The sequence below is a fragment of the Chanodichthys erythropterus genome, chromosome 24 (assembly GCF_024489055.1).
Source record: "Chanodichthys erythropterus isolate Z2021 chromosome 24, ASM2448905v1, whole genome shotgun sequence".
NCBI lineage: Eukaryota > Metazoa > Chordata > Actinopteri > Cypriniformes > Xenocyprididae > Chanodichthys > Chanodichthys erythropterus.
The window spans coordinates 16,301,992-16,374,080 of NC_090244.1; the positions used below are offsets into that span (position 1 = coordinate 16,301,992).

At 37.0% G+C, this 72,089-nt stretch overlaps 3 protein-coding genes across 4 annotated transcripts; all 3 read right to left on the minus strand.

Annotated features, from left to right (window-relative positions):
• Positions 1-4,021: 4,021 nt before the first annotated feature.
• c24h11orf96 (chromosome 24 C11orf96 homolog) lies at positions 4,022-5,510 on the minus strand. Its single transcript, XM_067379233.1, has one exon. The coding sequence runs from the start codon at positions 5,284-5,286 to the stop codon at positions 4,918-4,920; it is 369 nt and encodes a 122-aa protein (XP_067235334.1). The 5' UTR covers positions 5,287-5,510; the 3' UTR covers positions 4,022-4,917.
• Positions 5,511-5,636: 126 nt separating this feature from the next.
• alkbh3 (alkB homolog 3, alpha-ketoglutarate dependent dioxygenase) lies at positions 5,637-34,325 on the minus strand. 2 transcript variants are annotated; one of them, XM_067379232.1, is made up of 11 exons: positions 34,236-34,325; positions 33,754-33,842; positions 31,373-31,440; positions 31,248-31,282; positions 31,102-31,149; positions 30,882-30,988; positions 25,133-25,221; positions 24,814-25,023; positions 22,096-22,194; positions 19,555-19,700; positions 5,637-5,721 (listed from the first exon to the last, which is right to left on the minus strand). In XM_067379232.1, exons 2-10 carry the CDS (start codon positions 33,827-33,829, stop codon positions 19,602-19,604), a joined length of 831 nt encoding a protein of 276 aa, XP_067235333.1. In that variant the 5' UTR covers positions 33,830-33,842; positions 34,236-34,325; the 3' UTR covers positions 5,637-5,721; positions 19,555-19,601. The 2 variants fall into 2 exon arrangements, with proteins under 2 accessions (XP_067235333.1, XP_067235332.1); XM_067379231.1 differs by lacking the exon at positions 5,637-5,721 and having other exon boundaries at positions 19,171-19,700.
• A 681-nt stretch (positions 34,326-35,006) lies between these two features.
• On the minus strand, positions 35,007-55,569 carry hsd17b12a (hydroxysteroid (17-beta) dehydrogenase 12a). The gene is made up of 11 exons (XM_067379579.1): positions 55,316-55,569; positions 43,713-43,759; positions 42,295-42,370; positions 40,331-40,438; positions 39,918-39,982; positions 39,786-39,830; positions 39,348-39,382; positions 38,797-38,878; positions 37,693-37,758; positions 36,871-37,020; positions 35,007-36,112 (listed from the first exon to the last, which is right to left on the minus strand). Exons 1-11 carry the CDS (start codon positions 55,491-55,493, stop codon positions 36,005-36,007), a joined length of 960 nt encoding a protein of 319 aa, XP_067235680.1. The 5' UTR covers positions 55,494-55,569; the 3' UTR covers positions 35,007-36,004.
• Positions 55,570-72,089: the final 16,520 nt, after the last annotated feature.

The following is a 72,089-nucleotide window of genomic DNA, read 5'->3' on the forward strand; positions in this document are numbered from 1 at the left end:
GTGGGGCCAGTCCAAATGCCTGCTGGGAACATGATGTTTTTAATTGAAGGCTGTTTTTGTTCAGCGGACATTACACACTCAGCAGCGCTCCTGTGTTCAGATACATTTTCAGGGTCATATTTATATTTTAAAGTCCAAAAATGGCGTTAGTTCTGAAAATAAAGCTTCAAAATATGCATATTTACAAAGGGGTGTGTTTAGCTTGATGAAATAAGCAAGGCCTACATGTAAATGTACTGATTAAGAAAGAGAGAGAGAATGAATAGGAGGAGACAAGACAGTCTGGTGGAAAGAACATAAAGTTTGTTTTCCCAACAGTTCCAAAACATCATATTTCACTGACCTCACTATCACCATGACAACCACACCACGCAAAGTAGGTTACTGAGGCGCTTCGCTGCAGGAAGGGAAGATGAACAAGGATATTTCCTCTGAATAAAATACAGTTAAAGGTGATTTAAATGTTTTCTATATCCAGTTTAATATGAAGTGACAACTATGTGAGCCATTCATAGTATAATTTATCAACCGACACAGAAACATTAAAGTCACCATGAAATCAAAATGGACAATTCTTGTTTTTAATGGAATATTGCAGTATTTATTATTATAAATGATTTATCTGTGCACATCATTATTTTTTAAAATTCATTTGCCCTCATAATCTTTAATCAAAATAACTTCCTCTCTCTCTTACAGCATAATCTCTTCTCTGATGATGGGCGGGACAACCTGTCAATCACATGAGATCAACCAATAGTAAACCACAACCATCCAATCAATTCCCCATGAACAAAATCAAGTCCAGCCCCACATTTTTTCTTGTTTGAGAAGGATATATGTCACAGTAGGGAAGAAAAGACTAGCTTCTGTTTCATTCCAACTTTAAAGGAACACTCCACTTTTTTTTTTTGAAAATAGGCTCATTTTCCAACTCCCCTAGAGTTAAACAGTTGAGTTTTACCGTTTTCGAATCCATTCAGCCGATCTCCGGGTCTGGCGGTACCTAGGGTGACCATATTTTGATTACCAAAAACCAGGACACTCGCCTGGCAATGAGATACTCAAATGATACTCGAAGTTTACTCAAAGATGCCTTATAATTTCAGCACATTTAAAGTATGCCTTCTCTGTATGGATAGAAAATTGTTATATTACAAAATACTATCTATATCCAAAGACACAAATTCAGAGGTTACTCAACATGTTTTATTATGACAAGTTTCAAAAATAACGAATGAAATAATGATAGAAATAATGTCTCTTCTGTATTAGAAAAATAAATTAAATAATAAATAACAAAAAAAATACCTCAGCTATATTAGCAATCCTACGGAAGAGGATTAGGGCCAAGCAATAATAAAAAATAAAACGATCTCAAGAATTAAGTTGTTAAATTTCGAGAAAAAAAGTCGAAATAAAATGTTGAGAATAAACTAGTTAAATTACGAGAAAAAAGTCGCTAAATTTCGATAAAAAAGTTGAGATAAAATGTTGAGAATAAACTTGTTAAATTACGAGAAAAAAAATAGTTAAGTTTCAAGAAAAATGTCGAGATAAAATGTTGAGAATAAACTTGTTAAATTACGAGAATAAAGTGATTAAATTTTGAGAAAAAAGTCAAAATAAAATGTTGAGAATAAACTAGTTAAATTACGAGAAAAAAGTCGCTAAATTTCGATAAAAAAGTTGAGATAAAATGTTGAGAATAAACTTGTTAAATTATGAGAAAAAAATAGTTAAATTTCAAGAAAAATGTTGAGATAAAATGTTGGGAATAAACTCGTTAAATTACGAGAATAAAGTCATTAAATTTTGAGAAAAAAGTCGAGATAAAATGTTGAGAATAAACTCGTTAAATTACGAGAATAAAGTCATTAAATTACGAGAAAAAAGTTGTTAAATTATGAGAACAAATTCGTAATTTAAAGACTTTTTTCTCATAATTTATTGACTTTATTCTCAACATTTTATCTCGACTTTTCTCGAAATTTAACGAGTTTTTTTCTCGTAATTTAACAAGTTTATTCTCAACATTTTATCTTTTTTTATCATTTATTTTAGCCTTAATGCTTGTAAATTTGTGAATAAAAAATGAAATGTGAACAAAAACAGAGCCTATTAAATAGCTTATTATCATTATGAAATTATGAAAATCAGTATGAAAATTTAAATGATGGGTAATAATAGAATTTTTACGACCCTGTCAGTCAAAATGACGGACAATGCGGAAGTCTAACACGGCGTCTGGTAGGGTGGTAATTGATTGGATGGTTGTGGTTTGCTATTGGTCGATCTCATTTGAGTGACAGGTTGATCCCGCCCTCATGCCAGTAAACATGCTATCAGAGAAGAGATGTCGATGCAAGAGGGAGGGGAAGTTATTTTGATTAGGGGAAGTTATTTATATATTTAAGTTTATGAGGGCACATTAATTAAAAAAAAATGTGCATGGATAAATCATTTATAGTAAATACTTCATAAAACAAATCATTGTTTAGCCCGACTGAATGGAGTGCATGTAGTCGAGTCAACCAATGGCGTGAGTTTGGAGGTGGGGTTGTATGTTTGTCTGGCCAATAGCAGATGGGGGTGTTAAAGGGAAACCTGTATGAAAACAGTAATTATATTTGCACATCTGTTGGGGTGAAATTATACATTTCACATTTAATGTTAATGATATTGAACTGAAATATTGCCTGCCAAGTCAGAAAGCACAGAGATGATGAATTAGTCTGACTTAGTGGGTCAAGGGGTAATCCCTGAAACATCAACAAACTCAGTCACACAGTTTTGTGTCAAGCATAGTCTTTCACAACACGGCAGAATCCCCAGTTGGATGGAGAGGCAAGATTTCCTATAATGTAACTAGATCAGAAGGCAAGTCATGAGATGCTATTTTTACATGCCATCTGTATTGGCTGATAGAAATCAGACGTTGAGGAGGGAGATAGAGACCGGTGAAATGTGGTTTTGTAATGTGGATGTCGACACAATGTAAACACATGCTGTCATCTGAGATAATAGGTGACCATTATTGTGAGAAGCCATAATAGTTCATTATAATACGAAATGAAGAGTCATAACCAGTCTTCATTACACTTTTCTTTTCTTTTAACCCCTTTTATTTTAACTTACTAAATTTTCTTACATTTTCTTGCTTTAGCATTTGTATCTGTCAAAGGACAAACCCAATGTTAAAGTTTATTTGTATCTATTTATTTTTATATTATATAGGTATGAAACCAATAAATAAATAATGAGATGATGAGATGAAGATAATGAAAGTCATATAAAATGACACTGTAAAAAAGAATTGTTGGTTTAACTTAAAAAAGTAAGTTACCTGGTTGCCTTAAAAGTTTGAGTTCATTTAAATTAAACATTTGAGTTAATACAATGAAGGCGACTGATTTAATCAACAGAAACTCAAAATATTATGTTATCTGAACCACATTAATTATCTAAGTTGATCTGACAAAAGAAAAAATGTGATAAATCATGAAAATAATTTTCTACAGTGTACAAAAGCCCATTTTTACGGAAGAGGATTAGGGCCAAGCAATAATAAAAAAATAAAACTATCTCGAGATTAAAGTTGTTAAAATTCGAGAAAAAAATCGTAAATTTATAAGAAAATAAGAAAACAGTCTAAATAAAATGTCGAGAAAAATCTTGTCAAATTTCGAGAAAAAAGTCGAGATAAAATGTTGAGAATAAACTCGTTAAACTATGATAAAAACTTGTTAAATTACGAGAACAAATTCGTTAAATTATAAAAAAAATCTCGACTTTTTTTCTCGAAATTTAATGACTTTTTTCTAATAATTTAACGAGTTTATTCTCAACATTTTATTTTGACTTTTCTCGAAATTTAGCAAGATTTTTCTCGAAATTTAACAACTTTAATCTCAAAATGGTTTTAATTTTTTATTATTGCTTGGCCCTAATCCTCTTCCGTATATATTATTAATCATAGTGACATAGCATTTATACTTTTTTATTTTCATTTCAGTCTTGGTATGTCCATTAAAGTCACACTTTCACATTTTTTTGCACTTGTATGATTTATTTTGTATAATTTCATATTTGTTTCATAAAATTTTCTGCACACAATTGGTTTTCTGATCTCTGAAAGTCTAAAGAGCACAATGCGAGACAGTGAATCCAATGTTATAAAGTTTATTTATATAACTATGAAAGAAAGTATGAAACAAATTAACAAAGATAATAAAGTCAAATTGAAGTATAAAGGCTTTTTTCACATACAGTGATAGTGACTTTACAAGTCCACAGTGTCAACAGAACAATTCTCTAGAAATCACTATGTTATAACAAAATAATCTGCGAATAAATATAAGATACATTTGAAAAGTACAATAAGTTCTCCATTTTGGCAGACTTGGACATCAGGGTTAAAACCTTGTCTGAATGCGGATTATTTTCTCTAAAAATACATCTCAGTATCTCTGTTGTACCTCTTTTAGTTTGTTCATCAACTCAGCAATGAATTATAACAAAATGTGACAGTTTACATCCTGCCCAGCAGTGGAAAACCCATTCGACTGTGCAATCTTAAGCAGGCACAAGGGATATGAATAACATCAGTCTATTAAAATGAAATCGGAATCATGTTTCTCGTCAAGTTCATTACAGATGATACCTCACCAGTCCTCGAGTCTCGTACGATAAAAAAAGGAATTTGCGTAAGCATTTACGTGGTTTCTGAAATCTCCCAACGTGCTACAACTTTGCTCTTGCAGAAGAGGTAAACAATTATTGTGCCAGTGTTACTCGACTGGAATCTGCACATTTAAGATGCATATCAACTACTATAGATTAACGGATATGAATGAGGAATTTAACAGGAAGATATGAGCGAAATGCTTTGAATTCCAGTCCCGTCATCCTTCTCTCTCATTGTGCCGAGTCTGAGTCACTGGAGTCCAGACTAGCCTGTGCAGACTCGGTGCGGCAGCTCTGTGTGGATCCCGCGTGGTGCAAGGTCTGCGTGCTTCTCCTGAGACTCTCCAGCGACTGAAGGAAGGACCGCCTCGCCCGTTCTTCCTCTAGAGGCGAAGCCCCTTCCTCCTCCACTTCGGCGATCTCTGCAAAAGTCACCGGCTGGGTCTTAAAGCGGGCGTCTCGGGGTCGTCGGGGGCGGTTTCGGCCCCGAGCCAGACACTTGGGGACCGGTAGCTGCTGGGGAAACTCCTCCATGGCCGATGCCAAGACGTGTGCGGGTAGAACGGCGAAACCCACCGTCTCCATTGGACGTGCAGCCATGTATCTGGATGGCAAGGGTTGGGCGTTCGTCTTCTGAGATGTTAGGAGAGCCTTTCCCTCCAGGTTTCCCTGTGGTGAAGGTTTTAAAGATTTATCTTTTCCTTGTATCCTTCTTGACAGAAGGTGATGCTAACAAACAGCTTGAGAAGACCACTACCAGAAGATACTCAAGGTGAATATCGGTTCTCTGCGTCTGTATCTCTGTCGTTTCTGAGAGTGCCACTGACAGGGATGAACCAGCTCGGGCTTTTATACCGCTTCACTCCCCTAGTGTCTCCCCGCTCTGCTCTGGCTCCGCCCACCCACTGTGAACAGTCATGGTTCCGGCTGCCATACCAGTCTCTCCAAATCAGATCCTTGAAATAAATGCCAGCCAGAGAGGGAGTTGGGAAAGAAGAGGAGGGAGGGGCAGGAGAGAAGAGGATATGTGCAGCTCTAACAGAGGGGATCAGAAAAGGGAGAAATAAACCAATGGCCAGGAACAGAAAAATGGGGAGTGAGAGGACATGGGAAAAGAAGGGATTTAACAAAAAAGTCAGTTTAGAAGACTAAAAGCTTTGGGGAAATCTATACGTCATATCATACAAATGCATAGGGGGGGCAAATTCAGGTCACATTGAAATAAAAAGAAGACAGTCAGTAGCCGCGTTTCCATTACAGATTTGCGCAAAACTTTTACGATATTTTCTAAATATCGATAAAAACTATTGCGAAATTACGCCGTCTATTTTTCCTCTCACGATAAGTCATTCCAAAAATCATGGCAAGGGATGTTGGTAGATTTACATATATCCCAGCCACTGCACTAGCCATTATTTTTTAATAAAAGGAGATGAAAGCGTCTTATCCGAGCATTTATGGCAAGGAAAGCCCCTTATACTTGAGAGAGGCCACATATGAGGTGTTTCTGGGTGTTTCTCCCTCCTGCCTGCCTCGAGGTCTTGATAAATTGTGGCATTTCTTTGTTGTTTAGAATCCAGTAGTCCCATAATACTTTTGTCTTTTATGAGTTTAAATGTGATAAAGAGGATCTTTTTGTCGACTGAGAAACCAAAGACTGTTACGGAGTTTTTGAAATGAGCGCATGCGTAAGAACAACCCCCCTCCTTCACAGCTCATTTCGAGGGAACACCTCCCAAAACTTGTGCAGGAGTATTGGAACACGAGTGTTTACCACCGGCATTCGCTGTGTCGTGTTCGTGGATTCATTATGTCGGACTCACCGCAGGTAACTCATAATCTGCAGTTGTTACTCCTGTCTCCGGACAAAAACATCGCATGCGGCGCCTGTGGAGTGTGGAAAGTTACTGGAGCGCGCAGCTGCGCTCGTCTCTCACAAGGAACGTCACGGCAGTGATTGACAAGCCAGAGGGCCAATCGTTTACGCGATGATCGCGTAAACGATTGGCTGATGTTTTTAAGGCCCTACCTCGTGCACAGATGATGTATATTAATATTATTCCTTTCAGTGCACCTAATAAATAGTCTTTTATCAGTTAGTAAAGACAGTTTCAAGTAATATTGCAAAAATGTATAAAACAAAACATCCTCTTTAGCACCTTTAATGAAGAACTCTCATCTTCTGTCCAAACATACCGCGCCCTCTTTAAAGAATGATCGACTTTTACATACGTCAGGTGACCTGTAAATGCGAAAAAACTGTTTCCATTGCAGTTTTGCGAAATATTCCTTTTTCGAATTGCCTGAAAAACCACCTCATGCGAGCGTAAAAACTTTTTTGCGATATATGGAAGTTTTTGCGATATTAACGTCAATTTCGCAAAAACGTCCGTATATCGCAATTCGATATTGATGTGTTTTGACATTGACCTATCAATTCGCAATTTCAATTTGCGCAATTTAATGGGTAATGGAAACGCGACTAGTGAATCTGAAATCATGTAGGTACTACATTTGAATTTGAACTTACTTCGCGACTGTTAAAAAAGTACGTTCTATATAGTATGACATACTATATCTGCCATGTTATCATTATCATGTGACCTACTACAAGCGTCAGTTACGTCGCTTCACCTACATTCATAAATCCTGGCCTCATGGGATAGTAAAGTGTCCATCGAATGCGCACTTCTTAATCTCACCGGAAGTAGTAGGTAATCCAGGGACTTTAAGCTTTTCTAATACTATGAATTCGGACATATTACTCTGTTGGCGTACTGTTTTTTGCATACTATATAGTAGAGAAGTCACTTGGACATGTTTTTGTGTACATGTAATTTAAAAATAGAATACAGAGGAAAAATATTATATATATAAAACTTTTTGAATCTCACATCTAGAAGAATACATATTGAAGGAAACTGAATGATGATGCCATTGCTGGTCAGTCAGATAAGGACAAGGACATAGATGGTTGATGACTGTCTATGAACTATTTTTTCCCCTTTACTAGAAGTGCTGTAAGCGTAGCAACATGTACATGGCAAGAATCTCGCCTCACAGTGCCACAACCATGATCTCACCACCAGAATGAGTTTTACTTTCATCAGCTCTCACTTTACTCTTACTCTTTCTCACTCTCTTCCTGTGCCACTCCGATTTGTCATTAACCCTTAAATAGTCCATGTCAGACATTTGGGAGTCATGTGTGAAATTATAGGGGCAGGATATTATGACGTAACACACCGTGGGCAGTTCCTGTTTTGTCATGGACCCTGAGGATGACCCTTTAAAAGCAAAACAGGAAACCTTAATGGTGCCACCTCACCCTCTCCATCACACTCCTACTCATCCCATATTTCAGACATCAAGGGGGTACTGTAAAGTCTACTCTAAGTAACATCTATTTTGGGCAGAGAGGCACACAGATACTTGCAGACAAGCATGTTTATCCACCCTCTAAGGTATTATCAATCGGGTGATATCATGTAATGATGTCAAGGACAACTACATAAACCACGAGATGCAGGAATGCCTTGTCAGGTTGATTAATAGCTTGTTTCTGGACTAAGCTGTACGAAATACAGAAGGGATGTACTTGACAGCAAAGAGGGGTTAAATTGCACGTACCATACCCTCTTTATGTACTATGTCTTTAAACAATACCAAACAACAATATAGAAATACACTGGTCTCCATCTGAAAACATAGTGCCAGTCAAATAGATGAGAGATATTTTAGCTTTAACCCTCTATACCTGCATGATCAGCAACAGCTGCTTGTATTTTGAATATTTTAAATAATACCGCACGGGACAGCTGGGTAATCCTGAACAGGATTTTAGGAGCCTCTCTCTTCATCCTCTGGTTTGAACCCCTTGCCAATGACACCAATCTTACAGAAGCAAGCAAAAGATTTACAAATCAACACAGTCTCATGACTCGTTTTGACAAATTGGTGCTAAATTTGTAAGTTTTTGCACTGGTGGTTAGTTACTTACCCTTTTTATTACCCGTTTTCCCATGAAACACATTGCATGAATATGTACGAAATTGAAACTTGCTTGTTTTCTCGTGAGATCGGGTTATTTTACTTTTTTTTTTTTCATCTTTAAAATGTCTTTAATTGCATTTAATTTTTAATTGTTTTAAAATTATTTTTTTTTAAATAAAATAAGTATTTAAATAAAATTTGATTATTTAGTATTTTTATTTTCATTTTTTTTTCTCTTTAAATCACAATAAAACTGTTTTGTAGTTAAAGGAGTTGACGCTAAAATTAAAATTAAGCCATCATTTACTCACCCTGGTGTTGTTCTAATGTAATTTGCCCTTCTTTCTTTTGTGGACCAAAAAATATCCTGCTTATGTTAGTCCATAAAATGGCAGTGAATAGCAAAAGCATCAAGTTTTTATTTATTTATATTCCAAGTGTTCTGGGGGTATCTGATAAGGTTTGGTGAAAAATAAACAAAAATTTAATGCATTATTTAACTAATTTCTTTACCTTGTCCTTTGGGCTTTTCTGCACACAAGTTGTGAGAAATCAAGATTAACTAAAACACGACATGGGAACTTTAAAAGTGTGATTCCTAGACCTGGAAAAGTCATCTTCATTTTATGCTTTTTGTAAATATAATAATAATTATAATAAAAACATTTAATCACAAAGAACTGGAAGAGTCATGTAAATTCATTATAAATAAAAAAAATTGTAGAACAACAACAGTTAAGTAAACAATTGTGGAATGTTTCATTTTAATTTTTATTTATTTTAAGGGTTAGTTCACCCAAAAATGAAAATTCTGTCATTAATTACTCACATTCCTGAAGCTTTGGAGTGTTATGAATCTTTTGTGTCGAATCGTGATTCGGATCTCGTGTCAAACCGCCAAACTGCTGAAATCACGTGACTTTGGCGCGCTGATTCGACACAAAAGATTCATAATGCTCCGAAGCTTCATGAAGCAGTGTTTTGAATTTTTTTTTTTTGGTGCACAAAAAATATTTTTGTCGCTTTATAATATTAATATTGAACCACTGTACTCACATGAACTGATTTAAATATGTTTTTAGTACCTTTATTGATCTTGAGAGAGGAAATGCCATTGTTGGCCTCACTGAGCCATCGGATTTCTTAAAAAATATCTTAATGTGTGTTCTGAAGATAAACAAAGGTCTTAAGGGTGTGGAACGACATGAGGGTGAGTAATTAATGACATTATTTTCCTTTTTTGGGTGAACTAACCCTTTAATTTAGATATTATGTTTGTCAATGAAGGGTCTTGGAGTTTAAAAGGTTGAGAACCACTGGCTTTACTGATGGGGTTGTGGTAGGGCTACACAAGACAAAAAAAAGGAAATCAGGTTTATAGAACACAAAAAGTATTAAAAATTTTTTTACATACCAATATCATTTGCTAGATCAAACTGGTCACACATTGAACCATTAAATTATATGATAACATACAGTAAGCAACACCTATCCCAAAACAATAAATCCACATGCTGGCTCAGGGCTACTGCAGATTGATTTGGTTCTCCTGTGTTTATAAGGAGCATAAACAAATTTGTTATCACATTAAGAGGTCTGTATGTTAACATAATTTAAAAAAGGGTGAAAATACCACTTGAGCCACTTTATTTTCTTTGGACTTGGCCTCATTACAGGGACCGAAAAGCCATATATTTATAGCACGGCATAGACACATTCCCATGAAGGCCACTCGCTCAACATAACATCCAAAATTAGCAGAGGCAGCATACTGACTTCTCCATCACAGACCAAAACATTCCAGTCCTGTAATGGATAGCACGTAAACATAACTTACTAGTATTACCTCAACAGGTTATTTATTTTATAACCAACTCTATATATAAGGATGAGAACACTTATGCGAGAATTTTGATTACATGAGATGGGCGATAAACATTCCATACTATTTTGTCTAAATGACTAAAAAATAAAACACTAAAAACTAAAAGGCAAATGCTACAAGTAAATTTATGCATCACAACATTAGAATGTACAGTATGAAAATTGCTTATTAAAGTATTAATGTCTTTAAAGATCGAGTGTAAGATGACTACAAAGGTAATCTAAATGTAAAAATAGAGGAAATGAGCATGAATAATCAAATATCCATACTAATGCTGATAAATCTAATGTGGTACCGATATATTGTGCATGCCCACATGTAAACAGCCGGAAATTAGACGTCAAGCAAGATAATATCAGGGCCTAAAAATGGATTCCATAAAGCTATATTCAGTCCATCTCTTCCTGTAAGTAATGAAACAAATGACTATTAATTAGCTCTGTTGCACTCTGTATTGTGGGAGTAAACATATCTTGATCTGAATAGTGGTAAGTGCAATGTACTTGGAAGGGATGTTGTTTTTGTTCCAAAGTTCTGCTGGGAAAAGGAGGAGTTTTCCCCTAAGACAGAGGGAGATCTGGGTCTTAGTATTGGTGGGAATGAAAAGACAGGCCTTTACTTAAACAGACACTGCCAATATCTAATGGATTTGTGCCGAAGCCGCACATGTTGCTGTTAGCCTTATGTGTCTAGACTCGTGATGCAGCTCTCTGATCTGAGAATTAGGAGGAGTGGGAACGTGTCTTCATGAAGCTCTAGCACAGGTCAGCCAAGCGAGACAAAAAGTTGTGTACTTTGTAAGTAGTCATTCAACAGATGCTCTACAGATCCAAAGTGACTTCAAGCACGTTTGTTGTTTATGTCACCTCTAATCTCTCACTGAAAAGAAATAACTTCCACCCCTTGGGTTCCAAGTCCAACTCGTATGACAAAGAGGGGACGAGAGGCATGGTTTGCATGACTCTGATGTAACATGACAGCAGACCCATGCGGTTGGACACAAGGGACTGTTCTGGGCAGGTGCTGAAAACAAATGTATGTGGTCTTGCTAATAAAGGCCATTGAAAGGCTACTGGGAGAGAGTATCCTGGCAGGACATGGGCCAATGGACTTCCCAAACAAGCTGTTTTTTTGTTGGTTGATCTTTCAGTTTTGATCCCAGTGCAATTGAGAAACGTTGAAAGCATACCAGACGTGATGCCAAAAGTTTATTTAAAGGTGCTCTGGCAAGAGGTACCATGAAAGTTTCAAAGAGTGTCATCTTGAAAACCCATCTATGGTTGAGGGTTAGTTCACCCAAAAATAAAAATTCCCTCATCAGTTATTCATCCTCATGTCATTTCAAACCTAAAAGACTTTTTCTAACACAAAAAATATTTTTTTTATGAGACCTGAGAGATTTCTGTCCCCCCATTGAAAGTCAATTTCACCAAAACTTCAACGCTTCAAACAGTTAATAAAGAGACCATAAAGGAAATCCATATGAATCGAGCAGTTCTTGCAGAAACCTGAACATGTTCGAAAAAACCTCATTTGTTCTTGCAGAAACACAATCCTGTTTGTTTGACATGAGAAGAAACCTCATTGGTTCTTATGGAAACTCAAAGTGTTTGTGCGACACACAAGAACAAAACTCATTGGTTTTTGCAGAAACTCAAAATGTTTGTGCGACAAGAACAAAACTCATTGGTTTTTGCAGAAAATCAAAATGTTTGTGCGACACACAAGAACAAAACTCATTGGTTTTTGCAGAAAATCAAAGTGTTTGTGCGACAAGAACAAAACTCATTGGTTTTTGCAGAAAATCAAAATGTTTGTGTGACACACAAGAACAAAACTCATTGGTTCTTGCAGAAACTCAAAATGTTTGTGCGACACACAAGAACAAAACTCATTGGTTCTTGCAGAAACTCAAAGTGTTTGTGCGACACACAAGAACAAAACTCATTGGTTTTTGCAGAAACTCAAAATGTTTGTGCGACACACAAGAACAAAACTCATTGGTTTTTGCAGAAACTCAAAATGTTTGTGCGACACACAAGAACAAAACTCATTGGTTCTTGCAGAAACTCAAAGTGTTTGTGCGACACACAAGAACAAAACTCATTGGTTTTTGCAGAAAATCAAAATGTTTGTGCGACACACAAGAACAAAACTCATTGGTTTTTGCAGAAAATCAAAATGTTTGTGCGACACACAAGAACAAAACTCATTGGTTTTTGCAGAAAATCAAAATGTTTGTGCGACACACAAGAACAAAACTCATTGGTTTTTGCAGAAAATCAAAATGTTTGTGCGACACACAAGAACAAAACTCATTGGTTTTTGCAGAAACTCAAAATGTTTGTGCGACACACAAGAACAAAACTCATTGGTTTTTGCAGAAAATCAAAATGTTTGTGCGACACACAAGAACAAAACTCATTGGTTTTTGCAGAAAATCAAAGTGTTTGTGCAACAAGAACAAAACTCATTGGTTTTTGCAGAAAATCAAAATGTTTGTGCGACACACAAGAACAAAACTCATTGGTTTTTGCAGAAAATCAAAGTGTTTGTGCGACAAGAACAAAACTCATTGGTTTTTGCAGAAAATCAAAATGTTTGTGCGACACACAAGAACAAAACTCATTGGTTTTTGCAGAAACTCAAAATGTTTGTGCGACACACAAGAACAAAACTCATTGGTTTTTGCAGAAAATCAAAATGTTTGTGCGACACACAAGAACAAAACTCATTGGTTTTTGCAGAAAATCAAAGTGTTTGTGCAACAAGAACAAAACTCATTGGTTTTTGCAGAAAATCAAAATGTTTGTGCGACACACAAGAACAAAACTCATTGGTTTTTGCAGAAACTCAAAATGTTTGTGCGACACACAAGAACAAAACTCATTGGTTTTTGCAGAAACTCAAAATGTTTGTGCGACACACAAGAACAAAACTCATTGGTTTTTGCAGAAACTCAAAATGTTTGTGCGACACACAAGAACAAAACTCATTGGTTTTTGCAGAAACTCAAAATGTTTGTGCGACACACAAGAACAAAACTCATTGGTTTTTGCAGAAAATCAAAATGTTTGTGCGACACACAAGAACAAAACTCATTGGTTTTTGCAGAAACTCAAAATGTTTGTGCGACACACAAGAACAAAACTCATTGGTTTTTGCAGAAACTCAAAATGTTTGTGCGACAAGAACAAAACTCATTGGTTTTTGCAGAAAATCAAAATGTTTGTGCGACACACAAGAACAAAACTCATTGGTTTTTGCAGAAAATCAAAGTGTTTGTGCGACAAGAACAAAACTCATTGGTTTTTGCAGAAAATCAAAATGTTTGTGCGACACACAAGAACAAAACTCATTGGTTTTTGCAGAAAATCAAAATGTTTGTGCGACACACAAGAACAAAACTCATTGGTTTTTGCAGAAAATCAAAATGTTTGTGCGACACACAAGAACAAAACTCATTGGTTTTTGCAGAAAATCAAAATGTTTGTGCGACACACAAGAACAAAACTCATTGGTTTTTGCAGAAACTCAAAATGTTTGTGCGACACACAAGAACAAAACTCATTGGTTTTTGCAGAAAATCAAAATGTTTGTGCGACACACAAGAACAAAACTCATTGGTTTTTGCAGAAAATCAAAGTGTTTGTGCAACAAGAACAAAACTCATTGGTTTTTGCAGAAAATCAAAATGTTTGTGCGACACACAAGAACAAAACTCATTGGTTTTTGCAGAAAATCAAAGTGTTTGTGCGACAAGAACAAAACTCATTGGTTTTTGCAGAAAATCAAAATGTTTGTGCGACACACAAGAACAAAACTCATTGGTTTTTGCAGAAACTCAAAATGTTTGTGCGACACACAAGAACAAAACTCATTGGTTTTTGCAGAAAATCAAAATGTTTGTGCGACACACAAGAACAAAACTCATTGGTTTTTGCAGAAAATCAAAGTGTTTGTGCAACAAGAACAAAACTCATTGGTTTTTGCAGAAAATCAAAATGTTTGTGCGACACACAAGAACAAAACTCATTGGTTTTTGCAGAAACTCAAAATGTTTGTGCGACACACAAGAACAAAACTCATTGGTTTTTGCAGAAACTCAAAATGTTTGTGCGACACACAAGAACAAAACTCATTGGTTTTTGCAGAAACTCAAAATGTTTGTGCGACACACAAGAACAAAACTCATTGGTTTTTGCAGAAACTCAAAGTGTTTGTGCGACACACAAGAACAAAACTCATTGGTTTTTGCAGAAAATCAAAGTGTTTGTGCGACACACAAGAACAAAACTCATTGGTTTTTGCAGAAAATCAAAGTGTTTGTGCAACAAGAACAAAACTCATTGGTTTTTGCAGAAACTCAAAATGTTTGTGCAACAAGAACAAAACTCATTGGTTTTTGCAGAAAATCAAAATGTTTGTGCGACACACAAGAATAAAACTCAATGGTTTTTGCAGAAACTCAAAGTGTTTGTGCGACAAGAACAAAACTCATTGGTTTTTGCAGAAAATCAAAATGTTTGTGCGACACACAAGAACAAAACTCATTGGTTTTTGCAGAAACTCAAAATGTTTGTGCGACACACAAGAACAAAACTCATTGGTTTTTGCAGAAAATCAAAATGTTTGTGCGACACACAAGAACAAAACTCATTGGTTTTTGCAGAAAATCAAAATGTTTGTGCGACACACAAGAACAAAACTCATTGGTTTTTGCAGAAACTCAAAATGTTTGTGCGACACACAAGAACAAAACTCATTGGTTTTTGCAGAAACTCAAAATGTTTGTGCGACACACAAGAACAAAACTCATTGGTTTTTGCAGAAACTCAAAATGTTTGTGCGACAAGAACAAAACTCATTGGTTTTTGCAGAAAATCAAAATGTTTGTGCGACACACAAGAACAAAACTCATTGGTTTTTGCAGAAAATCAAAGTGTTTGTGCGACAAGAACAAAACTCATTGGTTTTTGCAGAAAATCAAAATGTTTGTGCGACACACAAGAACAAAACTCATTGGTTTTTGCAGAAAATCAAAATGTTTGTGCGACACACAAGAACAAAACTCATTGGTTTTTGCAGAAAATCAAAATGTTTGTGCGACACACAAGAACAAAACTCATTGGTTTTTGCAGAAAATCAAAGTGTTTGTGCGACAAGAACAAAACTCATTGGTTTTTGCAGAAAATCAAAATGTTTGTGCGACACACAAGAACAAAACTCATTGGTTTTTGCAGAAACTCAAAATGTTTGTGCGACACACAAGAACAAAACTCATTGGTTTTTGCAGAAAATCAAAATGTTTGTGCGACACACAAGAACAAAACTCATTGGTTTTTGCAGAAAATCAAAATGTTTGTGCGACACACAAGAACAAAACTCATTGGTTTTTGCAGAAACTCAAAATGTTTGTGCGACACACAAGAACAAAACTCATTGGTTTTTGCAGAAAATCAAAATGTTTGTGCGACACACAAGAACAAAACTCATTGGTTTTTGCAGAAAATCAAAGTGTTTGTGCAACAAGAACAAAACTCATTGGTTTTTGCAGAAAATCAAAATGTTTGTGCGACACACAAGAACAAAACTCATTGGTTTTTGCAGAAACTCAAAATGTTTGTGCGACACACAAGAACAAAACTCATTGGTTTTTGCAGAAAATCAAAATGTTTGTGCGACACACAAGAACAAAACTCATTGGTTTTTGCAGAAAATCAAAGTGTTTGTGCAACAAGAACAAAACTCATTGGTTTTTGCAGAAAATCAAAATGTTTGTGCGACACACAAGAACAAAACTCATTGGTTTTTGCAGAAACTCAAAATGTTTGTGCGACACACAAGAACAAAACTCATTGGTTTTTGCAGAAACTCAAAATGTTTGTGCGACACACAAGAACAAAACTCATTGGTTTTTGCAGAAACTCAAAATGTTTGTGCGACACACAAGAACAAAACTCATTGGTTTTTGCAGAAACTCAAAATGTTTGTGCGACACACAAGAACAAAACTCATTGGTTTTTGCAGAAAATCAAAATGTTTGTGCGACACACAAGAACAAAACTCATTGGTTTTTGCAGAAACTCAAAATGTTTGTGCGACACACAAGAACAAAACTCATTGGTTTTTGCAGAAAATCAAAATGTTTGTGCGACACACAAGAATAAAACTCAATGGTTTTTGCAGAAACTCAAAGTGTTTGTGCGACAAGAACAAAACTCATTGGTTTTTGCAGAAAATCAAAATGTTTGTGCGACACACAAGAACAAAACTCATTGGTTCTTGCAGAAACTCAAAATGTTTGTGCGACACACAAGAACAAAACTCATTGGTTCTTTCAGAAACTCAAAGTGTTTGTGCGACACACAAGAACAAAACTCATTGGTTTTTGCAGAAAATCAAAATGTTTGTGCGACACACAAGAACAAAACTCATTGGTTTTTGCAGAAACTCAAAATGTTTGTGCGACACACAAGAACAAAACTCATTGGTTTTTGCAGAAAATCAAAATGTTTGTGCGACACACAAGAACAAAACTCATTGGTTTTTGCAGAAAATCAAAATGTTTGTGCGACACACAAGAACAAAACTCATTGGTTTTTGCAGAAACTCAAAATGTTTGTGCGACACACAAGAACAAAACTCATTGGTTTTTGCAGAAACTCAAAATGTTTGTGCGACACACAAGAACAAAACTCATTGGTTTTTGCAGAAAATCAAAATGTTTGTGCGACACACAAGAACAAAACTCATTGGTTTTTGCAGAAAATCAAAGTGTTTGTGCGACAAGAACAAAACTCATTGGTTTTTGCAGAAAATCAAAATGTTTGTGCGACACACAAGAACAAAACTCATTGGTTTTTGCAGAAACTCAAAATGTTTGTGCGACACACAAGAACAAAACTCATTGGTTTTTGCAGAAAATCAAAATGTTTGTGCGACACACAAGAACAAAACTCATTGGTTTTTGCAGAAAATCAAAGTGTTTGTGCAACAAGAACAAAACTCATTGGTTTTTGCAGAAAATCAAAATGTTTGTGCGACACACAAGAACAAAACTCATTGGTTTTTGCAGAAACTCAAAATGTTTGTGCGACACACAAGAACAAAACTCATTGGTTTTTGCAGAAACTCAAAATGTTTGTGCGACACACAAGAACAAAACTCATTGGTTTTTGCAGAAAATCAAAATGTTTGTGCGACACACAAGAACAAAACTCATTGGTTCTTGCAGAAACTCAAAGTGTTTGTGCGACACACAAGAACAAAACTCATTGGTTTTTGCAGAAACTCAAAATGTTTGTGCGACACACAAGAACAAAACTCATTGGTTTTTGCAGAAACTCAAAGTGTTTGTGCGACACACAAGAACAAAACTCATTGGTTTTTGCAGAAACTCAAAATGTTTGTGCGACACAAAAGAACAAAACTCATTGGTTTTTGCAGAAACTCAAAATGTTTGTGCGACACACAAGAACAAAACTCATTGGTTTTTGCAGACCAAGCAAGCACGTCTGAGCTTCTGTTTACAATATTTAATGAGTTCTACGGATGTGTTTTGAATTTTTATGTCAATAAAAGCCTAAATTAAATCTGTTCATCATATGAAAAAGACTTGGATTTAACTGCTCAAACCATATTGATTTCTTCTTAATGTTTTTATAAACTTTTTGTGAAGACCATGAAGTTCTGGTGGAATGGACTTTTAAACGAGGGACCGAAATCTTTTAGTTGAACTGTCCCTTTAACTGTGAGAACAAGATATTTTTCTCAGTAAAAGCCGAGAAGAGTTGTTGCACACACTACGTACTCTAACCCAACAGATCTCCCTGCACACTCCGGGAATGAAACTTATAACAAAGTTTATTGTGGTGGAAAAAATAATGGCCAGTGATCCCATTACACAGCGAGGGTCCCTGCATTCCAGAACAGAAGCACCATTTCCATGTGCAGGTCAGTCTTTATGGGGAAGCTCTGAAAGGCATTGCATTGCCAGCAGAGAAGAAAAGAACACCAAGTAACTCAATTTAAAGAGCTCCGACAAATCACTGGAAGTCACAAGCAAGAGCAAGAGATTTACGGTTTGCAGTTTCTAAACATTTTGCAGTTCTCTGGATAATCTTTGCCATTGTGCGGCTTCTTTCGTTTGACGGTGTTCCCATATTTAGGGATATTTTCTTTAAAACAGTGACATAACAGCCCCATATCTGACTCCTTGTGCCTTGAACAGGGAATGAATATGCAACAACTTAAAAACGTTCAACTGTCACCAAGTTAACATGGTCTTCATCTCTCAAGGTTGGTGGTAATGTGTGTGGACACAGAGACAATTATTCAGCTCAACCAACCACACAAGGACTCGACCGTGACTCATCAATATTGAGAAGAGGAGGACACCTCCTGTGTTTGTTGAAAAGGCGAGTTTTGAGTTGTTGGTTACCTCGATAATAAAATGTTTTACATCACCCATGTGTAATTTTAATTATGGAATTGTGAAAACAACATGTGCATGTTGTTTTAACAATGTGTGTGAAACACAGCAGAAGAGACTTCTTTTAAAGCATTAAAAAAAAATTACTGACCCCAAACCTTTGAAACCAACCCCATAATGACACTGAACAAATGTTGTAATTCAAGTTTATTCACCACAAGCTATAAATGAAAAATTGCAGAACATGCAATATTTAAACAGCAATTTACCTATAAAAAGAGCCTTTGGGGGGCTGTAACTGAAATATAGGCCACTCGGCACCATTTATTTGACGTATATATTCTCCAAACAAACGTCATAAACAAGTAATAAACCTGTAATTCCTTCTAGGAACAAAAGCTATTTTGTGGACAATAGCTGTGAGAAAATAATTATTTATGTAAACAAAAATACATTAATGCTAGTCAAGTTTATGATTGTTCAGGTCTTTGACTGAAAGTGAACCTAAATTGAACAGAAAGGATGTTTAACAGTATAGTCTGTGAATGAGACAGACCTCTTCAGATCGCTTCAAACCTGCTGACTCTTCTCTCAGCGATCATCTCACAGATTCCACCTGGGGCGCTCTGGCTCTGGGTATATGGTGCGGAAAGTCAGATTTATCCGAGGCCCACGGTCATGGTACTCCTTTGCCACCTGATGCTATTCAAAAGAACATTAATAATGTTAAAACTGCACTCACAACAAGGCAATGTAGCAATCAAACCAACTTAAAGAAGGTTAATCTGCCTTGGTGTTCGCCTCGAAAGACAGCGGTGATGCATGATGTGTATTTAATAATTCAAATACACGATTACACATTGTGTCGTGTATATTTGGACAGACAGATGATGAAGAATAAAGCTTGACTAAGCAAAAGCAGTATGTTTACATACACAGATACAATGTTGATTTGGTGCCCACAGTAATATTTTTGACGCAGAACGTCCCTTTGACACTTATGTAACAGCTTTCAAAGCCTATAAATATTTTGTGTGCATTTTAAAGGGAAACAGCCATACATGTGAGTTTAGTTAGCTTTATTTTGACAGGTCAATGAGAGTTATGTCAACCTAATAAGATCCTCTGCAAGCTTTTTGGCACAATCCGTGAGTGACCTTTCTTAAACAGTTTTTAGATGTCGCCATAAAATGTTTTTGACCTTTCTCTATTCTTTGTGCCTCACCAAAGGCCTGCAGTTTGCCGTGGAGTCGGAATCCAAAAACAACTTTTAAACAGGACAAAAATAACTTCAAGCAGGTTTTTACATTAAAAGGCAAAAAAAAAAAAAAAAGCACACAAAGATCATTAATTTTTTAATGCACAAAGTGCACTTTTCTACATTTCATCTGTGGGTATGAATATATGACTGGTTGTACTACTTTTTGTTTCTTTATTTGATCATCATTTGATGATTAACTGCTGTAATGATCAATAGAAAATGTACAAGAATGCAAAACAAAAAACTAATCTGTAAAATGAAATGACAAATGTAAAATAAACTGTTAATAAAACTACGAAAAAGTGGGTAAATTATTATTATTTTTTTTTTACAAAAACAAAGCAATCCTTTTAAATGAAATGAGAAAATTGTTAAATAAACTTAAAACTACAAAAAAGCCGGGAAATTATTATTTTTTTTACAAAAACATAAAGCAATCCTGTTAAATTAAAGGAAAAAAAATTGTATACAAACATAAAAAAAATCATTAAATGAAATTAAAAAAATTAAAAATCAAACTAAATTAAAATTGTAATTTATACTTTTTTTATTATTTTATAAAAAAAATATTTTTATTTTATTTTATTATTATTTTTTTTTTGTTGCATCCAGCAAGTAGTTAGTTTTGTGAATAAAGTTCATAAAGCCAGGTGCACACCGGGCGAGTTTGGCCACAAATTGGTCGTCTGAGACAAATTTTGAAAATCCTAAAAGATTCCTCTGATCCTAGGCTAAAATCTGTAGTCTGGTCGTTACTTTGACATGTTCACCGACAGCCAATTAAATGACAGTTGCGATAAACTTTTTGAAATTCAGGCAGTGTCAGTAGATTTGCCGCACAGTCCTGCTATTACGACGACCGAAAAACCGTTATCAAAATTAACGCTTCAGTCCCATGAAATGCAGCTCACAGTCACCGAACATGTGTGGGTTGATGATGTAAAACTTCGGAAATGTTTTCATGTGTGCGTCTGTTTTTAATGCGTCTTGACTGTTGTACAGTCTGACATAAATGACAGCCGAGATCCCACAGTGTGACATGAGGATCATGTTCGTTTACAAGCAACAACTGTAAAGGACTATTATAATTCACACATTATAATTTAATTTACATTGCATTGCTATTTTAGAGCATTTAGTTCTAGATTGCGAGTGGGTAGGTTTCTGCTCTGAAATAATGCATGTTTTGCGAATTCTCCTCCAGTGTCTGTAATATTTTATGAGCACTGTTTTGCAAAGTCTTTCTTGGAAACACTGTCCGCGTCAGTATGCTGTGAAGAAACATGGTCACTTTCCCCCTTCACACTATTACAGCAGCGTTTGCACTTAACAGACTCTCGACAGCAAACCGAGTGACCGTTCCAGATCATCCCAATCACGTGTCATCAGTTTTCTAGAATGTACTGTAGAGCCAAAACAAAAGAACACTAACCCTTTGATTTAGCCATTTTCAGCCTTTCTTCACAGTCTGGCTTATCAGCATTGTTTAGAAGACTGTTATTAACTGGCAGCTTCACCGCTTATATTAGACTAAAAAAATGATCCTGCCAGTTCTTAGAGTCACATTAAATCTTAAATAAACTCTTTGTAAAAGTTCTTGCAAATCGAGTCAAATGATTTCCAGGAGGATGACTCGATTTACTGATAAACACATTGAAATATCAATCTCGCCAAAGACACAATCCCTTCACACTATCTAAAATACCATTTACATCTAAGTGTTTTTCTGCTGCCGTCTGAGCGTGTGGTGCAACAAGATTTCTGATTCTGGTTTACTGATTCTGTAATGATGATCAAAATCAGATGATTTCTTCAGAGCAGATAAATGTGACGTACCTGCCAGTCCTCCTGCGTACAGCCTTCCATGAGCAGGAGGGTCCCGTGGGTCAGCGGGATGCGTATGCGCTCCACATAGCTGTAGTCTCCTTTGTCCTCCTGAAACACATACACCAAATCTACCATGACCTCAAATTCAACTAACATCCATTCTTTAAATAAGCTGAAGCAGACACAACATTTAGCCACCTGTTGGAAAACAAGCTCAAATAATGTTTTACAAACATTTTTCCCTTCAAACCAAAAATGAGACGCATAATGGAAACATAATCAGGGTCACAGACGTCAGAAGCAAACGCAGTCTGATTCATTCTAAGAGCTAAAAAGGAGAAAATTATTAAATTATCCTAAAACTTTCACTAACAATGCAATCAGGATTCTGATAAAAGCATTAAAGGGATAGTTCATCCAGAAATGAAAATTAATGGGGAGTGTTAGAATAATGTTATAGGGACATTAAAATAACATTCGGGAAATGTTAGAATAACATTAAAATAACGTCATAGGAACATTAAAATAACATTACAGGGACGTTAAAATAATGTTAGGGGAACGTTAGAATCACGTCATAGGAACGTTAAAATAACGTCAGGAGAACGTTAGAATAATGTTATAGGGACGTTAAAATAACATTATGGGAACATTAGAATAACGTTATAAGAACGTTAAAATAATGTTAGGGGAATGTTAAAATAATGTTATAGGGACGTTAAAATAACATTAGAGGGAACATTAGAATAATGTTATATGGACGTTAAAATAACGTCAGGGGACCGTTAGAATAACGTCAGGGGACCGTTAGAACAACGTCAGGGGACCGTTAGAACAACGTCAGGGGAACGTTAAAACAACATCAGGGGAACGTTAAAACAACATCAGGGGAATGTTAGAATAACGTCAGGGGAACGTTAGAACAACATCAGGGGAATGTTAGAATAACGTTATAGGAACGTTACAATAAAATCAGGGGAACGTTAGAATAATGTTATAGGAACATTAAAATAACGTCAGGGGAACATTAGAATAACGTTATAGGAACGTTAAAATAACTTCAGGGGAATGTTAGAATAATGTTATAGGGACAATACAATAACGTTAGGGAAACGTTAGAATAACGTTATAGGAACGTTAAAATAACATCAGGGGAACATTAGAAAAATGTTATAGGGACGTTAAAATAACTTCAGGGGAATGTTAGAATAATGTTATAGGGACGTTACAATAACGTTAGGGAAACGTTAGAATAACGTTATAGGGACGTTAAAATAACATTAGGGGAACATTAGAATAACATTATGGGAAAGTTAAAATAACGTTAGGGGAACATTAGAATAACGTTATGGGAAAGTTAAAATAATGTTAGAGGAATGTTAGAATAATGTTATAGGAACGTTAAAATAACATTAGGGGAACGTTAGAATAATGTTATAGGGATGTTAAAATAACGTTAGGGGAATGTTAGAATAATGTTATAGGGATGTTAAAATAACATTAGGGGAACATTAGAATAACATTATGGGAAAGTTAAAATAACGTTAGGGGAATGTTAGAATAATGTTATAGGGACGTTAAAATAACATTAGTGGAACATTAGAAAAATGTTATAAGGACATTAAAATAACGTTAGGGTAAGGTTAGAATAATGTTACAGGGACGTTAAAGTAACGTTAGAAAACATTAGAATAACATTATAAGGACATTAAAATAACGTTAGGGGAATGTTAGAATAACATTATAGGAACGTTTAAATAACGTCAGGGGAATGTTAGAATAATGTTATAGGAACGTTAAAATAACATCAGGGGAACATTAGAAAAATGTTATAGGGACGTTAAAATAACTTCAGGGGAATGTTAGAATAATCTTATAGGGACGTTACAATAACGTTAGGGAAACGTTAGAATAACGTTATAGGGACGTTAAAATAACATTAGGGGAACATTAGAATAACATTATGGGAAAGTTAAAATAACGTTAGGGGAACATTAGAATAACGTTATGGGAAAGTTAAAATAATGTTAGAGGAATGTTAGAATAATGTTATAGGAACGTTAAAATAACATTAGGGGAACAGAATAACGTTATAGGAACGTTAAAATAACGTCAGGGGAACGTTAGAATAATGTTATAGGGATGTTAAAATAACGTTAGGGGAATGTTAGAATAATGTTATAGGGACGTTAAAATAACATTAGTGGAACATTAGAATAACGTTATAAGGACATTAAAATAACGTTAGGGTAAGGTTAGAATAATGTTACAGGGACGTTAAAGTAACGTTAGAAAACATTAGAATAACATTATAAGGACATTAAAATAACGTTAGGGGAATGTTAGAATAACATTATAGGAACGTTTAAATAACGTCAGGGGAACGTTAGAATATTATTATTACTAAAAATAAATTCGAAATATTACTACAAAAATATTCAACTGTAAAAAAAATTAAGATAATAATAAAGTAGTAGTAGTATTATAACTAAATAAAAATACTGTAATATTTCACTCTAAAATAAACACAACTTAAGAAATTGTCTAGCAGAAAACAGTAGGGAACCATAAAGCTGCTTTGTCGACAACAGCTGCCAGCCATATCATGATTTTGGTTTTATTATGATTAATCATGCTGCCCTAATGAATTGTGCATCCTTATTGTCAACACCACAATTCATCATTTAAGCCCTAGTATGACTGTGAGCAACTGTTTTACAGACTTACAGGGAGTGGCTGCTTTCGGAGACTGAACACTCTCATGTCACCCAGACTCAGAGAGGCGATGGTGGGCTGGGTTCCCAATGAAGGCTCGCTGTCACTGTGCCAGCCAATACTGTCTTTACCGTCCCGGTACAGGTTACACAGCAATGAGTTAAACGTGTGGCCGCTCTTCTGCTCAACAGCCAGACGCAGAGTGGTAAGAACTGGGTGCCACTATAATAAGAGAGAAATATGGAAAAAAGATGTTTTAATTTACACACTAATAGATGCCATTTTTGTCTGCTCACTTGCTAATGTAAAAATATGAGAATGTACGATATACCTGAGCATTGGCCTCCATAGTGGAGCGTGAATATGTATACGGCAGCTCTCCATACCAACAAGTGAGTCTGGGCTCCTCATAGGCATCACCTGAAATGCAAAACACATTGAATATGAAGTATGTTCAGCTATTTGTTAATGATTTAACTGCACTGACACTATCGAATGAGAACACAACCTGAACTGAATTGAGCTGAATATGGAACTTGAACTGAATTGAACTGAACTGAGCTGAATAATGACACTAACGCCTTCTGTAGAGCTGCTTATAGCTGTTACTAGCTGTTGCTGTTACAGTTAATGAATTCAACTGAATTGAGCTGAATAATGACACTATCACCTTCTGTAGAGCTGCTTATAGCTGAATTGAATGCATTTAATGAACTGCAAAGTTACTGAATTGAACTGAATCAACATTGAATTGAACTGAGCTGAATAATGACATTGTCTACTGAAGAGGTGCTTTACAGTTGAAATTGAATTTGTTTCATAATTGATCAATTTTGCAACATTGGGACTATTATTGAACCGAACTGAATCAACATTGAATTAAATTGGAGTTGAATAACCGAACTGAATAAACATTGAACTAAATTGAGCTGAATAACCAAACTGAATCAACATTGAACTAAATTGAGCTGATTAACCAAACTGAATCAACATTGAACTGAACTGAGCTGAATAACCGAACTGAATTAACATTGAACTAAATTGAGCAGAATAATGACATTATTGTCTTCTGAAGAGCTGCTTTACAGTTGAAATTGAATTTGTTTCATAATTGATCAATTTTGCAACATTGGGACTATTATTGAACCGAACTGAATCAACATTGAACTAAACTGAGTTGAATAACTGAATTGAATCAACATTGAACTAAATTGAGCTGAATCAACATTGAACTGAACTGAGCTGAATAACCAAACTGAATCAACATTGAACTAAATTGAGTTGAATAACCGAACTGAATCTACATTGAACTAAACTGAGTTGAATAACTGAACTGAATCAACATTGAACTAAATTGAGCTGAATAACCAAACTGAATCAACATTGAACTGAACTGAATAATGACATTATTGTCTTCTGAAGAGCTGCTTTACAGTTGAAATTGAATTTGTTTCATAATTGATCAATTTTGCAACATTGGGACTATTATTGAACCGAACTGAATCAACATTGAACTAAACTGAGTTGAATAACTGAATTGAATCAACATTGAACTAAATTGAGTTGAATAACCGAACTGAATCAACATTGAACTAAATTGAGCTGAATCAACATTGAACTGAACTGAGCTGAATAACCAAACTGAATCAACATTGAACTAAATTGAGTTGAATAACCGAACTGAATCTACATTGAACTAAACTGAGTTGAATAACTGAACTGAATCAACATTGAACTAAATTGAGCTGAATAACCGAACTGAATCAACACTGAACTGAGCTGAATAACCGAACTGAATCAACACTGAACTGAACTGAGCTGAATAACCAAACTGAATCCACATTGAACTGAACTGAGCTGAATAATGACATTATTGTCTTCTGTAGAGCTGCTTATAGCTGAATTGAGTGCGTTTCAAATTTGATGAACTAACATTGACAACTGATACTGAACTGAATCAACATTGAACAGTCTTCTGTAGATCTGCTTTACAGCTGAAATTGAATTTGTTTTAATAAATGATGAATTTTGCAACATCACTGTTATTTTCCTATCTATTACTGTGAAGTTGCTTTGAAACAGTCTGTATTATATTAAGCGCTATATAAATAAATACGGACTATGATGATGATGTGTCAATCTTCAGCGTACCAAATAAGGGCCGAAAGTTCACGGAACCAGAACATATTCGTCACAACAAGTCTTGATCAGTCACAGTCACAGTGAACTACTCCTGATCCAAAGCAAATGTTTAAACATTTGGTATATTTGGGGCTTTTTCAAATGATGTCGGTCCTGGAGAAGGTAAACAGACGAGGGAACTGGAGGCAGTGGCATTCCTGCCAAATTACTGATGAAGAAGGACTGGAAAGAGTGAGTCACTGTGGGAAGCTCACGTCGTGAACACGTCTGAGTGGGATAGATGCATAATGTCATCATATGTGTGCAAGAACATGCACATGCTTATTTTCATTCTCCCGTTTTGGTCTTGAGTCAGATTCGAACTCGTTTTCCCACATTAGCTCCAAGGCTCAAAATGAAAAATGATTTTTGCTGCTTTTTCAATTTGTTTTATTGAAATGAGCTAAATCAAAACAATTGCTGAACATTTTATTCAGTCCACTTATATGTAAAATTTGAGGTTAACTTAAATAATTTGTGTTCAAACTACATGAATTTTTTTTTTTTTTTGGCTTTGCATTGAACTGAATAGAAAGAGCAAATGTTGAAATTAAAGGCACACTATGTAGTTTTTGATTTTGTAATCTAATGTTTTAATAGCTAATTAAAATAGCTAATGTTTTAAAGATTTGTTAAAATTACTGTAGTATGAAGCAGAGTGTGACTGAAAGCCGTTGGGAGACGAGCGTGACACACGCCTCGAGAGCAGTGGAGCTTTTATTATGTCGCAGATGGCGGCTTCCACTTCTTCCGGTCAAGCGTATGTGGGGTAAAGCAGAGCTGTTTTATCATATGTGACCCTGATCAACAAAACCAGTCATAAGTCGCACGGGTATATTTGTAGCAATAGCCAACAAGACATTGTATGGGTCAAAATGATAAATTTTTAATTGATGCCAAAAATCATTAGGATATTAAGTAAAGATTACCGTAAATATATCAAAAATGTATTTTTGTGAGTGGCGATTTAAACTTTAAAGGGGATTTTCTTAATATTTTGATTTTTTGGCACCCTCAGATTTCAGATTTTCAAATAGTTGTATCTCGGCCAAATATTGTCCTATTCTAACAAACCATACATCAATTGAAAGCTTATCAACTTTCAGGTGATGTATAAATCTCAATTTCAAAAAATTGACCCTTATGACTGGTTTTGTGGTCCTGGGTCACATATTAGATACATTTGAGTGTTGAAAGTTTTTATAGTGCTACTCTGTGCATTCACTCGGCAGCTACTATGAGAAACTTGATTCACACTGCAGTAAACTAGATCGATATTAGGCATGGTAAAGCATGGTACTCGCGGTAAATAAAGGAAACAAGATTTAAACAATAAAGGCTGATTTATACTTCAGCGTCGGACCTACGCCGGAGCCGCTGCGCCATAGGCTAAGGGTGCGTTCACACTTGTAGTTCGGTTCGTTTGGTTCATTTGGTCCGGACCAAGAAAAAAAAAAACATTTAGTCCTGGTCCGGTTAGCGTTCAGATTGGCAATTTTATCACCGAACCAAAAGATACCGAACCTAAAGGCATAGGGATACATGCACAACGTGATTGGTCGGATTTTATGACGTATTGCCTATTTTGAGACGGAACTTACCGAGCATCCAAAAGAGTGCTGTTTTCTGAGGTAAATGCGTTCGTTGTGTGTGTGTAGCGGTGCGTAACCTGCATGTGATAGTATTTGGCCGGTTGGGAACTCGTGAAGAGCTTATAAAATGTGTAAAGTAGTCAAAACACCGGCGGGAATCCATCCGTCACACACACAAATGATCTGCTGTGTGAAGACGCGCGTCTGATGCCTGTGATGGGCAAACTCGCGTCTAGGACGAGAAAAACCGACATGCGTGAGGATTGTCCTTTTTAGGGTCTCGTCTTCCTGTTTTTGGTTCGGTTACATGTCTTTGGTCCGTGTTGCGTTCATATATCATTCGAACCGCACCAGAGTTCGTTTGGAAGCGGACCGAGACCCGTCTTTTCAGCGGTCTCGGTCCGCTTGTTTGGTGCGCACCAGGGTTTGGATGGCAGCGTTCACATATGGTCAAATGAACCACACTATCCGAGCAATCGCACCAGGGTTCGGTTTAATCGAACCAAACATGACAAGGGTGATCGCACCCTAAGCGTCTGTTTTCATTTATACTTCTGCGTCGTTGTCCGCGTCGACGTGCATGCAGACCACTAGGAGGCAGTGTCCGCGGTCATGTTGAGTATCAAAACAAAAGCCGAAGAAGAATCAGCTCGTCATGTACGTTGTCAGAGAAGCTTACAAACAGAAACGGCAGAGAAGCAGCAAATGGGTAATGACTTTTGTTGCAGTTTTTCTGCATGTGTCCTTGCAGTGTTTTTTCATTCATAGTGAAGTTGAAAGTGCTCGCTCTTCTCCAAGTGCTCTGCGCCAGTTATTTGACCCGAGGGAGGGGTTCTAGCAGACCAATCAGAGCGCTTGCGGTCCGCATAGAATTGACGCGTTGTTACATTTTTGAAGAGGTGCACGTCAGGCTACGTCGTATGCTACGCGTGCTACGCACAGCCTACGGCGTACACTCGACGCAGAAGTATAAATCAGCCTAAGACTTACTGTGTTGAGCTATATAACAATGATTCGTTTTCTGTCTATAAATGTAACCAAACAGTTGCTCACCTGTCTAATAAAACACATAAAATATTAAAGGGTCTTGGTGTTTCCATGGTTTCTACAAAATAAAACCGGAAACCGAGGGCAACGTGGGTATGATATCAGTGGTAGGCGACGCAGGGACACGTCCCGAGTGCTGGATAAAATTGCTTATTTCTCTGGATTTAAACATTCTTGGAAACATTTGGGATAATGTAAGTACACAAGTCAACAAAATATATAACATTGTTCTAGTGTTTTTTGGGTATTTCAATCCAAAAATCTTACATATTGTGCCTTTAAGTGTTATTTTATGACTTTTTGAGTAAAGGCAAAGATGTGTTAGTGCATAATGTTCAGTTATGTTGGACATTTAAAAGAGTTTGACTCACTTTTTGCTCTACAAAGCCTACTGTCCGTCATATTTGATAGACAAACTTCTAACAGGCGCCTTAAATTAAATTATTAACATGATCAACACTGCTAAAAAATGTTGCACACAATCTACTACATGCCTTCTGTCATCTGATGTTTATATGTTTTTAGTAAGTAAAAGGCCTTTTAGTATAATTAATAAAAATTTCCACCCTTAGGTCATTGCGTCTTTTAGCTGTGAATAAACTGATTTTTATAAAGTAAATGTAAGAATAGCCTTATTATTGTTATTAATTCAAGACGAACACTCACTGGACTGAAGCAACTTATTTTTACTTGATTATCCATACACCATTTTTTTAGAAAAATCATGTTAAAATTTGTATATCAAATATGATACATCAGGCTTTTGAGAAATGTTCATCTCTCAATCATCATTGTATTGCATTGCATTATATGTTTCGCTCCTACAATGAAAACTACAGATCTTTGATCATAAAACTAAGCATTTAAATATAATCTAACGAAGACACATTATTGGAAGATAATATGCATTTTATGCAAGTATTCTGCTTTATTCTTCTTTTTGACCATATAAATATCAGCAAATGCACCAAATTGCATGTTTTTGCTCACTTTGGGCCTCTGAATATAATTAAGGTGCTTTTTCCTCCTCGAGTATGAGCTCCATATTCTCACTATATCATACTATTGAGCCAAAAAAGCCTGATGCATCAATTTTTTTTGATGTCTTTAAGATTCAATAAACTGTTCCACTTCAAAAAATTTTATTTTATGACTATTATTTCATATGTCAGGCTTTACAGGGTTAATCTTGGACATAATCTCCAGAGGTTAAAACAATTTCCCCCTCCCCAATTTACAGTACTTCAACATAAAACTTACCCATCATCCTATAATTGGTCTTTTGTGACCAGGGCAGTTCAGCGAGCAGCTTACTAAACATCCAGTCTGCCTCTTCTTGCTGTAGAAACCCTGGTATGAGCCGCAGTCTGGGCAGAAACACAGTAAACATTACCTAAATGCAGGAAATGTTCTTTTGAAGGTGATTTTTTTTTTTTTTTTTTTTGCCAGTTTACACTACTTTAAATCTAAGTATTCTTACCGGGACACTCCAGTAGGCCCCCGACTAATCTCATAGTCCCCAGCGTTTCTGAGAAAAAGAAAAAACAACAACACAGTGAATATATATGTGGCATGTCAATCAACAGGGTTTTATTGCTTGAAAGTTCCTGGGACTGAGTCACTCACTCGATCACTTTCTCTGCTGGAATCTCTCTGATGGGCTGACAAAAAGACACAGGATAAATTAGAGACACTCAGATGTGAGTGCTGTCCAAGAAAACAGCATATAAAAGATACAGAATGGCTCGTACATCAGCTGGCTGATTAAACTCAAATGATCGTGGTCCGTATTTCCATGACCCTGACTGGGCATCTTGAGCTGAAACATAAAATACAAATAATATTAAATTAAAGAAGCATTTAGAAAATGAACAGACTACAGAAAACAATACATTGATACACTGTACTACACCTATATTGGCTGTTTTGTCTTTTGAAGTCCATTTATAAAGTTAGTCAATGTTTTTTGACACAAAAATAGCCACGTAATTTAGTTTTATATAACATTTCATCCTCTCTCTGACCCTTGTATTTAAGTGTATGTAAATGATCTATTTATGATGATTGTACTGGGTAATGGAAAATGTTCACAGTGTGGCTATGCCAGGTTCTTTTGAACAATGAATTTCCATGACTTTTCAAGTCATATAATCAAATGTTTAACTTAAGTCATTAACCCCCGGTTTCACAGACAAGGCTTAAGCTAGTCCCAGACTAAAATGCATGTTTAACTGAAAGTAACTTGTACTGGCATACCTTAAAATATGTCAGTGCCATTGTTTTGTCTCAAGATGCACACCAGTAATGTTTTTTTTTTTTTAAAGTGTAAGTTTATAAAAGCTACTTAAATGCCCTAATTGAACAAAGGTCTAATCCTGGCTTAGGCTAAGCCCTGTCTGTGAAACCGGGCCTAAGTGCCATAATTTAAGTCATTAAGTGCATAAGGATTTTGGAAAATTGTTTATTTAATCATTTATGTTAAAAATAATAACCATTTACTTAATCTCTTAATTTAAATAGATAATCATTTATTAATAAAGTTTCCATGACTTTTATTAATTTCCATTACTTTTTCACTACTTTTTAACTCATTTGATATTATTGCTTAAGGATTTTGGACAATCATTTATTTAATAAGTTATGTCATAGCCATTTACTTAATCACTGGATTTCATTTATTTAAAAATGTTTACATTACTTTTTTTTTTTGATTTTAGTAATTTATATGACTTTTCCACAACTTTGAGTCGTTCACTATTACTGAATAAGGATTTAAAAAAAAATCATTTGATCATTTACATATATACAAATCATATAAATAAAACTAATCACTTAATTTAAAGGTACCGCAGAACGTCTTTTTAAAACATGTAATATAAGTCTAAGGTGTCTCCTGAATGTGTCTGTGAAGTTTCAGCTCAAAATACCCCATAGATTTTTTAGATTAATTTTTTTAACTGCCTATTTTGGGGCATCATTAACTATGAGTCGATTTAGGCTGCGGTCCCTTTAAATCACGCGCTCCCCGCCCACGGAGCTCGCGCTTGCCTTTAACAGCATAAACAAAGTTCACACAGCTAATATAACCCTCAAAATGCTCGTCATGCTGCATGTCTAATCGCGTAAGTGTGGTATTTATTTGAATGTTTACATTTGATTCTGAATGAGTTTGAGGCTGTGCTTCGTGGCTAAAGCTAACATTACACAATGTTGGAGAGATTTATAAAGAATGAAGTTGTGTTTATGAATTATACAGACTGCAAATGTTTAAAAATGAAAATAGCGACGGCTCTTGTCTCTGTGAATACAGTAAGAAACGATGGTAACTTTAACCACATATAACAGTACATTAGCAACATGCTAACGAAACATTTAGAAAGACAATTCACAAATATCACTAAAAATATCATGATATCAATGATCATGTCAGTTATTATCGCTCCATCTGCCATTTTTCGCTGTTGTTCTTGTTTGCTTACCTAGTCTGATGATTCAGCTGTGCACAGATCCAGACGTTAATACTGGCTGTCCTTGTGTAATGCCTCGATCATGGGCTGGCATATGCAAATATTGGGGGTGTACATATTAATGATCACGACTGTTACGTAACAGTCGGTGTTATGTTGAGATTCGCCTGTTTTTCGGAGATCTTTTAAACAAATGAGATTTATATAAGAAGGAGGAAACAATGGTGTTTGAGACTCACTGTATGTCATTTCCACGTACTGAACTCTTGTTATTTAACTATGCCAAGATAAATTAAATTTTTAATTCTAGGGCACCTTTAAATACAAAAAAAAATCACTTGTTTAATAACGTTTCAATGACTTTAAGATATTATTAATCTCCATGACTTTCCACAACTTTTCAAATTGCATAAGGTTTAACCATTTACAGTAAAAACCATACAAATAAAAATGATTTATTTAATCACTTTTCATTTTATCGATTTCTATGACTTTTTCAGGCCTGGAAATCACTTTTTTCCCCCAAGACTGAAGAATACTAAACAGATGCTATTATGTAAATTTAATTTAATGTCATTACAAAAGCATTCTGATATCTTTAACATAAGAGAGATATTTTGCTCCACGTGTATTACAATAGGTACATGTTTGGAGAGTTGTCATACCAGTTGGCTGTTGTGGTTTGTGAAGAGGTTTGGCCCAGGAGCCCTGGACCCTCGCGCGCTGCCTTTTATCACTCATCAAAAGCTCAAATCTGCAAGACAAAACACATGACGTCCGTGGGCTTTAGTAACTACCTTAGAAGGACATTTTTCTCCCAGTTTCACAAATACCTACAGAAGGATTGTGCTGCCATCTTCAGGTCAAATTAGTAAATAACTATATTTAGATATAACTAGGATAGCACTCCTATTTCATTCTGGAATGTGGTTTTGGGTCAGTTTTTAAACCCAATCATTTCAAAAGTAAGATGAGCATATAGAGAGCCATATTATAAAATGCATAAGTATGTTTGATGAAATAGACTGATAACATCTAGTTAGTATACTTAGATTTGCAGACTTCCTAGACAGAGACATGTTTATAATCATTGTTTTAATGACCTGATAGCTTTGTCCCAAACATTAGCAACTTCAAAAATACTTACACACATTCGCTTCGCGTCAGTTTAGCTCGTTCTTCAAAGCGTTGAACATTTGTGTACAATCAGTTCAGGTGTTCATCGAAACGTGTCCGGGTTACTACAAAGACCGATTAAATATTTCCTACCTTGAGATGATCGTTCCTACCCCGTCAAATGTAAGTACATTGCTATTTGAATAATATGCAACATATAATTTGCTATAAATAGCCTACTAGACTATTTGTTTTTTAATATTACATCTAAAACTTATGTAGGAAATATTTAAGTCTACAGAATGACGCTGGAAAAGAAAAAAAAAAAAAAAACATTAGGAAAGTATACAACTAACTTTTAACCTAAATTTTATATAGGCATTAGGCAAAATATCTTGTGAAAAATGTTAAATACCTGATAACTGCATTCTGATGTATAATTGCACAATGAAGATTATTCTTGTCTTGCTACTTACACAAAGTCAGATTAAAAAGATAGATTAAGTTTTACTGAAGTAGGAGACGTTTGTAAAACGCTTGGCAAAGGTTTAAACCTTGAAGCTTTATTGTGTAAGTATAAACACTGATTGCTGCAGATCTGTTCTGCATTACATTTGAAAATTTGTGCTTCATTCAGGAGAAATTAATGTTCTTTTAGTAAATTTAAAGGGATAGTTAGGGATAGATACAGGTTTGGAACAACTTGAGGTTGAGTAAATGACTGAATTTTCATTTTGGCTGAACCATCCCTTTAATAGAAACCTAATAACATACAAATGAAATGAATAAACCTTCGCAGTTTCATAAAATTTATTTTAAAAAAAGACAAATACAAAATAATTACAGAAAAGTCATTTTTATTAACAACCACTTGAGATTGTCATGCATCAGTAAAGCAGCACATTGTGTTCCACTCTTCGACACGTCTGGAATGAGAACATTCACGTTTTTAACCAGGGGCGACAAATGAGGATCAACCACCTGGATAGTTCAACTTGACTGGCACTGGTCCATAAACAATCATACAGAGATCCAAGCAATGGAGGTACTCCTCAGATCCATCTTTGGATGAAACCCAAGACAAACTGGTGACATTCCACCACACCTTAAAGTCTTCAGCAGAGAAAATCATGTAAACGTGCATTAGATCTTCTTTCAATAAACGTGACCAAGTTTTATATTCTATAAAAAAAGGCACCAGGTTTTTAAATAAACCAAAGTTGACAGGTAAACTTCCAGCCTGAAAAGGCCAATGTACAAAAATACACTTAAATCAGACCTTTGGTTTCATATCAATACAGTACAGCATTCAAAAATTAGCCACCTTTGATTTGCTAAATATGTTAAATGCATGATAAGAAAGGCCAACACCATTTTATCACTATAAGGCACGATCGCAAACAAGTTTTTGGCAGTTAACAAGAAGAGTGCAAGTAGATTATCCCAGATAAAAGGAAATACATATATATTAGTAATTAAATAAATATAAAACACCACCACCATATAAATAGCCCTCTGCTTACAAAACCCTCCCTCCAAAAATGTAACCCTTTGTTCACCCTATAAAGAAAGATTGATCCTCCCATTTCAGCAACGACGAGTCATTGTGGAACATGATCATGTCCAGATATTTATCAAAAAAAACAAAACATTTAACACACACACACAAAAAGAATCAATTATGTGTTATAAGAGGAAGCACTTCAAAGATGCAAGATTCAAAATGAATCTCAAATCTCAGCATATATATTCAATAAAACATCTTGTCCTGTTTTGTTTCCATCACACAATGTCCTCGACCTATCGCAGTTTTCTCCTCCTGAGGTATCCGCCGCGCTGGGATTTGTTCAGGCGCAGGCCCAGGCAGATGACCAGCTTGATGGGGGCCAGGATGGCGATCACCCAGCCCTGCGGGACACAAAGATAAGAAACAAGGTTAGGGGTGACAAACATTGTCACTAGCTAGGTTTCAATCCACCTATTTTTTATGCATATTTTGGGACAGTGTTGGGGAAAGTCTCTTTTAAAAGTAATGGATAACAAAACTGTTACTCCCTGAAAAAGTAACTAATTGTGTTAGTTACTTTTTATGAAAAGTAATGCATTACATTATTTTTAATTACTTTTTCCTCACCTGGGCTGGGTTTGCTTGTTTGTTTTTTTAATAAGAACAAAAAAAGTTCTATTTTCGGCAAAAGTAAAGGCCCTTTCACACCAAAAGTGAATGAAGGAAATGCATATTTACACCTGTACAGTAGAGGGCGCAGCTCAAACAAACTTTTCAGCTGTGCTGCAATACTTGATTAAAGAAGAATAGGATGCAGGAGAAGGAAGTTCAAGGAAGCTTATTTCTAAATCTAATCTCAAGTAACTTTAGATTAGTACGGTTGAATTAGATTAAAGACATTGGATAATAAAGTGAGATTAAATACATAAAGTACATTTGTGTAATTTAATATAGTTAATTACTACAGGTTTGTATAAAATTCTGAGATTGCATTTCAAAAATGAGAAAAAAAACTTGTGTTTCTTATTTGTATAAAAAGTAACTCAAAACATTTGCGAATAAAGTTAAATTCGCAACTTTGGATGGAAACATAGCTAGTGAATGAACTGTATTAAACCATGATGGGTAGATTTGAAGAAGGGCATTCAGGCAGTCGTACCATGACGGCATGAGGGAAATAGCCATTGGTCTGGTCCTGCAGTCCCACAGTGTTTAGTGCAGCAGCTACATAGCGTTCAGGGGTGGGCTTGTCCAGGGTTGGCTTCCTGATCTTTGTCATCTTGGTAGCCACGAAGAAAGGCAGCACACTCTGTGGCAGGGACAGAGACATTTGTTGTTATTTTCAGAGCCTTTTCATAGGCTTATGTATATTGTACATCATTATATTATATATAAACATTTGATCAATTTATCAAAACATCTTTGCTGAATAAGATATATATATATATATATATATATAAAAAACACACACACACACGATTGATTTCTATGACTTCTTCCCTCCATTTAATAATAGGGACTTTAAGCAGCAGCTGCTGATACAACGGCATTCTGCCGTTCTGTTGCACATGCGCAAATTTAACTGCCACTTCTTGACGTTCTACTGTAACCGTCTACTACGGGAGAGTAGCCGATTTGCCGTAGTCGATAATACGTGACAGACTAGATAAGTAAATGTTATGTTCTATGGTCATTTTGTATTTTAGTTGTATCTGTATGTCATTTAATGCCAAAAGCAACCATTCTCTTGCTTTTATTTACATGCAATGTATTGTTTACTATGTCAAATGATTAAATGATCCACGCCGTCCTCTTTGTTGTTGCTTAGTAATTTTTGCTTTCTTTAGCTATGGCAGTTGACAGTTTACTTCCGGTCGTTGTTGCTGTTCCATCAACAGCTGTTGCTTAAAGTCCCTAATGTTTCACTCTGTAATATAGCACATAACAGCAGTAAAGTAGCATTTAATGACAGTTTTCACACCTGGATGACGATCCCTTTGCACTTGTACTCTGCTTGAAGTCCACGTGAGAAGTAGTCCACAAAAGCCTGTAGAAAAACAACAAGTAAAAATCATCCTCCAAAAAAATAAATAAATAAATAAATAAATAATTTTCTAAATGCCGCATGTGAATTTAGGCATAACATTATAGTGTACAGTATGAAAATTGTATACTCACTTTGAGATTTGCACATTTAATAGTGTTATTAAATTATTGTTTTTAAAGATTCAACTTTAAGTGAGCGTTAGATGATGGCAAAGGTAATCTAAATGTAAAAATACAAAAAAAATGTGCAAAAACTATTAAATATACATTATCGACCAATACTAATAAATAAACAATTGTGACCAAGTTAAAGGCACAATGTGTAGATTTTGCGCCGCTAGAGGTCACCGATTAAAAACAAAAGGCGTTGCTTGATGACCCCGAGTTTGAGCGCGGAATCATGGGAGATAATCACCTCACACCTAGTGAAAAAGAATCCGACGGGACTCAGAAGTCAGATTATTAACGTTACTGTAGAATGAAGCAGAGCCGGGCCGAGTGCTGTGAGAGCTGAACAAGGCCGCTCGAGCTATGGCAAACTTGTAGCACATTACAGTATGCTAGATTGATATTAGAATATCATTAATATAAATCAAGAAAACGAGATTCAAACAATTAAGACTAAACCTGTTGAGCCATATAACAATGATTAGTTTTCTGTCAATAAATGTCTCCAAACAGTTGTTTCCTTGTCTAATAAAACACATAATATATTGGTGTTTCCATGATTTCTACAAAATAAAACTGGAAATCGTAGGTAACGCGGGTATGATGTCATTGATGGGCGACGCACAGACACGGTCCGTGTCCTGGTTAAAACTGCTTGTTTCCCTGGATTTAAACATTCTTGGAAACATTTGGGATACTTTAAGTACACAAGTCAACAAAATATATAACACTGTTCTAGTGGTGTTTGGATATTTCAATCCAAAAATCTTACATATTGTGCCTTTAACTTCAGATTTTTTTTTTTTTTTTTTTTTTTATAAAGTTCTTTCTGAAACAATTATGACCACTGATATTTCTCTGAAGAACTTGCCTTGGTGGAGGAGTAGATGGTCAGCAGTGGGAGGGGGAACATGCCACTGGCAGAGGAGATATTGAGGATGACACCTTTAGCGCTGCAATGAAAAAAGGCCAACTTTATTTCAACTGATCACGTTTGACATTGACATCAAACAGGGTCTTTTTCCAGCTGCGGAAACCTGAAAGCAGCAGTCACATCGACACGTCTAATGATGGTCGCCATGCGTGTTGCCATGGCACCAGCTTTCTCATGCAGTACCCCTGCAGCAGAGTGCTGGGGAGTGCAGAGGGTTGGACCTATTTCTACAAAATTTGCCCAGCTCCGTTATTGGCCACAGAGTTGCATGTGACTCCAGAGTAGCCAATCGGATCGGTGCATTGTTGCTTTACAATTTTACACAAAGAGTGTGGGGGGAACAGGAGGGGAGTGACACTCAGGAAAAACCCTGTTTTGAAAAGCTGCACTGAATTCCCTTTTAGTGACAGCGGTCGTGTTAGGAATTCCAGTCATCACGCTGGGAGGATGTTTTAATAATAAACACCAGTTATTGCTTCAGGACTCACCTTGCCTCCATTCTGGGCAGAACCAAACGAGTCATCTGGCAAAAGAAAAGGGGACAAATTAAAGGAGTTAGACAAAGACTTGCATGCTTCAAAATGACTTGAGACAACATTCAAAATCTGAAATGCTAATATTGAGAGAGAGAGAGAGAGAGAGAGAGAGAGAGAGAGAGAGAGAGAGAGAGAGAGAGAGAGAGAGAGAGAGAGAGAGAGAGAGAGAGAGAGAGAGAGAGAGAGAGAGAGTGAGTGAGTGAGTGGGTGGTGAACACGGGAAGCGTTGGTGGAGATCAGCAAAACACAGGGAGAGAGAGAGAACAGGTACAACAGAAGGAGTACATCAAAGTGGTCACGTTGCAGTACTTTTACCTTTTCAAATTGAAAACTTCCAAATTAAGAATTCCAAATTAAGAATTCTGAAACCCTTCAGAAGCTAGTACTTACTTGGCACACTGAGGTGATGTTGACATTGATCATGGTAGTGATGAACTGCAAAAGGAAATGTACAGGTGAATATTTCTTACTTGTAATGAGGCTACTAATATTTACACCTCCTCAGAAAAAGAATAAACTCACGTTTTCCAAATCAGGGATGTGGAGGAAAAATTCAGGGTATGGATAGGAGATTCCCACATTGTTAACTATGGATCAAGAGACAAAAATAGAAGATTGGATGTGGTTGAATGCGATTGAGAATGTGTATCTGAAATGTTCCGAGAATCACCACTATGTGGCGATAAAGCATCAGGAATGAGACGTGAGCGCTAAACATAGACATTTATTTATATATATAAATATATAAAACTATCACGATTTCAGGTGAAAAGGAGGGGGGAAAAAACAGAATATGGGGCCAAATAAAAGCGGTTTCAAACAACACTGACAGGGAATCGTGAATGAAAGTTGTGTATGTGTCAGCTTTCCAACTTTGAAGGTTTGTGTTACTTTCAAGGCTCCACGTAGAGAGAAAGAAGAAAAAAAAACCTTACCGAGGATCCCAATCTCCAGTCCAGCAAGACCCTTTTCAATTTTAGGATAGATATCAGCCCGACTGTAGTCCACTGCGATGGTTTTTGTTTCCACATTATATGCGCTTTCTGTAATTAGAGACATAAAAGACATTAAACGCAGAGAAAAGACGCAAAACTGTTGAAACGGTCATCGTTCCAGCTGCAGACCTAATATTGGCACTCGGTCCAAGATCAGGCATCCCTGCTATTGCTGCTGTTCTAAAAATAACTTCTCTGGGACTTTGCCCATTGCACCAAAACACAGATTCCTGGCCAGCAGGGGGCGCTGCGTACCAAGAGAAAAAAAAAAAATCGGAGGAACTTCCTCCATCTCCCATCCTCTGCTTGTTTGAGGTGCCTGCAGCAATTAGAATTTATTGTCCAAAGGCTCATTTGTCTAAACACTGTTCCACTGAGTTATGAGAGGAAAATTCCTCTCAGGTCTCGCAGCGAAAAGCATTTTTTATATATATATATATATATATATATCGAAGGGTTATTTTAAGAACAAGAACACACACATTAATGAGCTCCAAAGACTTTTTTTTGTTCTGGGGGCTTGTGAGATACTGCTCTCTGTGACTTCTAACACCTCAAATGGAGGGTGATTAATGCAAATGTTAGATTTGAGAACTAGGTTTGGCAAATTACATCCTAGTTCGTGAATAGCCATAACCTTCCCCACATTCGGTGTTGCCAGCATGACTGCGGTACTGGGTATTTCCCCTTCTAACCTCAACAGTTAAGGGCATGCATTTAAGACAGCTAAAAGTTGATTTTAATAACATGTTATAGTAAAAAAGTACAGCATAGAGCTTAAATGATTCCTTTCCAGAGCTGATCATGGGCCATCAAGGCATGTTCATTATTCAGTACACATATTGGGGCCAAATCAGTGCTGAAAAACTCCCATTCACAATCTCATTCATACTAAGAAAATCGAGGATGGGGGGGGGAAAAAGAGCAAATTTAATGACTATTCATAAAAACAAAACAAACAAACAAACAAACAAGTACCTTTAACAAAGAGGAGGTGGCGGGAGAGATTAATATTAATAATAATAATAATAATAATAATAATAATAATAAATAAATAAATAAATACTACAACATTATTTTATATAATACTATAAAATAATAAAACCAGTGTTATCGTTAACTAAAACGATTAAAAATCATGTTCAATAACTGAAATAATGCCAAATTAAAATAAATTAAAAAAAAAGTACTAAAACCAAAACTGAAATATTTTAAAACAAATTTATAAACATGACAATAGCACATAATATTACTAAAACTTACACTAAAATAAAAGCAGCCAATTCAAAATATTGATAGTATATAAATAACACTAAAATAATTATGTATTGCATTATAAAAAGTTTATGTTTGGTTTGGTTCATTGCATATAAAGAGATTGATGTGGTAATTGTTTTCACACCAAAAGCCTCAATGTCTCGAACAAATGAACAGTACAATTATATGCAAAATTTAATTTCATGTGATGATAGAGGAATCAAGCTATAACAGTCATGCTCCTTCACACATCTGACTGGTCTGAACGGTCGATGTTTGGTCATTTAGCACTAGTGTCTGGACAGACGGAAGGACTTCATGCTTTGTGCACATCATGTGAGCACTGATGTAGCATCCAAATAATTCACATTTACTGGAACAGGAAAGGCAAACAGTGGTTCGGCCTTATTCTGAGAAGTGTCGTGCATGACCCCTGGAGCTTGCGTGGACCTTTGACTGTGCACTCCTGCCAGGCTGCATCAGCTCTCCGCCCAGTCAGTGAACCAGGCCCCCACCCTGCCTCTCAGGACAGGGCTAAAAATAAACCTTGTTTCATTAACATCAGGAGGACTGTCTGTCATTCACAGAGATGAGCACTGTAGTTTGCTAACACACACACACACACACACAGATGGCCGAACACTAACCGAGAGACTTTGCCACGTCGTCGAGCTTCTCCTGGGAACGGCTTATGAGCATCATGGAGAATCCTCGTCGAGCAAGCTGAGAGAGAGAAGAGAGTTTGAATCATCTCATTTATGACCGAGAAACAATGCAAAGCATGCGTGTTAATAACTGCCATGAGAACTCCTAAAAGTGATCCATATCAGCTTCTTTGGCTATTTCCAGGGCAAAAACCATATTGAGTTATTCCTTTAAAACAGAAACTACATGGGATATTTAAGACTATTTTAGTATTGAGTAGATTAATAACCTTTCCAAGAGTGTCAACAGAAATATGAGCTTTTGACAAAAACTTGATATTCACTAAGGCTGGGACAATAAAACGATTCTCGATTCACGATACAATGAATCTGGAGCGATTCTGATATTTTCCGACGTATGGCGATTCTCTCTTGAATCGATTCTGAGCTTAGTTTTTAATAGCAGATGGCACTATGTGCTTTAGAAACGGCCATACTCTTCTTGTTTCCAGTTCCTTTCACACCACTTAAACCTGAAATAATCATTCATAAAGTTCGAAAAGATTTGTAGCGAGGGTGTTCACATTTGAGTGTGCGGTTAAAAACTAGCCTAGAGCGCCATCTGCTGTTAAAACTAAGCTTAGAATCGATTCAAGAGAAAATATCAGAATCATTGTATCGAGAATGGATGTATCATCCCAGCCCTAATATTTACAGCATAAAATCTTACGTTTAGTCTTATGTAAAAACAACTAGAAGTAAGCAGATTTCCCTGGAGAGAGTAGACGTTATGTAGCTCCGCCCCTTTTCAGCACTGCGCTCGTTGGGTTCCGTCTTCCGGTTTGTATTTCCACTTCAAACATTACAATGCTCACAATAACTTTTGTTAACTCTACAATAAGTAAATCCACTTCACCAGTTAATTTCTCTTTGACGGCGACGCCATAGAAATACACAGAGCTCCCACAAAATCGGAAGTTCAAATGCAAAATTCTAAAGATGGCTGCATGCTTGTTTATCTGGCGCATAAGGTCTATACACTGTCATTTTCAAATTATTTCTGTTTGAGATTTGACCAGCACAACAACAGTGCCTCAACCAATGGCATAGTTTGGGGGCGAAGCTACCTGTTTGACCAATGACAAACGAGGCTAGCGTCCAAGGGGAAACCTGTTTGAAAACAGTCATGCCTTCACATCTACGTTACTGACTGTTATGAAAAAGCTAAAGATGAAGCTTGATGTTAACTTTGGAGTGAGCAGTGACATAACTGTACGAGTTATTTGAGGTAACAGGTCTTTTTCCACCAGTAGTCTTCTAGTCACCCTCCTTCTCTTGGCCTCAGAGTGAAACCTCTGTCTTGTGATGAGTCACTGTGCTTTCCGTGTAGCGAAGAGATAAATAAGAAGAGAAACCCTTACCTCCTCCGCATAGGATTTCCCAATCCCATCCGTGGCTCCCGTCACAACTAGAAAAAGTAGAAAGAAATAGACAGGATCAGTGTTTGCGGCAGCTCAATTACTCATTTTTCACCAAAAACAAAATTTATCAAAAAGGTACTCATATACACCAGGTCCAAATAAAAACAACATTACACCTGCTAAACTGCCATCTAAGGGACTTGAGTCGAAGGGTGTCACTATATTGATGTCCGAACACTTCCTATATTCGAGTATCCATTTGTAGGTTGATTTCCCTGAAAAGTGGCACTTTCAAAACTAGTTTGAGAACCCCAACCAGAAATCCGCCCAACATGGTAGCATTGGCTCACCCAGCAGCGTTGGTTTGGGGCGGAGCTTTGTTTGACCAATGGCAGACAGCAGGGTTGTTCAGGAAACATGATGTTTTATTGTTGCTTTTAATAAGATCCTGACAATATTTCACACAATGCAGCGCTTCCTTCTCAAAACTGAGCATTAAAATACTCTCATCTTCGCTTAAAGGTGCTACAGAGGATCTTTTCGTCGACTGAGAAACCAAAGACTGTTAGTTTTTTAAATGAGCGCATGCGTAAGAACAACCCTCCTCCATCACAGCTCATTTCAAGGTAACGCCTCCCAAAACTCGTGCAGGAGTATTGGAACACGAGTGTTTACCACCGGCATTCGCTGTGTCGTTTTAGTGGATTCATTATGTCGGACTCACCGCAGGTAACTCATAATCTGCAGTTGTTACTCCTGTCTCCTGACAAAAACATCGCATGCGGCGCCTGTGGAGTGTGGAAAGTTACTGGAGTGCGCAGCCGTGCTCGTCTCTCACAAGGAACGTCACGGCAGTGATTGACAAGCCAGAGGGCCAATCGTTTACGCGATGATCGCGTAAACGATTGGCTGATGTTTTTAAGGCCCTACCTCGTGCACAGATGATGTATATTAATATTATTCCTTTCAGTGCACCTAATAGTCTTTTATCAGTTAGTAAAGACAGTTTCAAGTAATATTGCAAAAATGTATAAAACAAAACATCCTCTTTAGCACCTTTAATATGCAAAGGCAACAATAAGTAAGCAATTTGACATCCTCAAAAAGTGTAAACACCGACTCCGTATTCTCAGAGAAATGTTTTGAAAATACCAGACGAGCCCAACATGGTAACACTGCCTCAACCAATAGCGTTGGTTTTGGGGCGGAGCCATCTGTTTGACCAATGGCAGACAGGAACAGTGTTCAAGAAACCTGTTGTTTTTGTTGTTGCATTTAATAAGATCTTATAAAAATATTAAATCTACTTTAGCCATATTTCACACAATGCAGTGGTTCTTAGAAATAAAAAACAAAAACACTTTAGATTTGTCAAAATTCTTTCATATTATATTATATTATATTATATTATATATTATATTATATTATATTATATTATATTATATTATATTATATTATATTATATTATATTATATTATATTATATTATATTATATTATATTTACACACATACACACGGAAGCCATTTGTAGGTATAAGCACTGTCTCTAAGGTATTTCCAAAACATTTTTGTCATTTCACAATTCTGACCAACAACACTGCCTCAGCCAATGGCATGAGTAGGGGGCGGGGCAATCTGTGCAACCAATATATACATTTTTTAAAACTATCATATTTTACATTCCATTTTGTGATGCTAAGCGTCACAGAAATGACACCCTTCACATTTAGGATTATGCCCTAAAAGCCTTTCTGTACAGTAAAATATTACCAATATAACTACGACCATCTCAATGTCCCATAATGCTCTCGTTTTACAAAACATACATGGAAACAAAAAGCAAACATTAAGAAACAAAATGTGTGATGGCTGATCAAAGTGTGGCATGGGCAGTGGTCATTTGCAAGAACAGGGCTGTGGGGTAGAGAATGGGGGGGGTTATGACGTCTGTAGAGCACGACAGCACAGGAGGGGTGAGGAGGGATCCTGGGGGCTGCTAAAAATAGAAACGAGGAGGGGGGGGGTGGACTGCGCAAAGTCAGATGTGGGTAGAAAGTGAGAGAGCACGACAACGGGAGTGAGAGCACTGGATCGAAAGAGAGAAGGAACAAAAGAAGGTGATTCACAAGCTCCTTTTCAAATTCATCCCAAGAATGAAGCACACTCTGGTGTCGTCTCAATGGGACAAAGTACATTAAAGAGATTGTTCAGCCCAAAATGAAAATTGTGTCATCATTTATTCACCAACATGTTGTTTCCAACCTGTCTGACTTTCTTGTGTGGAACATAAAAGAAGATATTCTGAGTAATGTTTCAGTGTTTTTTGTCCATACAATGGAAGTCAGTGGGAACCAAAACTGTTTGGTTTCGAACAACATGAGGGTGAGTAAATTACATTTTTAGTTTTGGGGTGAGCTATCCCCTGAACAATGGCAAGAGCTTGTGAGGATATGGCTGAAGTATAAAACTCACGTTATGGAGGTGTAAAATCTTGTACTTCATTTGATTAAAAAAAAAAAAAAAAAAAAAAAAAAACCACAAACAAACAAAAATCCATCAATCCATCCATCAAAACTTAAGAACAAAATAGTAAATTCTGCACCATGATGTCTCTAAGAAGTGTTCCTTTAACAAAGAAGCATTTAAAAAGCAAACCACCAAAAATGACATGCATGGGACCCCATTTCACAGAAGATCCGGTATATGCGTTTCACCTTTTCCCCAAACTTAAGGAATTCCATGCTTTCAGTCAATTGTGCAGGTGTGCACGTACATCAGAACACTTCAAACACAGAGTGAGAGGACAAGAGCTTGGGGACAATTCCCAGAATTCCACAGGGTTATAGAGACGTGCTCAGCCACACTGAGGTCTTTCTACGGTCAACAACGATCAAAATTTAAGACTAATTAGTCAAAGACTAAACATCATCTAGATTATCTGGGGACCATTCGGAGGATGATTTGATGATTTTTTTTTGTTTCGATTCCCGAAACATTTAGAGAAAAGCTTCAAAGATTTAATAGGCTTAATTTCTCCATCCCTACTCAATAGTTTTAGGCCTTTTAGCAAATGTTTCAGTCGAATTTAGCCATTTACTCATTTTGAGCCCGTTTTTAAACATTAACTATCTGTAACAATTTTTCATGTGTGGAAAAAAAAAGACGACGAAACTAAACTAGCCAATCAGATTTCTTTTCACCCATAACCCCACGCCCACCCATGGATGCACAAACACTTTTGACTTTACAACACACAAACGCACACCTTTATTCATTTTCATTCCCTCTTGCTCTCTTAATATATCATGAGTGTACACAGATTTTAATAAATCAATTTAAAAGTTATGGAAAAAAATAAAAACGGCATTAATTAGCGCCCTCTCAAGGTAGGCTACGCAAAGTGCGTACAGCCATACAGCTGCAGGCGCCACTGATTCTTAAAGGCCTGCTGAAGTGAATAATGCTGTGCTTTCCAAGACATAGCATTGACGTAATTTCAACTGAAACCGTAAGACAGCGATATGTCGAATAGCATTTTGTTTATATCACAGCTTGGCCAGTTAAACCGGTTAAACTCAGTAAAACCTCGGTTTCCTCTTAATATCTAACAGTTTCTCGTCCCAATCTCCTCTATATCACTTTAAAATACAGCATTCTGTGCAGAACTCAAATGGGTCCGATACCTTTCATGGTCTGAGCCGACTCGCGGATATGATCCAATCTGTGCTTATTCGCGTCAATGGAAAGCATATTTACACTGTCCCTATTCTCTATATAGTGCACTATGTCCCATTCACCATGTAGAAACTAGTAAACGTGTGAACAAATTACCAATTTCAGCCGCAGCTTCAGTGTCTGTTGAGTGTAAGAGGGGGCGGGACTTCAGATTCTAGAAAGCATTTGATTGGACAGAAGATTTGATGAGAAGCTGAAGTGCGATGTGATGTCATGAAATTCCGTGATCCATTTTAGCGGAAGTGAGAGGCTAAGTTCTGAATGCTTCGATCTCATAAATGCAAATTTTGTCATTGTTTTGGAACACACCAGCTTATTCATAACACTAACTGTGTGTTCACACCGCCGGCGGCGAGAGCGTCAAAGTGACAGGAAGTCATTCATTTTCAACGAGAGCCCGGCGGCGAGCTCCGGCGAGAGCGGCGCATCTTGGACGGTGAGAGCGGCGAGGAAAGTTGAAATCAGGTTAACTTTATGGTAATGACGCGGTTCGGCGGCAACCAATCGGAATGTAGAGGTCCTCGCTTGAGAGGCTTCCGATAGGTTGACGCAACTTGTCATTTACCTTGACCCTCCCGCCGGCGGCGGTTTGAACAAGAGTACAGCGTTGTTGGCAGGGCGGCCAAGGCGACTGTTGATGCTCTTGCCGGCGGCGGTGTGAACGCACTGTAAGACTAAGGCCGTGTCCACCAGAGGCGCTCTGCTCAAAACGCCCTTCTGTGAGCGCTTGAGAGCGCTTCTGCAGCGCAGCGTTTTTTTCCGTTGAGACGCTTTGTTGTCATGATACGGAATATCAGTTGGCCAGTGTTGTATTTGTCCCACCCCTCCTTCACTCTGATTGGATGGCTGGCTAAAAAGTGACAGTGATGAGCGCAGCGTTTTACTCAAAGTTGAACATTCTTCAACTCGAGGCGACCAGTAAAAAACACCCAGCTCTCAGCGCTTGAGCGTGAAAAAGACGCTCAGCGCCTCGTTACGCTCTCGGCGTTTAAAAAACGCGGCACTCCCATTTAAAACAATTGAAAAAGTACGCTCGGAGCTGGAAAAAACGCTTAGGTGGACACACGGCCTAAGGGTGCTTTCACATTAGCACTTTTGGTGCGCACCCGGGTTCGATTGACGTCAGAGTTCGGTACGTTTGGATAATGTGAACACGGTCTTCTGGGGTACGGTTCACACCGTACCCGAGTCCACTTAAAAAGGGTGGTCTGGGGTACGGTTCGTTTTTGATATGAATGTAAACGTACCAAATTGCTTAAGTGAACCGCTATTAATGCCGTATTATTTGATAAAAATGTGTGTTTGTGTGTGCGTTTAACTCACTTTCCCGATGAGCGTGAGTCACGTGCTGCAAACAGAGCTGTAGCGTAGCTTTTCTCATTTCTGCTTGCCTTCAACATTCTACATTCGCAGCAGATAGACGCAAGAGCCACTATGAACAAAACCAACGGTTCAAAAACAAAAATATAAAAGTGAGGAGAGCAACGTTATGCATTTTGCCGCCTTCTCCAGTGCCATCGTTACTAAGCAACGTAGTAAACAGCTGCTGGTTTGATGACGCAAACGAACCGCGGGTCGGACCCAAATATTATAATGTGAACACAGTCCAGTGGGCGCAATCGAACTCGGGTTCAGTCCAGGCAATCGAACCAAGTGTGAAAGCACCCTAATTTCATAATAAAAGCTTAAAAAAAAAAAAAAAAAAAAAAAAAAAAAAAAAGTGTGTGTTTTTAAAGTCCCCCTGAAATCAAAACGTGTATTTTCTTAGTTTGAACAACATTTTAATCTAAATAACCCTTTTCCACAAAAAAAACAAAACAAAACAAAACAAAAAAACTGTACAGTAAGAAAGGATTTGAGTGTTAAAGGGATAGTTCACCCAAAAATGAGAATTGTGTCATCATTTACTCACCCTCAAGTTGTTCCAAACCTGTATGAATGCCTTTGTTCTGTGTAACACAAAGGAAGATATTTGGAAGACGTCAGTAACCAAACAGATCTCGGCCCACACTGAAATGCTATGGTAGTCAATGGGGGAGGCGAGATCTGTTTGGTTCCTGACATTCTTCCAAATACCTTCAACAGAACAAAGGAATTCATACAGGTTTGGAACAACTTAAGGGTGAGTAAATGATGACGGAATTCTCATTTATGGAAGAATTATCCCTTTAACACTCATAAATCCTTTCTTATTGTAATGTTTTGTTTTGTTTTTGTGGAAATGGGTTATTTAGATTATTAAAATGTTGTTCAAATGTTTGTTTGTTTTTTTTAAAGTGTAGCATGAACATTATTAGCAAGCCCCCTTTGAAAGCACGAAATGGCACGAGCAGTCGTGCTCGGGTACGTTCACGAACAGTACGTTCAGAAATACGGAGCCGCGCATGCGCACTGGCCCTCCTCCGACTCAATATTCCAGCGCTAAAAAAAGCAGCCGAGTGAGTAAAAATAGCTGCCTCGTCTGGAACAGCCGCAGCACTTGAATACCAACAAGATGCTGCCCGCTCACCCTCAATCTCTCTCTCTCTCTCTCCCTCTCCCTCTGCATCCCCCAGCAACCCAGCTCATTGTAGAGCCGTCGGTACAGAGAGAGAGAAAAAAGCAAAAGCTGACCGGCTCTTATGGAACAGGGGTTTTATGCTAGCAGCAGAGGATAGTCGTGAACGAAAACAGTGCTTAAAAACAAGGGAGTCCAGTGTAGCGTGATAAAAATGAAGGGGGATTCGGCCATCCACTACTGTATGCAATCTGTCGCATCACTCTCTCTCTCTCTCTCTCTCCCTCTCTCTCCCACCATGAATGAACCGTTCCCGTTCTTGGCTCAGTAGCACTGCAGAATGCTAACACCTCCGCCCACTCCCCCCAAAGCAGCATCGTGCTTTAAATAGCACAAGCCAGTCACATGGCCAGCAGGAAAAAACTACACACCAGAGCAGTTCAGCACCCAAAATAGCATCTATGCTCGGATAAAGGTGGATTGAAGGAAAAAAAAAAAAAAAAAAAAAAAGCGATGTGGGGGTGAGAGGGTGCAATTTCAGAAATAGCAGCAAAAAGTCACATGCGCACCAAAAAAAAAAAAAAAAAAAAATCAATAGTTCTCCTCACAACGGTCTCCTTGCAAAAAAATAATTAGAACAGAAATAATTCAAAACATCTAAACATAGACTTGGTATATTTTTGGACGCCTGTGTGTTTTTTTGCACATTAAATGTGCAAAAGTGTCACAGAAAACTGAGGTAAAGATACTGTATGAGCCGCATTATAAAAGCGAGGGGGAAAAAGAGAGGAAAGTAGCTTCTAAAGGAGTGTATTTTTTAATATTTTGGCCAAAAAGATCCTATTGAACGTCTGCTGCACGGAATGGGATGTGTAGGCCTAATATTAAACGCCAGATGGAAGATTTCCTTTTCCAGGAAATAAATAAATAAATGGAGCAGAGTCGTGACAGAAGAGAAAAGGGAGGGTGGGGGTTCGCAGAGGGCGAACAAACAGATTCAGGAGGGGGGAGAGGGGTTCTTAGTGAGGGGATGAGCAAGAGATGGAGGATGGAGATAGGCTTAGACAGAGAGAGGAGGAGAGGGGGGGGGGTTGCAATTTTACCCAGCATCCTCGGTTCCGGCACGTGGCAACGAGCGTGTTAGTCACATGAACGGCAGCGTTCTCTTTGAAGACCCCCACCTCTTAACACAAGAGCCAGGCACGCTCTGGCATCATTCACGAAGCACAAGGGCTCACACATTCACAAGTTGCGCAGCCGACATTCACTCTCTCACACGAATGCATTTCATTCACATTTAGCTAGCATGAATGGGCTATTCACAAACTTGTGCATATACAGTAGTTTAAGAAAGAAAAGTTGAGCGTATAATAACAAACTGGCGAGTTTCAACCTAAAGGCCTGAGCCAGAAGTGGTTTTTAAACTGAAAAACCTTCGATTTTGAATGTCAAAGCAAGTTTGTGTGACACAATCGCCCCCATCCCTATGAATGACTGCAGCTCTATTACATAACTGTGATTTTCAAACACATTTAGTGTTCTAAGGAAGGATGAAGTGAGCCACTGGAGGACAAGAGAGATGGGGAAGGGTGGGGGGTGATGAAGCTCTAATTCTGGCTTCCTCGCGCTGCTCGGTCAGCATCACAGCTCAGCTGAGAGAAAGGCCAACATACCTTGTTCACACAGTATGCTGCACCAGACACAAACTATCACAAACTGAAACCTGCCAGTTGGAACCAAAAATACTAAGACTCTCTTATACTCAGCCCTTATACACTGATAAACTGGAAAAGATTAATGTGGCTTCTTAATGTGGCGGATGGAAGTCCTTAACATTCAAATGTCATGAATCTTGTCAAAAAACATGTCTGGGTCATAGGTCACCCCTACATTAAAAATAAGAAATCCCATTATGCTGCTGAAAGAAAAAGATGCATTTCTTGAAAAATATAATTATATTATATTATTTTATATTATATTATATATTTTTTTATATTTAATATATATATATTTTTTAATAATAATAATAATAATAATAATATAATATATATATATATATATAAAAAAGCAAAACCAGTCGAGGTCATTTCACTCCAAAAATCAAGAAAAAAAATTAGCTTAAATTTTTCGCACTGATTTTTCATGACATTAAAGCAGTTTTGCCCCCAAAAATCACATGCAAAAAAGTAATGAATTGCATTAAAAAAAAAAAAAGTGTTATTTGAATTGTGAAATGTGTATTCATTATGATAGTGTGCTGATTTTAGTTTATGCTGAAGTAAAATAACAAGAGTTGAAGTAAAATCTCAATATACTTTAATAATTTTATTTAAAAAAAACGCATTATTGTCCTGAAAAATAAACATCACGGTCCAAAAATTCGCCCATGCGAGAGATAGAGATAGATATATATATATATACACACACAGTCAAACCAAAATTTATTCAGACACCTTGAACATTTTCATCATTACAGTTTATTCACTATAGTTTAAAAAAAAAAAAAAAAAGGTAATAAAATAGGACAAGATCCAAATGTTAAACTGTGTCAGAAAACATTAATCTTAATTATGTCTGATAACACTTAAGCAAAACTTGGTCAGGTCAAAGTGTCTGAATAAATTTTGGGTACAAATTTATCAATTTTACTGGAAGTCCACTGTATGAAGAATATTTGGGTATAATGTGTCAGTTTACTTTAGTTTGCTATCCTCACTTACATAAATGAACTACAGTGTCCTGCACCCACTAGTACAAATATATCAAATGTCTGAATCATTTTTGGTTCAGCTGTGTGTGTAATATATAATATAATATAATATAATATAATATAATATAATATAATATAATATAATATAATATAATATAATATAATATAATATAATATAATATAATATAATATAATATAATATATACACACCCACACAATATATGACATTGTGGTAAAAATATGCCTTTGTACTGGGTTTAAATAACTATTTTATTGCACTAAAATGGACTATTAAGATGAGGACGACAACCACCAATGAACAGAATGGGAACTACAAAAATAAAATAAAACAATACTTTAAGATTTTGGGGTAAAACGTGCTTAATTTTTGTAATGTCAATGTAAAACAAGTCTTAATTGATCTAAAATAAATATCCTTTATGCAAAATATCGAGATCTGATGAACCTCTGATGCTTATTGTAAAAATCTAAGCCACGTCTGACTATTAACAATGATCTAAAACAGCCTTCTAATGCTACAAAATCATCATGCAAAAAAACTAAACCACAGGCTTACAACCTTTACCATTCTTGGGTGCAGTTCCCAAGAAAGACACCAGGAGTCTCCCGTAAGCGTCTCAGGCAAGGAAAGCCTGTTTACTACAGGAACACACCACAGGGCCTTTCATCTTAGTTCTTTCTCATACATTCCACTTCATGACTCACCTTCAAGGTACTGCATAGTCAGCACATTACATCTTCAAAAACACATCTTTTGACATGTGACATCACACCATAAACATGCAAAACTACACTAAGCCTTTAAGATAACAAGAGATGAGGAGGGAGAGACTGCAAACGTGTCAAAGAACCATCAATTTCACTCATACCGATGTGGAAAGAGTTTCGAGATCTGGAAACGAACTCTTACTCAACCTGACAAGACCTGTGCTTCTGGACTGACAGGAAGAGGAACTAGTTTTTCCCCCATCTCCACTTACTATCTGCCACCTCAAACCTGTGAGCGACAGCGCACGTTAAACTGAACGGGTCCGACTGGTACCCTGATTTTTTGGTTTCAGGGAGTGGCATTCATCAGCTCCATATCGGACATCACACTTACTGAAAAAAAAAAAAAACATGCAAAAAAGGTAATAAAATTTAAAAAAAAGTGTTATTTGAATTGTGAAATGTGTATTCATCATGATAGTGTGCTGATTTTAGTTTATGCTGAATTAAAATAACAAGAGTTGAAGTAAAATCTCAATATACTTTAATAATTTAATAAGAAAACACGTTATCGTCCTGAAAAATAAACATCACGGTCCAAAAATTAATCTATATAGGCAAAATTACAGACCATTAATTGGTTTGAGTGCTGTTATTTACCAATATACCACACTTTTTCATGTTTATCAAAACGTGGCACCAAATCTGGTAACCTTTAACCTAGATACAACAGGAAGCCACATTGCTAACAGGTGATGTAACTGGTTCTGCCTATCAGTTATCAAACAGTCAAAACAGACTTTTACGCAAAACGTGATTGCTTCTTTTTGGAGTGAAGTATAACATTGACGGGTAAGGATAACCATGAAAACTAAAGGGTTGTAGGTTCAAACCTGCTGACTATTGATACTTTAAAAATAAACATATGAACTAACATTATTCGATAAAGTGATTTTCTGTAGAAACATAGAAGATACTGCGACCCTCAAATCGCTCTGAATGCGCAATGCCCAAGTCGACCGCTAGGGGCGTCGAGTGCTCGTGCACCTGCTGCCTAGGCAACAGCCAAGGCAGTGAAAGACTATGGCATGATGAGCCATTTCAAAATCTTTAACAGTGTGATGAGTTTTGAAGTAACACTATTGAAAGTGCTTCAATATAGAAAATCCTCGCGTTGAACCTCACGGCGTTTGTACATTTGAGTCTCCCCTCACATGCCGCACGTGGTATGGACCCGCATTATAATTAAGATTGGCGTTTTAAACTGCGTCATGTTGCCAAAAACCAACCTCAGTGCTCCAGTGAGGGGATGAAGCGGCCAAAAAGACATCAACTACAAGACTAAACCGCATTTTACCAACGAAACTGCCGAAGCAGTGTGAAAAACAGCGTTTGTCAGGACGCATATTGGCACGCGCAGCCGGGAAACTGGATAACTGGGTCAGGCCAGGGATAAACGGTTGAGGAAATGTGAAAAATCATATATGTAATAGAAATATCTGCTTGCGTTTGATATTAAATAAACGCTTTTGCAACTATAAACTTTTATCTAATTAGTAGTATTGACCATATTGCCAGTCTGAAATACCTGAATGACTCATAGTGACATGCAATCTGCGCATAATATATGAATGCATGGCGCAATCAGTCAACCTGAGACACACGTCGCCTCCATTGACCATTCGCATAATGCCTCAATTAGTCCAATCTTTCCTTAAGGATAATGTTATAAACATTCGCCCTTCATAAATATGACAATTGAATCTGACGCGCAAAAAAAAAAAAAAAAAAAAAAAAGTTCAAATTATTAGTCCCCCCTCCCTCCAAATCCATGAAGTTGATCTTTATTTAGTTTAAGGCTGCGCCAAATGCGCACTACATTCATCCCACCCATGTCCTGCGCTCATTCCCAACGCATGTCGTTCAACTTACCTGCCCATTTTCCCAATTTGGGAGAGAGAAAATCTCCGTTTCCCAGCACCCATATCCTAAAGCCAGTGATGATCTTGTACAACAGAAACAACGCCAGCGAGGCCGTGGTGAGTGCACCGACCCAGAAGATCGCTGTGACGGCAGGCTGTAGCGTCTCCACCACGTTAAACGACTCCATGTCTACGGCTGGCTGCGCGTGGTGAATGACCTGCAAAATTAGTCGTTGTGCACTGCTTTAAAAGCTTCAACGTGTGCGCCCCTTTATAAGCAGGTTGTGGCATCACACCCCTACAACTCCTCTAACATACTAGTCTATCCAGATTTAAGTGCACACCTCCCACATACTCCACCGCCGCCCATGCGAGCCCACGTCCATTGCTGATTGGCCGAAACTCGCGTCAGTCAACCGCAACTCAGCGTTTATTGGCTATTGTGCGCGTCAATCACAAAGATTCCATTCTCATTCATTCGGTTGCCTGTTTCAATGGGGCGGACCGAAAACTCTTCTGAGTGAGAAGCGATTGGGCAAACATTACGGTGAGCTCCATTCAAATAATTTCATTGGCTGTGATTCAGAACTGGTTTTTCTGTTTCAGTCAGGGTTACGAAACCTCCAAACCCACGCGTCCAACGATCACCCCCCACACTATTTTATGAATGAAGTTTGTTGCTTATTGGCCAAGAGGACTCCTTTTGTCCCGCCCCTGCTGATCGTTCAGTGCGATTTTATTGGTCGACACGAACGTCAGTCACATTCATTCACCAGCGCTGTCACACAAATGAGTCATACACTGGGAAAAAAAGCTTTTTTGCTGCATTTTAGTTGGATATACGCACATGTTTGACGCTATTTTTCCATTTTCTTGGTTCCCCGAAGCGTATAAAACGTTTGTGAATTTAAAAATCCAGCAAATCCGTAACAAAGGACATAAAATACACGTTATTTATGTGTTTTGAATATTACAAAGTCATTATATAAAGAATAAAAGTGTGAATATACGTACATAGGATACATACAAAGGCTTACATTACATAAATGTATAGCTATATGAGGATATATACATGGATATAAGCTTAGCCAAGCAAAACTGCAGAACCCCTTATAATGATTCACATCAGACGTATCTATCTATCTATCTATCTATCTATCTATCTATCTATCTATCTATCTATCTATCTATCTATCTATCTATCTATCTATCTATCTATCTATTTGTCTGTCTATCTATCTATTTGTCTGTCTGTCTATCTATCTATCTATCTATCTATCTATCTATCTATCTATCTATCTATCTATCTATCTATCTATCTATCTATCTATCTATCTATCTATCAAGCGTTTCCATGTCTACGGCTGACTGTTTGTGTTGTTAAATGAGCTGCAAAATTAGTAATTTGTGCATTTTCCACCAGTTCTACATAGCAACAGGCGATTTAATCGCTTGGATTGGTTATTTTACACCGTAAATAGCGTACAACCTAAGTTAAGATGATTTGAACCGTGTTTTTTGGGGAAACTCGGCTTATTTTATAATGTAGACACGCTTATAATTCGTAATTCCCACGGTGAACATCGCCCCGCACGAAACTACAACTACCACAAAACGCTGCACCGAAACATCGCGAGAACTCTCGGCGCGACTAACGCGGAAGAGAGGATGGTTATGTAAACACATAGGCACGTAGTAGGTATGAAGCTGAGCGACATGAAAAAGTACAGCGTAAACTGTTGTGAAACACATTTTTAATCGACTCACACATGCATGCGGGCACGAAAGCGATACGCGAGTGTTTTAAGCGGTGAAACTCGTGTTAGGCTCTTTGCTCGTGCCTAGCTTGTCACGTTGACATTCAGTCAGACTACCACACAGACTGGATCACTACAACACATCCATGCCCACTGTCGCCATTCGCTTCACTCACGACCCGAAACTTAACCTAAAATATAAGCCCACCGATACGTGTACAATTCAAGTAACGCAGGAAACATGTAAATCACATTGTGTTTAGTAGAAAAAAGCATCGGTGTGGTCAAGAAAAACATTTTAATGTCAGTATTTTGAATTGTAAAATGCTCTGGCTGTGGAAATCCCTCTCTCTATGCATTGCCCTCACGCTACTGTCTTATGTGTGTGTGTGTGTGTGTGTGTGTGTATATATATATATATATATATATATATATATATATATATATATATATATATATATATATATATATATATGAAAGGCTCTAATCACACACGAAAGTTTTCAATATGTCACTAAGCAGTTTTAATTTTCCACACATTAAAAAGTAGAAAAATAAGCAAACAGACTCTGAAATAACGCCAAACATTTTATTTTCACTGACACAGGACAGAAAATACAGTTTGATTACAAAATGCGTGATCCATCACAACTGTCACGTGAACAACAAACTTCCAGCTTTTTGATTTTGCAATATACACACATTTTAATCACTCCATATATTACTTACACCACACGTACAGCTCATTTCATGTAACAAAAGGGCTAAACAATTAGTCAGATAGGCTAGTTAATTCAGCACATTTTTCTCAGAAATACACTACGTCGTCCACACTGCAGCAACCACATGCAACTCATTTTACACAATTCAACTCAAACTGTTAAGCACATGTAGGGCTGCATGATATAAAAAAACAGCAAAGCAGAAAAATAGTACAATTTTAAAGCATTAAAAAATATAAGACACGTAAAGCACAAATAATCTAATCACGTATTATTTGTCTTTATAATAATGTACATTTAATAACTGATGCATGAATACTTTGATCTAGATATTTTACTTCATTACAATATGCTTATAGAAACCTTAAAACATACAATTTTCGACACACACTCACATGTATCCTCTCAGTCTCTCACGTAACACATTATATATTCCTGCTTTCCCTCCTAGACACTCACAGATCCACCACAGACATCTTAAGCTTAACTCGACGCCTATATATATATATATATATATATATATATATATATATATATATATATATATATATATATATATATATATATATAAACATATTTCCTCCTCTTTTTCAGCACTACCCAGGCCCTCTGACCCTTTGACAATCCAAACAGGCCATATTTCACATTAGGCTAATTGTGCTCAAAATGGTGCCTAAACACGAGTAATGAAACATTATAAATACGATATAATAAACTCAGCGGTATAAAAACAGCGTTATCTTTAGTCATAAGCACACTTGGGACGACTGATACGTGTGAGTGGTACGTCAGCAGCAGCAGCGCGTTTCAGCACCACGTGCAGTGGACAGCGACCGCCTGACAGATCAACAAACTCTCCGTTCAACCGTCTGAAGCTTCATACAACAATTTTAACAAACTATAGGATCCCAGAAATATACAACTCTCGATATTATAAAGCACCACAAGCTTAAAACAACAACAACCGTGTGCTGCGGCTGTAATTTCCACACTCCTGACGCGGAAGTTTCCTGCCCTCACGTTCTTATTATCACAGTCACAACAAATGCATTTCAAGATACATATAGACTATTATTTAATTAGAACAAATGAGATTAAATCCGACTACGTCTTTGCGAATTTAAAAAACAACACAAGCGCTCTCGTGCGTCACACAGCTCAAGAGTTTAGAGTTACAACAAATGTATATCTATATATATACATATATATACATGAATTTATGTGCAAGCATACCTTTTGTATGAACTCAAACTCTTTATACGTTATCATTTTCATATTCCCTCGCATCTCACATATCTCAAACGTCTGACAACGTAAGCAAAGTCCAGCTCATTTATTAAAAAAACCAGATAGTTTACAGACAAATATGGCAAATACCTGACGGTGTTATTGTGTAATTAACTTGCTGAATATCCATTGACAGGTGTAAAGCAGTCTAACAGACGTTGATCTTGTGGGGAGGATACAAAGTCCCAAATTTTCTTATCCTAAGGGGGGGAAATAAAATACATTTTAGTATTTTTTTAAAAAGATTATATCTATTGAATCATGCATAATTTATGTAGCATCTAAAAAATTTGCTCATTCTGAAAATATAATATATATAAATACATTTATAAAGTGAAAAACAAATCCTCTATAACATTTATTGAGGCACGTTCATATACTGTGACACAGGCCACGTTATGTGGTTTAAAAAAATGCAGACACTGATAAAATGCCACGTACCTTTTTATTTCTCTCTGTCACATGTGAATGTTCTGGATCAGATGATTAACCGTAGGACCTCATCACGGTTTTCTCACGGCCGAGGCCTTTGCCATGCTAGACGGGTTTGGAAAGACAAAAGCAGATTTATGATTTCAAACATAAACTGATTTATTAACAATATATATTTTTTCACATGCTGTGCACACACACATGCAGTCAAATGTCATATTTTTTTACATGCACTTCAATGCTTGTTCGTCATTTTATTAAATTTCAAAACAACCTTTACATATCAACCACATCTGTACAGATACCAATTATTAAAACAGACAACATCCTGTATTCCATGCTGGTCCTGCTTTCTTAAACATCCACAATTAAAGTTTTAAAGGAAAAACTGCTGTAAACTATTAAAGTTTCAGCACATCTATATTTTAGATTATGAAAAGCTCAAATTTAGCAAATTGACTTGTAAGGTATACGTTGCTTTGCTTACTAAAACCCCTTAAATTTAAGATGCGTATGTACATTAACACATTTAAAAGAAAATATAATAAATCCAAATGTAACTAACTATGCTTTGTACTATAACTGCATGTTTTTGTATCGTCTGCCATGTCGTCTCAAAGCTCACGTATACGTTTCACAACCTCTAGGCCATGTGCTCACTAACACACACACACAGCCATTTCCATGTGCGCAGACGATCGTACGAATGTCCGTATTTATGCACTTAAACACTCATATAAGCGGTTTTAGGGCCTCCAAACAATCACATGAAGCCTTACAGCATGAACACACACATCCATGTGCGCTCTTCTAGTATGTAAATACACACACACACACACTCATATTATCAGTACAACTGACAAAAACACACACACTCACTCATATATGTTCATATGCACACAAAACATTTCGCATACGCACACACAGAGGCCTTGTGATGATACAGAGCTTTCTGATACACACTTACACACATATAGCTATTTTGCTCGTATGAAAATGTCACATACCTACTGTCAGTAATAATAACGGCAAAAATGAACATGCTTAATATTCATTTTCAAACACACACACACACATGCACATTCATAAATATCTGTGCATTAATAACACAAAGCTATGAAACACATACACATTCCTGTACATTCATATTAATGTGCACACAGACTCACACGCTCGCTTCATCTGTCGTATTCTTAAACATTTACACAATATATATAAATAAATGTGCATTGATTTACAATGCACTACTTTACAATAGTATACTTGAACATTTCACACACAACTTACTTTTATACACACAACGCCAACACCTTAAACTAACACATACACACATTCCTCATGCATTCTTGCTGATACTATACTAACAAAACATACACATCTGCCTCTACATTCTATTCACAAGACATTTTACACACACACATTCACAATAAAATGCTATTAGAAGTAATTCTGACACTTGAACACACATTCCCAGAGCACTTTGTGTGGGTATGCAAACATATGACACAAGCAACAGTTATATATACACACACACACACAGATTTGGCCTGAACAATGAAAATTTGCTCATGATAGTCATAAAAACCACGTCACTATGTGTTTCCTGAGACCCACATACTGACTAGGTACTATACATAGTACAGTATGTTAAGTTATCAATATCAAAATCAAACACAGAATGATTACAATTAGCTGTACAGCATCATTCAAATACACATACACACACACACTTGTAAATATTGATGTATAGAAAATATCAATTAGTTTACCAGCATCTGAGGTTATCTAATGTTGCTATACTTCAGTCGCCTCAGTCTTGCAGGTTCTGCATTTCATACAAACACACGCAAAAAGACCAAAAACAGGAAACAAGACTATTGTATCCCTATAAAAACTTGTGTGAAGGCTTAAAATGTGAAAAACTTAAAACTTTCCATATGATTAGTATAAAACTAATTGTTAATAGAAGTGTTTGCATTAGTAAAGATAAATACCAGATAAAATCCATACTTAATCATATTTTAATGTATGTTTGTTGATGTATCTCTAATACCCAAACTTATATACAGATAAAAATGTATTGCATTCACTATAACTAATTTGTGCAATGTTTTTGATGCATTCATTCTGTATTGCTGGTTTTAAGAGATTGATAAAACTAATTTTCAAATGTTCTTTTAAAAAAGACTAGATGTGACTTTATTTATATAAACAGTATTATTTTTGGTCAGCAAGACTGCAGTAATATAATAAGCGTCTCCCTCTGTACGTCGTCGTCTTTTTATGTGCAGCTGGAGCCTGTGCTTTCCTCACGTCACTACCAGACCTGACGTGATACATATATATTGCTTTTTTAACATTATATACATGATTTTGTTCTTTAAACACATGTAATAGGGATCATTACCCTTTTGGAAGATATTCCAATCCACCCAAACACAACTGAATGTGAGCATTCAAGGTTTTGCTCACTCAGAGTTATTTACATTTCTAAAGGTGATTTTATGACATTACAAACTGAATTCTGCTCTCATTCTTGCTAATTATAAATAGTTCCTATTTTTAAACATTCACTGTAATTGATTCATATTTGCAAATGTATTTCTTGAATGATCAGTCAAGATTTGCGGGTCACTGAGTTTCACCTGATGTCATGGTACAGAAAGTGCGTTTTGCATTACAATTATTTAAAGTTCGGGACACTCCCATGCTTCCCTGTAGGTATGTTTGGGTCTAAACAGGTGTCGGTTGATACCTGGTTTATTGGTCAACTCCCTCTTTTTCCTCAGTCAACTTCCATTCCTGTCTCTCCTTCCATGAGGAACGCAGTCAGTTCAGCTTCACAGCTCGCTTTTGCACAGATGTCTGGTCATCTACAAATAAAAGACAAACAATTACCACAAAACATGTAGACAAACACACCCACACAGCATCTGCATTCTTTATTTGTGCTAAAATTGTTAATAAAAAAATAGCAATGCCAATTAAAACTTGATAATTCATATTTTTTGTATTTTTTTAGTTGATTTTATCAATTTTATTTTATTTTTTTAGATTGTTTTGTGAATAAATGAATGTGTTCTAACGTTGTATCATTTCTTCTCCATTCATAGTACAATTTAAAATCTTTACTTATTTCATAAAATGAATTCCTACACACTCTTCCACAGTTTTTAATTTCAACATACTTTATATGATATTTATATAAATCAATATGATTAGCTGTGAAATACTACAAGCATTTTTATCAGAGTGAGATATTTTTTAAAAAGAGCTATATTTTGTTTTTAATTCAATAGAGAACATTTACATTTAAATTAATGTATTTTAACAAAAGATTCAATTCGACCATGTTCAGAATTAACTGACCGTGTTTAAAAACATAGTAGCTGAAATTAATTATATATATATATATATATATATATATATATATATATATATATATATATGTATGTATAATTTTGCATTGGTTATATAGAAAGCACATTATTGCATGTATTTCTGTGGCAGTGAGGTCGTGACATGTTCGCATGACGGGACCACCCTCTTAGGTACACACTCCCCTTCCCTAAAAATTCTGCCCGGAACTGACTCATCCCTCACACCTTCCCTGACTCATCTATGGATGGATGGAGGGAATGTGAGAAAAGAGGAAAAGAAGGGGCCCACATATGCAAATATTCCTCTTGTTAGTGCATGTGGCCATCATTTATATGTTATTTGTTGTTACGGGAGGTTAACGTTGGCATCGTGTTCCTCTGGACCGATTAGAATGACAGTTAAAAGTTTCAGATTTATCTCATATGTCATTTTGCAGACAATTTAGGAAAGTCACAGAATTCTTGAGATGGTAAAAAGGCTTTAAGTGTTATTTAGCATCACGATGGCATGATGAAATGTTCGAGAGGAGATAAAATAACATGTGTTGGACACAACACATCCCCAGACCAGCAAATAATATGAGCTTAGGGGAAAAAAAAGAAGGTAAAATGAAAAAACTCTGTGCTTTTGACATAAAAAAAGCTTGTTTAAGGTTGTTTTTCTATATAATACAACATGGATGCAACGTTGCTTGTTTGTCATGCTTTTTAAAATTTTGATAGCCTGGTTTAGATTGTGGTTTTTAATAGTTAAACATTAATTTCTGAGTGTTAAAGAGAAATTAAAAACTCAATGCTATTTAAAGATAAAAACAAACATCACGTTTAAACTCACTATAGATCTAATCCTGAACAAAAGGGACTTTTCCCTGAGACGTGCGTCTTTAATAAGATAAAACTGACTGGGTGAGAATACCAGGTGACGTCTTTTGCACACCCAGTTAATCAATTAATAAATGTATCATCAAAAACTATAATTGTTTTTCTCAAATGTGTGTATTTTTTAATTAATTTTTCAAATGGAGAGACATGAAAAACACACATATAGCCTTGAGTTAAAAAAAAGTACCTACGTGTATCTGAATGTATCTCAAAACTCACTACGGAATGAAAAACATATAAATATGACAAAAATATTTGTAATCTTCATTAATTTTCAAATTAAATAAATTGCTAAATGAAAATAACCCACTGTAGCCAGTGTTGCATCCCTATCCTCAATAAAATTATACTATAATGTCAGTAAAATATGACTCATTTGTATAAAATAGTATTTATGATCTGCCAGTACAGTAAATCTGTATTAAAACTCTTTGTCTCAAATTGTTTGTCAGCACTTCAATGTTATATCATGAAATTTCTGCTGGGAGGTTTAAAAAGTTAATAACAGTGTTTAAAGACCAAATCAGACAATATTGTGGCACTAAAGAAAGACCGGAAAAAAAAGCTTGGCTAATTTAATGTCTTTTAGGCGCCGTCATACCGTCCAGCCTGTGTTAATACTGTCCCTTACTCTGTAGGTGATAAATATTTTTATGATACACTTAAATATTTTTTCCATTTAAAAAACACTGAACTAAAATGATCCTGCACGTTATTGTAAACTAAACTGCAATGAGTAGCACTGTCAAAAAACTGTTAGAAGTCACACACAAACATCTCTAAAACTAAAACTATTGACGAGCCAATGCAAATATCAGATTTTCCACATTTTTTGCAGCTCAATTTGATATCTCATATAACTTCAGTGGTCATTTTAACCTAAAACTTGCAAAACAAGTCAAGAAAGTGCAGATTTAGTGCAGACACAAAAATTATTTCCATGTCCTTTTGTTGTACTTAAATACTTAACCACCTTTTCTTTCTTTTTAAAACTATCTACATATGCGTAGATATGAAATCAGTGTGTGTGTGTTCTTGTGCCTATGCACATATCAAGTATATTTATACTTGTGAAAATTTCTTTAACCCAATTGTTATAGGAATAAATATTTAATGTGTATTTAACATAAATATACAACATACAAACCCGAACAATGATCCAATTCACTACAGAAAAAAGCCATGTTTTCTAAATACCAAAAATCTTAATATGCTTTTCTATCAAAACTTATACAAATATCACATGTTAAACTAAAAGAAAGACAAGGCAATTGTCCTAACACAGTAAACAGGGCGCCACACCCACCTTAGTGACTTTCAGGCCGTTTCATGTAAACTACAACCGGAGCACTTAAGATGTTACACAGGCCTGAAACCGACAGTTCCACAGGCATAATAATAACACAGAAAAACCTTCAACAGTTGAAACCTTGTCATATATCGAGAAATCCTGTCCCTGCTGCAGTTTCAAACGGTTACTGGCAAACAATGACAACAACTCTCGCAAAGGAGGACAGAGGCGGAAAAAATGAACTTACGAAGACGGTGAGGTCACGAGCAACACCGTTTTGGGAACCTTCGGCTACTCGAGCCGTTCATTTCACTTTCTGTTTACTTGACATGATGGATCCCTCAAGGTTTTCCTGCCCTGTGCACAAACACAAGAACACAAAGTTGTACATAAATACCAGTGGGGACGTTCTTCTAAAACATACAACACGTTTAGTGAGTTGGTAATAGTGAAAACAAAGCATGGGAAAGACATTAACATAAAGCATTGCATTGGTGCACTTTTCATATAAGTTTAAATACGCATAGCACGAGAATAAGATTCAGTCACTTAACTAAAAGTTTCGTCAAATGAATTAGACGGTAAAAAAAAGTCACACTGGGAAAAAATAAAACCAGTAAACTTTAAAGCGTAAGATTGACTGATGGCATAATTTATTAGTTAAGGAAAGTTCACTGCACTTTTTGACCACTTGGCATTCAGTTACTCATGCAGTGAAAAAACGAGTAGAAATGACAGAAGTTATTGGCACACGTTAAATGGATAGAAAACATAAAAAGAAAACGATGCACATGTTTAGCGCATATGAACTTATAACCCTATTTAATATGCATTTCTGCAGTCAAACAAGTTATAATGATTCAAAATTGTGATTATAAGGCCAAAAATCTGCTTTATAAACCTGTAAATCCACCTTGTGTCTCCGCTGCTTTCGCGTGAGCGTCAAATAAATCACTTGCATGATTGTGTATTACAGTTTATCTGAGGGAAACTACTCAGATGACCACAGTGCTCTTGAAGTATGGAAATAAACTCCGTAAGTTTTCTAATATTTCCTAACCAGGACCTCGTCTCCACGTCATGTTTTTTACTTTGAATTGCTCTATTTATACCCTTATAATCGAAGGCTTTTATAAAGCAATAATGTGTGAGGGAACACACTCGGTTGAGACTGAATTAATGTTAGTCTGACCTGAAGGAATTTGGGGTTGTCGTCACTAAGGGACTTTGGAGCCCTTTCCAAATACTGTAGCATATAATGGGGGCATTTGTATTTGCACTTCCTCTCGCATATAGGACAGGTGAGTGTCACCGAAAACGGGAAATGACTTATGAGGTACTTGGGGGACCTGACTTCAAGATTGTAGTGACACGGATCGCGTCACTTCTCAGCTGTTGAGAATTTCTCAATGGACTGTGTCTGCATGGCATAAAAACTTTATCACCCAATGTGTCTACATGTTATATCGTGTGCGTAGGTGTGTCATATTTCATCGAAGTGTCATATTTCCAAAATACAGTGTGTGTGTGAGTGTGTGTGTGTGTGTGTGTGAGAGAGAGAACGAGTGTGTGTGTGTGTGAGTATGTATGTAAAAAAGGGAGAGATAGAGAGAAGAAATAAAAGAAAAGAAAGCAAGGAGGCTGGGTGAAACCTTGTTGTCTTTGGGCACCTACGGTGACGTGTTCTCTTACACACACACACACACACTCTATCTCACACACACACACACACACCATGGCACTCTGTCATGGGCTGATTTTTAATTTTAAACCTGTGTAGAACTATAACTGCGTCCGGCAGCTTGCATGTTATTGCGAATAGGGTGGGGTCATTTCAACATTGTTTGGCTTCTAAGTGAATAGCACACTAACGAGATGCCCCTCTCTCTCTCCCCCGAATGGACCACTGTGTTTTCCCACGTGCAAACTGAGAGGCTCGTTGGTGGAACTGTGGTTTTGTTTGGGTGACTTTTTGTAATCGTATTAACGAGAGCAAATATTCTGGCAATGGAGACGCCAGATAACTCTCGACAGGGAGGGAGATTTAGACTTTGGGGACGTAAGTGGGAGAGAAGTTCGGCTTTGCATTTGAGCCGCAATACAGTGATGACATTTTTTTTTTTTTTTTTTTTTGAGAAAAAAAAAAAATTAACAAAGTATTTGTAGAAAATAAATACAATAATAATAATAATAATAAATATTAATAATAATAATAATAATAATGCAAGCATTTAATCCACGCAGCGTATGGAGCATCAATCGGTGAATGCGCCTTCCGCAAATGCTTTTTGGGGTAAGGGCTTCCCAGCTAGATACTTATGAACAGCAAGCCCAGACCGCAAAAAGATTCGCGAAAGACAAATCTTGACATCAAACAGTGACATCCAGGTGGCTTGTGCATGGCTCTGGTTTCCCAATCCTATTGTGTCCAGACATCGGGAAAGCGAGACAGCGAAGCCCTTTTTTTCCGTGGCTGAACTGTATCCAACTCATTCACATTCTACGAGCATGGGAAGCTTTGAGAGCAGCCAGCATCCAAATGCCTGTATTCTGTGCGCGAGCGCTGTCCGCGGTGCTGAATTCACTCCTTCCCAGTAGTTTATTTTCGCTGGCTTTTCTCGTGCCTATACCGACGTGCGCTGCGATAATTACATCTAAACAAAGACACACATATGATACAGCGACCATTGCGCTCATTTCGTTTTGCCTCGCCGTTTTGTTGCTACTGTGAAATATATCCTCTGGTTCGTGATGCCGTTTAGTGGAGAACTGAGCAGATGAAGCGCTCTTGGTGAGGAGAGAGCAGTCTGTAATCTGCTTGCAATAAATAGAGAGCAGCGAGAGATCTTATTGGCGCAAACAAAAAATCGTCATCCACCAATCGGTTTCTTGCTTATATAGGGACCCCCCTTTTTGAAAAAAAAAAAGGAAGAAAGAAAGGGGGGACCAAATTGTATCCTCGTTGGCGCAAGTGACCAGAAATATTCCGTGTAAGACAATAACATTTAATGTTTTGTTTTTTTGTTGTTGTTGTTTTCTGTTTTTACGCCGAATTCGTTCGCCGTGTCTCGTTTCAAAATGTCTCTCACACACCATGTCGGCGTGGCGCGAATTCATGTCTGCAAGAAATACATCGTCGTGTATTCATTCAAAACAAGTATATAGAGTCATTTTAAAAAAACGACTAACATTTTGAGGCATTTTGTAAATCAAAACTCATCGCCAGCACGACGACAACAACACGACAGGCTTCTGAGGCAATTTCATTTCATGACCACAGAGAGTTCACTGGCTGATACCACTCAGTGAGGACACGGGGGTCTCTAAACTATCAACAGAACATAACAAATTCTATACATTAGAGCTGCATCACATCTGACATCGCCTGCAGACACAACAAACAAAACAATGGTAAGCTATTGGCACCACAAGAACTTTACATAAATGTTCTACATCCAACTTTACAACAACAACAACAACAACATTTTGCAAGCCGTCACAACTTAAGTGAAAAATATTAGTAATAATGGCACGACAACACCACACAAGGGGGTTCTCTCAGACAGTGATCCCTCTGGCACATATTTTGGCCATACACTCAATCCAGCTGTGGAATGTGATTTCATTTCACTTACCCGTGAAGTTCTTGCATCCACGCGATCATTTGTCAAAATTCACAAGAGTGTCTCTTCTTGAAACTATACGAAGTGGGAGGGTCACGATCTATATTTGGACCCCCCCCCCCCCACACACACACACACACACACACACACACACACAATCCCTCCCCTCCCCAGTCTAAATTCATCCCGACCCAAGACTCCCCCCCTCCCTTCTTCTTAATCACTGATATTCTTCTTGCGCCTTCGTGGTGCAAGGGGAGGTTGAGGTGGCTAGGCAAAAGAGACATGGCTTGAGATGTAACAGGTGTATATATATATATATATATATATATATATATATATATATATATATATAAGAAGCCCAGATGCCACCATTATGAGGATTTTATTTGGTGGTCGCATCTTTTGCGGACGTCTCCAGTCAGTCACGATTCTCCCCCTTCTGTCTGCACCGCACAGCGACTGCATCTCCTGACGCAGCCAACGCGCACATATTACTCACTATAGCAGTCACGACTCGGATAAATCCGTGTTTCCACTAAAATTACAACGCCAGCATTGACTTAAGAAGATCTTGCTATGTCTGGGATAGGTGTAGAGAGCCACAGTGTCTTTGAAAAGGTCAAGGTAATGAGTTTTTTTCTGCAAAGATCCGCGGTCATTCCTAGACTCACTACACGATTTTAAGCAAACTCTAATGCAAATTTGGCTTTTGAATACAGCCCCTGAACATATAAATGACAGTTCGCTAATGAAACAATGTGCACGCTGCACGGTTGAAGTTAGACATTTATTAAGAGGTGCTTTGATTAAAGCAACACTAGCGGTCATTGTTTTGCGCAACTGCACAAATGGTGTTGAATGCAACGCGAACGCGTTAGTTTTGGCACAAGATCAGTAGTATAGTCCACAGCAATAGAAAACAGTCGATTGCAGTACTGTATAATGAAAATGACGTGGGCGGAAGAGTAATCCAAGTGAATCCGCCTATAGCTACACAGTCGCGAGCACATCTGATGGAAGTGTTCAAACAACGCACGCGGGAACGTCGCACACACACACACACACACACACACACACACACACACACACACACACACACACACACACACACACACACACACACACACACAAAGTCCTAAAACTTAAGCTGCATTTTGAGAACGTGTGCGTAGTGGCATCCCTTTCACGGGTGGTGGCCAAAACAGGGCTGACCATTTAAGGGCGATTTTGGATGCACGGAACCCCTTGACGCCACACCAGGGTTTCCCTCGTCGGCTGTTGCTGGTGTTTTTCCTTTTGGCGCGGCGTCTTCCACCTATATTTATTAGCCTATTTTCCTCTTCACATATTTTGAGAGATATGTCCCCTCACTCTTCTAGTGTTGTCGGTTTCCATTCACACTTTCAGCTGTAGCGAAGAGGCAAAAATTGACTCAACAGCGCCGTCAGACAAAGGAGTTTGCTTTTTGCTTCACTTATTTACCATTCGCGAGGTTCCTGCTCTGAGGAGAGAGTGGGTTTATTGCATTTTTAACAAGTAGATGAAAACAACAAGGCACCTGTTTGAGAAGTGCACACAGTGTATACATGAAGCAAATGGTTGCTCGATGGAGGGAATGGCTGGCACGTTACTCAATGCATGCAACAAATCGTGCAAAAAAAACAAACAAAAAAAAAAACAACAACATATAATCGAACCAAAAATCGCTGTGAATACGTACTTACCAGTGCAGCAAGCCCTTGCTGAAAGCAGGGAAAACACAGACATGAGTTCAAACCATCATACGTGACCATGTCACACAAAAACAAGCAAAATGAAAATCAAATACTGCCCTTGATACATATCTATCCTCAGCAACACGTCCAAGTTACTCAGAATCGCAGTCCTTTTTATACAAGTGATACCCTCTTCCTATTTCTGGACCACGATCAAACACTGATGCTATTTTTAGCGCCCAGTAAGAAAAAAAAAAACACTCACAAAGACATCGCTCAGGAGCGTTACGTGGAGTGCATATAATGTACATTAATTTTGCCTCTCCAACTCCAACATGCGAGGGCTCCGACTCGCCTCCGATGCATCGCTGCAGTGATTTTTTTTTCTTTTCTCAAACGAACTGCTTCAGTGCCCTTCTCTCTTAAGGGCTAAATATTTCTAACGTCTCTTTCTTAGCACAAGTTGTTCCCGCTCTCCTTGTTCCTTTATGTCGCTCACCATCCTCTTTATTATACGCGTCTTACGCGGTGTGTCTCCATGCAACTTTCGCTTGGAAACTCGGGACGGATTCGCTGCTCATAAAGAAGAAAACACACGCACGCACGTACGCACGCACTCACTCACACAGAGACACATACACGGACTCGCGCGCACAAACAACCATAATCAGTTGCACTGCGAGCGGAATATGTTTTGTCTTGAGAGCAGTACACAAACGATAATAATTAAAGCTTGCAGAATCTCTCTCTTTTTTTGAGGGCTGCGTCAGTTACTAGGCATTGACGTCACGTTTAGGTTCTCCCACTTCACAGTCTATGGCTGCTGATTACAACCGTCCCTGTTGTGCTCGCAGACAGCCTAACGCTAATGAAAATGGCTCGAAGCAAGCGAAAACGGGCTTAATAGGTGAAAGACGGAAAGTGTCCGCGCTGCAAGTGACCACAGCCCCGGTTTCCGAGAGCAAAACCACTCCTTGCGGTCGCCTGGCATCGTGAACAACTCACTTGCCTATGGATTCCGTGGCAGACACGCACCACTAGCCTATATATGAGCTTTATCCATCCGTCGGATGATTTGCACATGTTCTGTGTACACTGTTTAAGGAGATCCCTAAAAAAGTTGGTGTTGCTGGGGTTCACATGAAGAGATGTGATTAATATTTCAGCTTCAAGTCAATGCAGTGTTACAAACGACACTATGCTTTCTAAACCTGTCGAATTGCAAAGCACACTACTAAAAGTGAACGTGCAGAACACAAAGTAATTTGACCAGTGCTGTAGAAACACAGGGGGTGTGTGTGGGGGGGGGACCCATCTTGCCGCATGGTGTCGCCAAACTCCATTCGAGAGCTGATAGAACTAGTGGCAGTTCACTTAAAACTGCATTGAAAATCGCCTTAAAATAGTTTTTCGCTTTTGTGTAATAATTATTTTTTCAAAAAAATAGTTTAATTAGCAAAATCAGATGGATAAAGTCACGTAAAGTTGATGGTTTTGAGACGCACACGTCGCTGTCCGTGGTGCTCAACTATCGCATCAAGCTTTACGCAGTGTTTTTCAACAGACACGAACTTATAATACGCACCTCGAGATTGTTTCTACTGTATTAAACATATCACAATCCTGAGCATTTCATCGCCATGTTAGCTACAGGTGTATGAATGAGTAGAAGCTCACATTCATAAAACAGTG

Coding starts and splice junctions, on each gene's coding strand:
- c24h11orf96 (XM_067379233.1), bottom strand. CDS start 5,286: ATGGCTGCACGTCCAATGGAGACGGTGGGTTTCGCCGTTCTACCCGCA.
- alkbh3 (XM_067379232.1), bottom strand. CDS start 33,829: ATGAGTGATAAAAGGCAGCGCGCGAGGGTCCAGGGCTCCTGGGCCAAA. Junction 31,150..31,247: donor CCAGCAGAGAAAGTGATCGA/GTGAGTGACTCA, acceptor TCTTTTTCTCAG/AAACGCTGGGGACTATGAGA. Junction 30,989..31,101: donor GGGCCTACTGGAGTGTCCCG/GTAAGAATACTT, acceptor GTTTCTGCCCAG/ACTGCGGCTCATACCAGGGT.
- hsd17b12a (XM_067379579.1), bottom strand. CDS start 55,493: ATGGAGTCGTTTAACGTGGTGGAGACGCTACAGCCTGCCGTCACAGCG. Junction 37,759..38,796: donor CCATCTACTCCTCCACCAAG/GCAAGTTCTTCA, acceptor GTTTTTCTACAG/GCTTTTGTGGACTACTTCTC. Junction 36,113..36,870: donor ATTTCCCTCATGCCGTCATG/GTACGACTGCCT, acceptor TGTGTCCCGCAG/GGCTGGGTGATCGCCATCCT.